At 32.6% G+C, this 67,985-nt stretch overlaps 3 protein-coding genes and 3 long non-coding RNA genes across 8 annotated transcripts; 3 read left to right on the top strand and 3 right to left on the bottom strand.

Moving 5' to 3' along the window:
• The first annotated feature begins 25,210 nt into the window (after positions 1-25,210).
• LOC105773909 (uncharacterized) lies at positions 25,211-36,733 on the top strand. 3 transcript variants are annotated; one of them, XM_052632767.1, is made up of 14 exons: positions 25,211-25,621; positions 25,980-26,096; positions 27,121-27,185; positions 27,740-27,845; positions 28,265-28,336; positions 29,453-29,512; positions 29,635-29,764; positions 29,856-30,028; positions 30,200-30,384; positions 32,009-32,136; positions 33,272-33,555; positions 34,215-34,458; positions 35,363-35,899; positions 35,987-36,733. In XM_052632767.1, exons 1-14 carry the CDS (start codon positions 25,346-25,348, stop codon positions 36,142-36,144), a joined length of 2,535 nt encoding a protein of 844 aa, XP_052488727.1. In that variant the 5' UTR covers positions 25,211-25,345; the 3' UTR covers positions 36,145-36,733. The 3 variants fall into 3 exon arrangements, with proteins under 3 accessions (XP_052488727.1, XP_012451561.1, XP_012451559.1); XM_012596107.2 differs by having other exon boundaries at positions 35,363-36,152; positions 36,319-36,733; XM_012596105.2 differs by having other exon boundaries at positions 25,212-25,621; positions 35,363-36,733.
• On the bottom strand, positions 34,924-36,431 carry LOC128041914 (uncharacterized). The gene is made up of 2 exons (XR_008196993.1): positions 36,285-36,431; positions 34,924-36,140 (listed from the first exon to the last, which is right to left on the bottom strand). It is a non-coding gene; the product is annotated as an uncharacterized LOC128041914 (long non-coding RNA).
• A 2,516-nt stretch (positions 36,734-39,249) lies between the features above and the next one.
• LOC105771543 (F-box protein At3g07870) lies at positions 39,250-40,622 on the top strand. Its single transcript, XM_012592989.2, has one exon. The coding sequence runs from the start codon at positions 39,337-39,339 to the stop codon at positions 40,486-40,488; it is 1,152 nt and encodes a 383-aa protein (XP_012448443.1). The 5' UTR covers positions 39,250-39,336; the 3' UTR covers positions 40,489-40,622.
• Positions 40,623-42,217: 1,595 nt separating this feature from the next.
• LOC128041851 (uncharacterized) lies at positions 42,218-44,968 on the top strand. The gene is made up of 2 exons (XR_008196770.1): positions 42,218-42,706; positions 44,411-44,968. It is a non-coding gene; the product is annotated as an uncharacterized LOC128041851 (long non-coding RNA).
• A 404-nt stretch (positions 44,969-45,372) lies between these two features.
• On the bottom strand, positions 45,373-47,260 carry LOC105774373 (pentatricopeptide repeat-containing protein At5g66520). The gene has a single exon (XM_012596862.2). It carries the CDS (start codon positions 47,141-47,143, stop codon positions 45,866-45,868), a length of 1,278 nt encoding a protein of 425 aa, XP_012452316.1. The 5' UTR covers positions 47,144-47,260; the 3' UTR covers positions 45,373-45,865.
• An 18,750-nt stretch (positions 47,261-66,010) lies between these two features.
• Positions 66,011-67,199, bottom strand: LOC105772379 (uncharacterized). Its single transcript, XR_001126718.2, has 2 exons — positions 66,885-67,199; positions 66,011-66,393 (listed from the first exon to the last, which is right to left on the bottom strand). It is a non-coding gene; the product is annotated as an uncharacterized LOC105772379 (long non-coding RNA).
• Positions 67,200-67,985: the final 786 nt, after the last annotated feature.

Here is a 67,985-nt window from a genome sequence, read left to right as displayed (position 1 = left end):
AGTATATATATACATATTTCTTTATATAATATATATAACTTTTATGAATGCATGCATTTTACATACGTTTTATATTTTTTTTTTTTTTTAACCTTTATATACTTATATTATATATATATATATATATATATATATATATATATATATATTATACATTTCTTTTATTTTGTAAATATATACACATATACATACTTTTTATTTTCACATACATATGCATATATACATATTTTCTTAGAAATTATTATAAGTTTTTTTTGTTTTACATATTTCATTTTTTTTCTTTTTATATGTATACTTGTATATGTGTGCTAAATGTATGCACGCACATGTTGTCAAATTTACTTGTATATTGTGCTTGTATTTATGTATTTTGTAAACACATATGCATATATGTTTTAAATTAAAGTTTTTGTTTCATATTATACATTAACTTTTAACATACCTTTTGGGAAATATATTTTGGTTTTGTCAAAGTATTAAAATCATCATATTTTATAAATTTTCAAAATATTTGGTATTCATGATTCTCGAGAAATATCGTGTCCTAACTTACTGGATTGCGATTATTTTTCGATGAATTTAGAAAGCCAAGTATTCATTTTGCAATAAATTCACAAATTTCAAATAAAAGCTTATTTTTGGGAATTCAAAAATGTCGAGTCCTAACTTACTGGTCATGACATTTTATTATCTCGAAATAAGAATTTCTAAAGCAAAAGGCAATATTTGGTATTTTGAAGATTTAAAAATATTGTGCCCTAACTCACTGGGTGTGGTGTTTTATTTCTTTGAAATAAGAATGTTTTATTATTTTGATGCATTCATGAGATAAAATGTTTTCTTTTAAAATCTTTTCAAATTTTCAACACCAAGACATTAAATAATCAATTCGGTACCGATTTTTGGGTGTTACGAGGGTGCTAACCCCTTCTTCGTGCGTTACTGATTCCCGAACCTATTTTCTCAAATTTCGTAGACCAAAATTGTTTTTAGGTGAGCCGATCACACCTTAATAAAGGATCGGTGGCGACTCCAGTTTATTTTTAAAGTCGACAACTAAATTTTTGTTTTACAAAAAACGGTTTTGATAGCTTGGCGACTCCACTGGAGACTTTTAGAGAGTCGAGCCATGAATGGATTATGTTTTGTCTTTTTTGTCGAAAATCAAAAGTTTTTAAAAAATATCATGTTTTCCTTTTGTATTCATTGATTTTTATCATGATATGTTTGCATGATTGGACCAAGTCAGTTACTTTGTATTTGCATTTTGCACTACATAGTCCGTTTTACCCCTTTAAGTGGGAGCGAGAAACTAGTCCTTCGTGAGGTTTTCACCTCCGTGTAGGGTAGTGGACCGCTTCCGGGATACATCCGTACCTATGTCTTCATGAGATTTTCATCTCCGTACAGCCATAGGGAAATGTATTCCCCTGAACTGAACTCGGTCCATATGAGCCTATAATGGGTGAGGATCGAGGAATCTGCTGGTTCGGGTACCTTTGCTCTAGAAGCCAAACCTCATATAGTGAACCTTAGGAACTCACCCTAGGTAGAGCTACATTGAACCCTAGTAGATACCCGAATAGGTGTTTTATTATTTCCAATTATATTGGATTCTATTTTTATACCTAACTTGTTATGTTTTGTTTTGGCTGCATGGCATTTTGACTGCATGGCATTTCATTATAGAAAAGAGATGTTGATTCATGTTTGGTTGTTAAATAGAGAGCTTGCCACGAAAAACGGATTTCTTGATAAGGCGAAAGATAATACGGTTGTCCGAGTATAATCTAAGAAAAAGTGACGCGAAAGGTGATAGCCTAACAAGAAAAGTATACGACTTTGCTGCGTTGCCCAAGGTTTCAAATTGTCAAAGATTATTCAAGAGTCATCAAACGTCCTAACCTCTTAAAGAAGCTCATGGGCATGAGTGAGCAAGGAGATACGACCTAGATCAAACAAAATAGAGCTAAGATTCGCAAAATGCATCTTAATATCTGAATGGTCGATATCTTTGCTTAGAGTACGAAGGCGAAGCTGTATATATATATATCTGCTTTGTGTAAAGAGATTTGCTTTCTAGAAAAGTTTTCTAGTAAAGAATTGAACCAGAATCAACGTCTATTTTTTGCATTCATTTCATGCATTTGCATTTCATTACATCATATGCATTAGACACTTTTAAATGATCCTAATTAATTAAAATCACTGCCCAGTTAACCTGGAAACCAACCAACCAACCAAACATCGTTACGGCATTCGAGCAAAGATAAAAGATATGGATCAGAGATTAGAAAAGCTCGAATAGTACCAGAAAGAGATGCAAGACCAACTTCAGCTACAAGTGCAAGAGCGATTAGACAAAATGCAACAGGATATGTCGGGGAAGATGCAGGAATCCCAAAATACTATGATGGCAAAGCTAACCAAACTGTTGACTGGAGGAGGTGATAAGGGAAAGGGTCTCATGGCTGATGTCGAAGAGGGTAATGAGGATGAATCACTCTATCCTCCAGGCTTTACTCCTCCACATGTGAGAACTCAAGTTGAATATCCACACAAACCCACTGTTACAATCAAGCCTCAGTAGTCCCAGGCCAGTGCTTCGAATTTTCAAGTTGGATTGGGTTCTAATCCCGGAAACCACCCTGCTAACTCTGTCGTTCCTGACTTCGATGAAGGGATTGAAAAGGAAAGATTAAAGGAGGAGTTACCAAGGCAGTTAGAGGAAAGGTGTAAATGGCTAGAGGAGAAATTCAAGGCGATGGAAGTCACTGAGAGCTATCGCGGGATTGACGCTAAAGAGCTAAGTAGGGGTGAGCAAAATTCGATTCGACTCAAAAAAATCGAAAAAAAATCGAATTTCGAGTTAAACGAATCGAGTTATTCGAGTTAATCGAGTTATTCAATCAACTCAATTTTTTTTCAATTCGAGTTCGAATCGAGTTGAGTTTTCAATTGAATAACTCGAATAATTCAATATCAAACTATAATATTTTACGCTTTACCTAAACTCTCAACCTTTTTTACTTTTCCCTCAAAACTTTTACTTCTTCCCACTTTTCCCTCAAAACTTTTACTCCTCCTCCCAACCCCAATCTACCCAAAATACATTTCCCACCAAAATTTTACTCTTCCATTCATTTTTTTTCAAAATTTTACTCTCAAAAACCCTCAAAACTTTTTATTTTCCCCCAAAATTTTTACTCCCTCCCACTTTTCCCCTAAAACTTTTATTCTCTTGCCATCTCACCTCCCATCTACCCCAAACCCTCCCCCCTCCAATTTTTTTTAATATTTTCCCTCCAAAATTTTACTCCCCCTATATACTTTCCCTCAAACTTTTATTCCCCAAAACTTTTTATTTTCCCCCTAAACTTTTACTTCTCACCCTTTACTCTCAAATAAAAATCAAAATTATCCAACAAAATCACTAAACATAAATAGTAATAATTTTATTTATATATACTATTTATATTATTAAATTAAATTTCACATTTTATATTATTTATATTATTGAATTGTTTAGTCATATTGAATATTTATATTAAAATTGAATTCTTAATTATGCCATAAAATATTCGTGTTAAAATTTTATATTGGTATCAATTTCAAATTTTATTTTAAAATAAATTTTATTAAAAATCATATTTTTATATTTAATATATTTTTAATTCCAAAATACATAGTGACAAGAATCAAAGATAATTGAAACAACTAAGCAAACAAATAAGCTAACCAGTATATAAAAAATTAATAAATAAATTATGAGGTAATGAAAGTTAATAAAAAATTTGATTAAGGTGGGCAAATTTTATTACGATGGGTGACAATGGTTACAAGGACCCAAAATTATTTTTTAAAATTTAACTCGAACAAATATATTCGATTCGATTCGATTCGAATTCCATCTCACTCGACTCGATTCGAGAAAATTTCAAATAAAGTTAGGATGATAAAATGAGATTTGAAAACTCGATTAACTCGAAAATTTTCGATTCGATTCGATTCGATTCGATCGAATGCTCACCCCTAGAGCTAAGCTTAGTTCTAGATTTGGTACTCCCTCACAAGTTTAAGATGCCAGAATTCGAGAAGTATAGCGGGACAACTTGCCCAGAAGCTCATATCACCATGTTCTGCAGGCGAATGGCTGGATACGTTAACAATGACCAGCTATTGATACATTGTTTCCAGGATAGCCTTTCAGAGGCAGCATCTAAATGGTACAACCAATTGAGCCGTACCACGATTGGTTCATGGAGGGATTTGGCACAGGCGTTCATGAAACAGTATAGTCATGCAACAGACATGGCTCCTGATAGAATCACCCTTCAAAATATGGAGAAGAAGCTGAACGAAAGTTTTAGGCAGTACGCACAAAGATGGAGGGAAGTTGCAGTCCAAGTTCAACTACCGCTCTTAGAGAAAGAAATGACGATGCTGTTCATTAACACACTGAAGGCACCATTCACTACACATATGTTAGGGAATGCCACAAAAAGCTTTTCTGACATAGTCATGAATGGTGAAATGATCGAAAATGCTATAAGGAGCGGGAAAATTGATGCAGAAGAGAGTGACAAGAGGTTAGCCTCAAGGAGAAGAGGAAATGAGGTGAATAACATATGTTACTCTAAATCAGTTAATATGAGTCAACCAAGAAAGATGGTTGGTAATCAACAAAATTCATCAAGGCAAGATTCTGGCATGAAGACTGAGAAGTTCCAGTTTACACCAATCCCAGTACCGTATAAGGAACTGTATCAAAATTTGTTTGATGCACATGTTGTTTCCCCTTTTCATGTGAAGCCTCTACAACCTCCATATCCCGAATGGTATGATGCAAACGCACAATGTGGATACCATGCGGGAATTACGAGACACTCAATTGAGAATTGCACTGCCTTCAAGAAGCAAGTTGAAAGACTTATCAACATGGGTATTGTCAAGTTTGGTGACTCATCCAGCGCAGGAAATCCGCTACCCAATCATGATTGAGGAGGGAGAGACTGCAATGTATGAGGAAGTGGTGAGAAATTTGCACATCAATGCCATATATGTAGACACAATTAAAAGGGTCATTGTTAGATATTCGCCTTAGAGGTGTTCTAAATAATGGAACTGCAGAGGAAACCTCTGAAGTATTTAGAGTCTGTTAGAGTAATGTTCAGAACACACTTGTTGCTTTCAGCCTAGAAGCAATAAGAATTTCTTTGTGAAATAGGCTTACGTCTGAACATTATTATTTTAAAAAAATACATTATTGCAATCATGTTTGAGCAAATGTTCTTTCATTCTTTACGTTTTTTTCATTCTTTTGGATTTTTTCTGCCAAACCATTCATTCATATTATTCATACATTCTTTTGTATATTCTTTGGTACCCACTATGGGTCCCCAAATATAAATGACATGAGCGACGCTGCTACAGGCTCAAAATCGCCTTTTGAGTGAGACATGTGTTTAGAGGGATCTCATGACTTTGAAGATGTCATAAATTGTAGCTTATCTCCTGACTTGTTGAGGATGGTAATGCAATAGGAGAAACAAATGAGACAATAGAGACTGTGACCTTGAGGGAACATGCATGACCGAAAAAGTAAAACAAGACGTTGTTGAGTTACTTCAAGCATTCAAAGATACCTTCGCATGGTCATACCAGGATGTACCCGGTTTAAGCGCTGTCATTGCAATCTGAACAACAGCACGATATCAGAAATTTGCAGTATGTTCAAGGTGAATATCATGAATGATGCAATGAAAACTCTACCGGGGCAATGCCACTCTTTCCAGTTTATCACGATTTTTTTCATTGAAGTTGAAATTCTTTCTTTTCGAGTTTTGGCTGAGTTGAAGTAGGATGAAGATCCAATCCCGACACGATTAGTTGAACCTAATTGAAGGAAAAGGCTAGAAACTATTCATCAGGGTCAGATGTACCAAGAAATGAATGATGCGAGCCTATAGCAAAAGGTTTGTCCCAGAGAATTCCACAATGGCAACCTAATGCTGAAGAAGATCCTCACTCTACAAAAAAATATAACGGATGCCAAATTGGGAAGACCCTTATGTTATAGAGAAGGTCTTTTCCAAAAGAGCTTTGATTTTGAGCAAGATGGATGATAAACCTTGTAACACCCCTTACCCGTGTTCTTTGCAGGAATAGAGTATGAGGTATTACTAGAATTCAAACACTTATAAAAAAAAATTTTATAAAAAATTTCGGCAGCATTTCTGCTTATTTTTACATAAAACCCCCTGCAAATTTTCAAAGACAATTTCAAACAACTTCAATATTTCCAACCAATTACAGTTATATGTTCAGGCATAATTTATCCATTAATAAACCCCAACATATTAAACCGAACAATACTGAATATACACATATTTATACCACATTACATAAAGTCATCTATACATGCCATGTTTCCAAAGTATTAATTGCAAAATACCCAAAAAGTTGATGATAGTGTGGATGATTATCTGACGTCGTCCAAGTTCCGAGCTGATTGATGTCACTATAATCAAGAGAAAATAAAAATGAGTAAGCATATAGCTTATTAAGTAAACATATGGCAAATAAATAAATTTCTCACTTGATTACATAGTAACATAATTTTATTCACACATAAATTTCATTGTTTGTTCAATTTCCAGCAAGCTGTTTTTCTGCATCATGGTCACTAATTTATTTTTATCTGGATCTACAGGTCTCCAAATTAAGTTCCGTAAATTTTCCCCGAAACTAGATTCATATACCTTTCCACCATAAAATTTTCAGAATTTTTGGTTTGGCCTATTAGTACAGTTTATTCCATAAAGATTCCCCTGTTTCACTGCTAGATAGTTCTGACCTCTCCTTACTAAAATTTAATTAACTCCCTGTGAAGAATTCAAAAATGTTCTCATTTGTTTATATTAAAAATAGACTCATTAAGGAATCCAAACATATAAATTTCAGGCCATAATTATTTTTTTACAATTTATGGTGATTTTCCAAAGTTGGAACAGGGGATTTCGAAATCAATCCAACCCTGTCTCAATAAAATTCAAATATCCCCAAATATACAACTCTTTTGCTTGCTCTATTTCTTTCATATGAAAATAGACTCATCCAGATTAAATTTAATATATTATTAAACCTCTAATTCATTTTCCACCATTTATGGTGATATTTCAAAGTTGCCCCACTGTTATTATTCAAAACAGTTTTGTATTTAAATTGTTCTTTTGTATTTTTTATATTTCCTCCCATCTTACATATGGGTTGATTAAGTATCAAACCCAACATTCCTCCCATAGCCTTGTCCACCATATATAAATATTCACCTTTCAAATTTCCTCATTGAACACTCGAAATGTTATCCGTTATCGGTGGATTCAGCACTTAGTAACCACCAATGAGTCGGGGAATCAGCACTTAGCAACCCCTTTCACATTTAAGATACGATGGGATCAGCACTTAGCAACCACCAATGATTCGGGGAATTAGCACTTAGCAACTCCTTGGGGGAATCAACACTTAGCAACCCCCTTCACATTTAAGATACGGTGGAATCAGCACTTAGCAACCACCAATGAGTCGGGAAATCAGCACTTAGCAACCCCTTAGGGGAATCAGCACTTAGCAACCACCAATAGTTCGGGGGATCAGCACTTAGCAACCCCCTTTTTATTCAATGTACTCCGGCTTATTCCGAGTGTTCAACCGGAAACCGTGTTTTTCAACACTTTACCACCTTTCCAACTTAATCACATTTTTAGAATCTTTGCCGAATATTTATTCTATATTCAAATAAATCTCAACATATATCAAATAATATCAAAAGAATGCATTATTTCACATGTTTACTTACCTCGGTGCAAAATATCGTAATTTTGCAATTTACTCCACTATCTTCTTTTTTCCCCGTTTGAGGTAGTCTTCTCGTCTTTCTTGATCTATAATAGCAAATTTAACTCATTTAATGTTCAAATTTAATAAAATAGTCCTCCACCCAAATTTTTGAAAAATTACAATTTGCCCCCAACTTTTGCATATTTACACTTTTGTCCCTAAGCTCGAAAATTAAATCTCATCTCTTATTCTTATGTTTTACAACATGCTGAACACTTTTCCCTTCTATGGCAACATCAAATTCTCACTCTAACACATACTTTTGAACATTAACTATTTTTATCGATTATGTCAATTTACCCGTTTTCGTTTAAAATCGCTTAGCAAAAGTTGTTTAACATAATTTATAGCTTCATATTCCACCATAAAACAGCAAAATAAACACTTTTCACCTATGGGTATTTTTCCAAATATAAACTCTAGGTTAAATTATTGCTAGAATAAGCTAAATTAAGCTACCGGGACTCCAAAAATGTAAAGAATGGGGCTTGGATTCACTTACTATTGAGCTTGGAAGCTTAAAAACCCAAACTATGGCTTCCCCCTTGCTGATTTCATTCACCATGGAGAAGATGAGCACATTTTTCCATCTTTTTCCCTTTTTAATTCTTTTTATTACTAAATGACTAAAATGCCCCCATTTAAAAAAAATCTATTTCACCCATTTCTTATGTATATTTTTTTCCATCAATTAACTAATGGTCTAATTGCCATATAAGGACCACCAATTTATAACTTCATAACAATTAGACACTTCTAACATGTAGAACTCAAATTTTGCACTTTTTACAATTTAGTCCTTTTTACAATTTTCAAACGAAATTTTTCCGTGAAATTGTAGATCATAAAAATATAATAATAATCATATTTTCCCTCGTCGAATTTGTGGTCCCGAAACCATTTGTTCGACTAGGCCCAAATCCAATATTATAAACCTCCAAAATCCTCAGAATTGTGTTCGGTCAGAAATACTCCGCTTAAAGAATGAGATGACCAAGGTAAAAACCCGAAAAGGGCACTTTGAGTCGAAAAATGACGAGATGAAAAATGAAAAAGTGAAAATGAAAACTAAAAAATGGAAAAGTAAAATGGAGAGGCTAAGGTGAAAACCCGCAAATGGCGCCTTAGACCAAAGGGGATTTGAGTTGAAAACCCGAAAAGGGCGGCTCAAATATTGATCAGAATGGGGCATGAGATTATCGGAGTAGCTCAAATACCGATCAGAATGGGGCATGCAGTGGTCTTGCTATACCTGAATCACTAAGAAAGTGTAAGCGACATTTTGGGGCATCGACAAAGTATTGTAGATCTTCTAAACACATGTTAAACTCAGAATAGTCTTCAGAAAGTCTGTACAGAGAAGTTCAAGCTGCGATATTTGGGGCACCTAATCTTTATACTATTTTTGTTAGTCTAGGAACACTTCATTCATTTCTAAGATACGCATTCCTAAATCAATTTCTTTGTTATACATCTTTATTATTTTTGACAATTTACTCATTTCGAGCTATACTCAGAACCAACTCTATTCTTATCCATGATCTTTTTTTTGCAAGCATGTTGCATTAGAATAATGATTAATGGACTAATAAAACTTTCACAAGGGAAGTTTTGCATATTACTCTAGAAGCTTCTAAATAATATAGGAAACTCAAACAAGACTATTGTTTAGAACGCACCAGGTTGGAAATCTGATAAGGAAAAGTCTAAATTAAGACTATCCTTTTAAATTTTGTTGTCTAAAATATTGATTGAATAAAATGGCAAGATGTCGTGTGGGTGACAAAGCTTCAGTGAACAAGCAAGCACTGATCACCGAATAATAATAAGAAGTTGTTCTTGGACAAAATTCTTCATTTGTGCATGAGCATTTGGTGTGACACCCTGAGAATGGTGTAAGAGACCAAAAAGTTTCACATCCTTTGTCCTTGAATTGTGATAGCAGAGGATTAAGAAAAGGCCAAATCTTTTTACTCTTGGGTTACAATGGGAGAAAGATGGTACAAATTTTGCATCCAGTGGATCAAACTTGGAGGTTTACAGTGGGGGCAATCTAGTCAAGTGTTTCTTTGGAGACGCCAGCCGAGCAAAAAGGCGCTATAGTACATTAGCGATAAAACTTTAAATAAACTTTGAGTAATGATAACCTAAGTGACAAGGAGAGATCATTCTAAAAATGACACACTGCATTCATTCAAATGTCATTTCATACATGTCTAGTTAGGAGCATTTGATTCATTCTGTTCATGACATCCTAATCATTAGGCATAATTAGGTTCATAAAGTGAATTATACAGGTCATGTTCCACAGAGAACAGATCGGTGAAATTATAAAGCCTTATCACCCTGAGCAATAGTAGAGCAGGTTGAAAAGCAGCAGATCTTGTCTTCCCATACTGGTGGTGAAGTAGATCAAAGATAATGGATCTTGTCTTCATGTATTGACATGAAGTAGATCAGAGATAGCAGATCTTATCTTCCTATACTGGTGGTGAAGTAGATCGAAGATAATGGATCTTGTCTTCATATATTGACATGAAGTAGATCAGAGATAGCAGATCTTATCTTCATGTATTGACATGAAGTTGATCGAAGATAATGGATCTTTTCTTCATGTATTGACATGAAGTAGATCAGAGAAAGCAGATCTTGTCTTCATGTATTGGCGTGAAGTAGATCGAAGAAAGCAGATATTGTCTTCCCATACTGGTGGTGAAGTAGATCGAAGAAAGTAGATCTTGTCTTCATGTATTGGCGTGAAGTAGATCGAAGATATTGGATCTTGTTTTCATGTATTGACATGAAGTAGATCAGAGATAGCAGATCTTATCTTCATGTATTGACATGAAGTAGATCGAAGATAATAGATCTTATCTTCATGTATTGGCGTGAAGTAGATCGAAAAAAGTAGATATTGTCTTTATGTATTGGCGTGAAGTAGATCAAAGACAACAGATCTTGTCTCCCCATACTGGTGGTGGAGTAGATCGAAGAAAGCAGATTTTGTCTTCATGTACTGGCGTGAAGTAGATCAAAGACAACAGATCTTGTTTCCCCATACTGGTGGTGGAGTGGATTGAAGAAAGCAGGTCTTGTCTTCATGTACTGCCGTGAAGCAGATCAAAGATAGCAGATCTTGTCTCCCCATACTGGTGGTGGAGTAGATTAAAGAAAACAGATCTTGTCTTCACGTATTGGCGTGAAGTAGATCAAAGAAAGTAGATCTCGTCTTCATGTATTGGCACGAAGTAAATCGAAAAAAGCAGATCTCATCTCTCTGAAGTGGCAGTAGAGCAGATCGCATCAGATTTATCTTTAAATTGTAGCAGAACAAGTTGAAGCTATAAGTCTTATCTCCCTGAAGTTGCGGTGGAGTAGATTAAAGATGGCAAATTTTGTTCTTTTGAGAAGCTACAAAGTATGAATCCTGTCTCCCTGATATTGCAGTGGAGTGGATTGAAGCACTAGTTCCTATACCTTTGAAGATGCAGTAGGAAGGAACGAGGCTACCTCAAGAAGAGAAGCATTGAAGGAGTCGAGGCTCAGTAAGATCGGGTGAAATCTGGCCTTGTAGTCTTTGTTCTGTTCCCGTTACACGACAACAAGCAAAGAGGTGCAACTGTAGCAGGCCCAATTAGCCCTAAACCAAAACAGAAAAATACAATAAACAGGCCTACATTTTACGCGGCCCAATAACCCATTGACATAGCCCAAACCAAGTTACGCTAAATCTAACCCAAAGACTAAAACAAACCCTAGTAGCGAGTGAGTGAGCGCATGACCTCCTCGCTGCTGGCCCTCCCAAGTGCCACACGTCTCGGGGCCGACCTCTCCACGCGCGTCATTTGCTCCACTCTCGCGTGCAAACACGGACTTAGAGAGTCCATCTACAAAAATATAGTTTAAAATAAAAAAGCAACAAACAGTTTTCGGGCTATATAAAGCCACTGTTATTTTGTAAATGGGGGGGATGGAAAAAAGAAAATATAAAGAGAGGTGATTACCTTTCAGTTGGATTTTTGAGGGTTTTGTTCTTACATTTTATTTCGTTTTATTTCATTATTATATTTTATTTCTTTTCTTTAAAATACGAAAAAGAAAGAAAAAGGGAGACTTACCTTCACGGAGTCGTCGAGTGGTGTCCCTCCGTCTAATCCCAAGGCGTGAATGAATCAATGACCAAAGGGTTAAGGAAACCCTAAAAGAAGCAGTTTCTGCTTCAAAGGGAAAGGCAAAATATTACCCTAAATTTGTTTTTTCTAAAACTTAAAACAGAACAAAGATGGCGCCGTTTAGTTTGGGGGTTCGCGCATATCAACCTTAAATGAGAGAATTGCGCAATAAGTCCTCCCCCTTTACGCCATGTTTTATTAAGCCAATTATTTCTTTTTAATTTGGCCCAAATGTTTTTACCTTGTTTCAAATCGGTCCCCATTGCGGCGCAGCGTTTTAGGGAGGCGGATTATTTCCATTTAGGCCCCCTCATATAATGCGTGCGTTGCAAATTGGTCCCTGTTCTATTTTAATTTCATTTTTTGGTTATTTTGTTTTTTTGCAATTCGTTTTTTTTAATTTTTTTAAATTATTACTATATTATTTATTATCATTTATTACTATTTCTATATTTATACACGCATTTTTATATAGTATATATATACATATTTCTTTATATAATATATATAACTTTTATGAATGCATGCATTTTACATACGTTTTATATTTTTTTTTATCTTTTTTAACCTTTATATACTTATATTATATATATACTTATACATTTCTTTTATTTTGTAAAATATACACATATACATACTTTTTTATTTTCACATACATATGCATATATACATATTTTCTTAGAAATTATTATAAGTTTTTTTTTGTTTACATATTTCATTTTTTTCTTTTTATATGTATACTTGTATATGTGTGCTAAATGTATGCACGCATGTTGTCAAATTTACTTATATATTGTGCTTGTATTTATGTATTTTGTAAACACATATGCATATATGTTTTAAATTAAAGTTTTTGTTTCATATTATACATTAACTTTTAACATACCTTTTGAGAAATATATTTTGGTTTTGTCAAAGTATTAAAATCATCATATTTTATAAATTTTCAAAATATTTGGTATTCATGATTCTCGAGAAATATCGTGTCCTAACTTATTGGATTGCGATTATTTTTCGATGAATTTAGAAAGCCAAGTATTCATTTTGCAATAAATTCACAAATTTCAAATAAAAGCTTATTTTCGGGAATTCAAAAATGTCGGGTCCTAACTTACTGGTCATGACATTTTATTATCTCGAAATAAGAATTTCTAAAGCAAAAGGCAATATTCGGTATTTTGAAGATTTAAAAATATTGTGCCCTAACTCACTGGGTGTGGTGTTTTATTTCTTTGAAATAAGAATGTTTTATTATTTTGATGCATTCATGAGATAAAATGTTTTCTTTTAAAATCTTTTCAAATTTTCAACACCAAGACATTAAATAATCAATTCGGTACCGATTTTTGGGCGTTACGAGGGTGCTAACCCCTTCCTCGTGCATAACTGACTCCCGAACCTATTTTCTCAAATTTCGTAGACCAAAATTGTTTTTAGGTGAGCCGATCACACCTTAATAAATTATCGGTGGCGACTCCAATTTTATTTTTAAAGTCGACAACTGAATTTTTGTTTTACAAAAAACGGTTTCAACATCATGAATAGAGAATATGTTTTCTTAGTATATATTTACGAATTGAAAGTTTTTTTACATATCTATTTTTAAATTACTCAAAATTTAATAAGTATGATCTACTTAAATAAAATATAAAATAAGATGGTTAGATGATTAAATATTAAACTGCTAAATATTCTAAAATCACTAAAATTATAAAAATATTATAAAAGTTTAAATGTGTACAAATTCAAAAAAAAGTTGAACTACAAAAAATAATCACTCAACTTTTTAAATTAAATATTTTAGTCACTCTCCTAATAGTAAATTTAGCCCTCTAATATTTACACAGTCTATCAATTTGATCCTAAATCTAAAAATTCAAAAATTTAACCTCAATATTTACAAAATTTCTCATTTTAGTTTGAATTCTAAAATTCAATAAATTTAGCCCCAAACTTTTCAAATTTAGTTCTAATTCTAAAATTTCAAAATAAAAAAGAATTAAAATATATTTTTAAAAATTCATTTTAATATTCCTTAATGTGCCTCCAAAATATGTTACTCTTTTAACAGTTGATCGTTATCTTTAACAATTAAATGGTTTAACAATTAAAATATCCTATTTCATGATTTTGTTATTATTGTTATTCTCTTCTTCATTTCTTTTAACACGTAGTTTTTTTATGTTTTCCATATGTTAAAACTTTTTTGTGGGACCAAAATGAAAAAAAATTAAATTTCTCAAAACAAAAAAATATGAGGACCAATTGTAAAATTTAGCCAAAATTTTTTGTTTGAAATGACAATTTAACGTGCCACGCCAGCTTACTGTTACACCGTTAACGACAATTAACGGCTCAGTGTCTAAAATGTTACAGCAGGTTAACTTAAGTGACTAATACGTAACCTGAGGTAAACAAAATTGACTATTTTGGTAGTTTACCCTTTTTGTAGTTCATCTTATTTTTAAACTTTTTTTTTATAATTTTTCACTTTCTATATTTTATAATATTTCAAATAATTTTCTATATTTTAAACAATTTTCATAATTTTTATAGCTTTAAATTTAAATTTTATACTTTTTAAAATTTTCAAATTTTAATAAATTTAACATTTTTTGTCATTTATATATATATATATATATATATTTGTAATTTTCACTTTTATATATGTTTATAATTTGTATATATATATTTTATAATTTTTATGATTTTTAATATAAAATGTCAAATTTCACCATATAGCACAATCCTAGTGTGCCATGTGATAAAAACAAGCTTCAAAATCACCGTCTTTACTCTTTAACAGTTGACCGTAAACTTTAATGATTAAAAATTTAAGTAATTGAAATTATAATATTCAAATGCTCAATGGAGTGAAAAAAAACATAAGAGCTTATATAAATTTTCGTAAAAAGTTTAGGGCTTCAAACACCCTTTAATCTTAATTTTTATATCATAATTAATTTTTAATGCATCACATATATAATAGTTTTATTGGAAAACATAATAATTATTAAAAAAATTAAGAAATTTATGGAGAAGAAAGATAATTAAATTAAGAATAATATATTAAAAACAAGGCATATTACCATAAATTCTAGCAAGAAAGGTATATGCAAGAGTAACTTGAAAGCTTGAGATGCTAAAGTAAAAAAAAAAAGTATTGTGCTTTGCTTAATTTCAAGGACAGATCACTTTGCTTTGTCTAGTTAAAGGGGAAGACTACAAAAAAGCATGCCTCTCTTCTATAGATTTGATGCATAGGAATGATAATTATATAATCATCTACTCAATTATTAGCGTATTTTTGTTTTGATTATTAAATTATAAAAACTTTCAATTTTGTAACTAATGTTATCATTCATTTTTGTTTTAGTCATCTATAGACCTATCTATAGGTTGGGCCACCCAGGTCGGCCCGAAGACTCGCCTGTAAAGTGGGAGGGTTTGGGTAAAAATATAAGCTCGAAAAATTGGTATGGTTTAAAAATAAGGCACATTTAGAAAATAGGTCGGGCCTCGAGTAAGGCTTTTTTGGCCCAAGCCTAGCCCAAATTTACAAAAAAATAGCAGTTTTTGTTGTTGTTTCGTTTACTATTTTGCTTCTATTTTCTTGTTGTTTTAACACTATTTTGCTACCATTTCATTACTATGTTGCTACTATTTTGTTGTTATTGTTTGGATATTGTATAGCTCTTATTTTATTGTTAATTTTGTTACTATTTTAGAGGTATTTACTTGTTAAGTTAAACTATCTTAAAGTTATAATAACGCAGTTATTTAAGTATACATATATATTTTAATTTATTAGTGTTACTAACACATTAAACCCGATACAAATAGGATTAATATATTATAACACTGTTATTAAATAAATAACAGTATTATTAAGAACTTCACAAGGTTAAATAACAAAAATATTCTATGTATTTGTTACTTAAAACGTTAATATAGCAATGTTATTATAACAGTGTTATTTGTACACATAGGATGTTTTTTTCATTCTTTATTTAAGTATATATATTTTTAAAAATTTTATTTTTAATTTGTTGAGAAATATTTATTTTAATATTTTTAGTATTTTTGATATATTATATTTTTAAAAAAATATATAAAATATAAAAAATTAATATAGTCGTGCCTGGTTTTAGCATTTTTATCCGAGTCAAGCTTAGGAAAAATTTCAAGCCTATTTTATAGAACTTTTTTATAAAATAAAATGTTAGACTATACTAGCATGTTGCATATTCATAATTTCAATTCTAGGTGAAATTGAGATGACCCATTCTTCGTAGAGTACATGGAAGAAAGAGATCTCGATAATTTTAATGATGCATGCTCAAATTGAAATGATGACAAGGAACATGCGTTAAATATTAAAGAGAGAATAACCCAATAAATATGCACTAGAACAATTATATAAAATTACATATGATGTTTATTTTTCTTGCTATTTTTATTAGTAATCGTATTATCAATTACTTTTTAGACTAACATAATACATATGATGATTTGATTTTAATTTTCGTTATTTGTTTAGAAATTATTTTATTATACTAATAAAAATTTTATATTAATTAATATTCTTAAAATATAAATGATATAATTGTATCATTACAATTTATACTATCAAACATAACATAGGAAATTACGATGTAATTACATTTTGTCAACCAAACACGCCTTGGGAATTACAATTCTTTGTAATTACTATCTTGTAAAATTACCATAATAATTACACTTTCATTCAATTATTCGTATCGCCTAAATAGGTGTAAATCTAATATTTATCATTCACTTAAAGGATTTGAATTAATCCGATATTTCTATCTCATGAATAGAGAATATATTTTATTAGTATATATTTACTTAATTGAAAGTTTTTTAACATATCTATTTTAAATTACTCAAAATTTAAAAAGTATGATCTAGGTGAATAAAATATGAAATCGATGGTTAGATGATTAAAGTATTAAACTACTAAATATTCTAAAAAGTACTAAAATTATAAAAAAATATTATAAAAGTTTAAATATGTACAAATTCAAAAAAAAAAAGAGAGAGAGGCTAAACTACAAAAAATAGTCACTCAATCATGCATTTGGTTCTATTTTGGTCACCCAACTATTAATTTTTTTCGATTTAGTTACTCAGCTTTTTTAAATTAAATATTTTAGTCACTCTCCCGTTAGTTGCCGTTAGATGAGTGATGGAAAGCTGACATGGGCCCAACAGCAAATTTAGCCGTCTAATGTTTACACAGTCTATCAATTTGATCCTAAATCTAAAAAAAATTAAAAATTTAACCCTCAATATTTACAAAATTTGTCATTTTAGTTTGAATTCTAAAAATTCAATAAATTTAGCCCCAAAACTTATAAAATTTAGTTCTAATTCTAAAAAATCAAAAAAATATTTTTAAAAAATTCATTTTAATATTCCTTAATGTGCCTCCAAAATCCGTTGAACAAGAAGAGTATTTAACATCATTCATATTGTGCTCATTTAAAACTCATGCAACCTTCGTGAATATGGTAAAAAAATCAAGTTAACTTAAATCCAACTAAGTGTCATATTTTAAATTAATATCATATTATTTAATTAAATTCTTCTAAAAATTTAACAATTTTTAAACTATTACAAAATATTTATTTTGATTTTTTCCCTTATTTTAAAAATATAGAGAGAACAAATCTTTGAGTAGATAGAACAATGCAACACAAAATCTTTCATGAAATAAAAAATCTTGAACTTTTTTTCTTTTCTTTTTTTTTTTCTAACTTGGATATGTCATCAATAATTTTCAAATTTGGTAGCCCAATTATGACGGTCAAACGACCAAAGCTCCAAAAAACCTAGTCTAGGAATTGAAAATACGAGTTAAACTAAACCAAGGGAGATAATTTTGTCGACTTCATGTTCCATGGGAATGTCTAACTTTATCTCTCTCTAATACTCATAATCTATTTTGTGTTCATTTCTTTTTGAATCATTTGATATTGTTTTTGTTTTATTTTTTACTACTTATGTTTGGTTATTTATTTATAATATGTTATATATGTTTTAATTATGATTTGGAAATTATTCTTATTATATTTAAATTATTAACTAAGTTAATATATTTTAATTATATTCAATATTTTGGATAAATATTATCATTTTAGAATAATTACAGTAATTCAAAATATAATATATAAAAGACTAATTGAATTAATTGAATATTTTTACACTAATTATCATAATTAAAATATATTATTTTAAAATTAATTAAATTATTAAATGCTTAAAATCATGTACAATGTATGTGATGCTAAAATTAATATACAAAACATGAATTTAGAGAAACTTTTGAACCGATTAATATAACCTTTGTTATTCATTACAATACCGAAAATTTTCATTTTAATACTTCTATTTATAAGATTTATTACATTTATAAATAAAAATTTAGCTTTACTAAAATATTTGGTTAAACAAATTTACTTGAAAAAGTGATCTCATAAGTAAGAATTTGATTATATTAAAAGACTACTATTAAATGATTATTATATTTCCATTAAAGAAAATTTTAATTATTTATATAAGTTGCATATATAAAATTTTATAGATAATACATTTATATAATCTAATCTAATATATTATAATTATATAATTATATATTATCTACAAATTTTGTATTCAATTTATTAACTATAAAGAAAGAAAAAAAGACAAAATTGAATATGAAAATGTTTAATTTACAATATATCATTTTTTTTCTAGTTTGTACAAATGGTGTAATATTATTAGGAATTTTTTATTAACATTATTTTTTAATGATAAAAATTGTAACGTCCTCACCCCGACTTGATTCACTGATTTATTGCAAAACAAGTATTTACTACATAATTGACTATTATAGTAAAATACTACAATGCGCCTTTTTTTCCACTGTATGCATAATAATCCTTTTTGCCGCTACTCTGGCATACTCCTAGCGTTGTCCTTCCTAGTGCACTATTATACTGCATACCTAAAACAACCACAAACGTTGTAAGTTTCAAAGAACTCGGTGAGCCTTAATAAACAATACCTTGACGGATACTTCCTAATACTTGCAATACATCTATGCGCCAACTATCCTTTTTAATCACTTACTTCTGTTTTAGGCGGATACTATACAGTTTCGGCGTACTCTTACACACCAACTACCTTATTCTTAACTTATCCATTCTTTATGAACTAACTAGCTTATGATCCTTTCAAACATTACACCCATCCTATCTTTCTCTTAATCACAAAAGTACTTCTCCAAAGAATATACCTACAAGCTTACTTCATACAGATAGTCTCCTAACCCATACACTTATTCCAAAATAGTGGTTCATATCATTTTGGGAAATGTTTATGCAGATCTGAATTCCCTCAACTACCTATCACATCATGTCTAAGCTCGATATCATACCAACTCACACTGATAACATTTTATACAGATCATTCTGATAAATTCCATACCACTCTATCACAAGACTCCAAATGCTCAAGATAACAATGACTCAGATTCCATGTGATTTTAGAAGAAGGCTTAATGCAACTTAGATATGGTGGATTCCTGATGACTCGTATTCAACCCTTACATAACACAGACTGTAACAACCCGATTTTTAGTGATGTCGAAAATAGTGGTCCGAGACCACCAAATTCGATAAATAAGCTCGTAAATTTGTATTATTTAATATTTACAAGTCAAATATGGTTTTTGAAAGATTTTTGAATTAGTAATTTGTGTTTTATAAGGCTTTGTTAGGTCAAGTGATTTAGAAAAGAGGTATCGAGATCTCAATCCTATAAACTGAGCCGTAAATATTTTTATAAATATTTACGAAGTGTCATTAAGCTAGTATTAAAAGTTTCGTTAGAAAATTTTAACATTTTGGTAGTTAATTAATTAAAAATGACTAAATTAAAAAAGGTGCAAAACTTACTAATTAAAAAATAGTGATTAAATAGCCTAAATAGTAAATAAAGGAGGACTAAAAGGGCAATTGGACCCACATGAGATCACTGAGGCGGCATAAGCATAGAAAAATTAAAGAATTGATGTGAAATAAGGACAAAATTGTAAATTTCACCAAATTTAAGTGAAATAAAAGGAAAATTGAAATTCTAGACATTTTCATCATCATTTTTCAGTTCTAAAATAGCCATTGAAGAGGGTTTAAGCTTATTTTTAATATTTGCTTCTTGTAAGTTTAATTCTTGCTCTTTCCTTGATATTTTTATGTTTTGGAACTTTTAAAATTAGGTCCAACTAACCATTTCATTAGTTTTTGATTTTGTTGAAAGTTTTGAAAGATACCATTGATAAGTTTATATGATTTTAGTTATTAGATGATGAAATTGAGATGTAGATGGATATTTAAAGGTATTTTATTAAAGGATTTTGGATGAAATCATGATTTATGGTTAAATTGAAAAGTTGTTGAATTTATGGAAATTTCTATAATTTCATGGATTTCATGGGCTGATATTGATATATGTGAAAATATCTAGGCTTGGGATAAGGATTAAATTGCATTTATTTCATTTTCTGAGCCTAAGGACGAAATCATCATTAATTAAAAGTATAGGGGCAAAACGATAATTTTGCCTAAGATATGACTTCGATTGAATTGAATGTAAATTCTATTAAATTGATGTTAAAGTTACTCGGATAGATCCAGATAGATAAAAAATAGAGTTAGATCGTGAAAAAGAAAAAGTATTGGATTAGTAGTTTATAAGTCACAAACAATTGTCGAGGTAAGTTCGTGTAACTTAATTGTGTATATTTATATGCTTATATTGAGTGTTGAATATGTAAATTGTGTAAATGTCATATATGTGTATGTAATTGATCTCATAACTGAAAATCCTCGATAAATAAATAAGTCCCGTTTGGATAATGAGATTCGATGGATACAAGGTTTTGTTTCTTGAAATGGTAGTGTTCCTGCATATGTTGCAGATGTACCGTATCTCAAAAGAGCGTCCCGTTACAAGCCCTCTCAAGCTTTCCGTTATAGTGTTCTTGCAAGCTTCACGTTAAGTGCTCGAAGCATCCCGATCGGTTGTGACCCTAAGTTGTGGGCACATCGTAGCTCTTATGAGCGTCCCGTTATATGGCTCTTCGTGAGCTTCCCGATTAAAGGCTCTTTATGAGCTTCTTGTTAGTGCTCGCTTGAACTTCCCGTTATATAACTATCTTGTGCTTCCCGTTAATTGCTCTTCGGAGCTACCCGTTAATTGATTTTTGGAGTTACCTGTTATAGGCTCTTTGTGAGCTTCCCGTTATATTACCCGGATAAGCTTCCCATTACAAGGCTCAATAAGCTTTCTGTTATAGTGCTTGAGAGAGAGCTTTCTATTTAAGTGCTCATAAAAGCACTCCCAGATATGAATTGACAGATTTATAGTATTGTACACTTCAGGTGTACTACCCAAGTATCCATCGAGATTTCAAATGATTCAACGGGTGAAATTTTGACATGCGAACATGTGAAATCAAAATGAAACTATTATCTGTATATGCATGAAATACTTGAAAACTTGATACCTGATGAGCTCATACTTGTTCTTGTTATTTACTTGAAATATATGACTAACATGTTTGTTGATGTTATATGTGTTAGGTTAATTGCCAAATTGCTTTGGATGTATTATGCATGTTTATTATATAAGTAAATGAATGGTAAGTTAATTTCCCGTTATACTAACTTATTAAGCATTAAGTGCTTACTCTGTCTTATTTCCTCTGTTTTATAGTACTCAGAGGCTCGTAAAGGTTGGAAGCTGGTTGGGGCTACATCACACTATCCCTTGGACTTTTAGGTATATATATAAATAGTAAAATTATTTTGGTAATAATGACATGTATAGGTTAAATGTTACCATTGATGGCAATGTAATGTTGGTTGAAATTAGCTGTTGGAATAACTATTAAGTGATATGTTTTGATATGTAAATAGTCTTAATATGCTTGATGAGTATGTTTAAAGGGTTGAATAAGGAAAATCATATAAGTATATTGGATATTAGTTTATGATAGTGTATTTGGTAGAACATGTTTATAAGTATTAGGCTATCTTGGTAAGTTGGACATTTGATCATAGGTATTAATATGTCATGCATAAAACTTGAATTTGGCTAGGTTTAAATGTCTTGGATTGACTCTTGAATTTGTTTAAGTGTTTATATAGGTGGAAGGTGAAATTGGGTGAAGAATAAGGCTTGGAAATAGCCTTATTTTGTCCACATGGGCAGAGACATGGACGTGTGTCTCAGCCGTGTGTGACACACGACCTAGCACATGGGTGTGTGTTCTGGCCGTGTGTCCCCTACAACTTAAAAATTTAAAACAGAATGTTCAAAAATTTTCACATGGCCTGGCACACGGGCGTGTGACTTGGCCGTGTGACTCTTGCACCTAAAAGAATTACAAGTCAGAGAGTTACACGGGCTGGGGACACGGCCGTGTGCTCTACTTCAAACGCCACATGGCCTGAGACACAGGTGTGTCACTTGGCCGTGTGGCTCACATGGCCTGACCACAAGGGCGTGTGTCCCTTTACCTTAGAAAAATTTTGATATTTTGCGAAAAATTCTTTGAGTTTTCGATTTAGTCCCGACTTGTTCCTAATGTATGTTTTAGGCCTCAAGGGCTCATACAAAGGACAATATGATAAATTTATGACTAATTCTTATATGAATGTGAAGTAATATGAAATATTTGAGTCTGATCGGCAAACCCTGGTAATGCTCTTAAACCCTGTTCCGACGACGGATACAGGTTAGGGGTGCTACACAGATGAACTCAGACTAACAATTTCTTAGGTCTCATAACTATAAATACATCCAATTTCAACACCGAAAGATTGTCATGGTGGATACCCCTTTCTATCATACAGATACATACTTCATTTCATGTACTTCCTTAAAAACTCATTCAAATAGTTTACAGGCTTAATTCAACCAAAGGAACCTTGGATATATCGTAACCTTATCTTAGTAATACCTATCACAAATTAGTCAAAATGTTTCCAGAACTTACCATAAAAGCGAATAAGCACTTCTTTACGAAATAGATTTAACATAGTACGCCTTGAGAGCTCAATAGAATATGATACTAGAGTAACAAACATAATACACTACAAAGGAGACATACAAAGTATGCTACAAAGATGACATACAAGATCACGTCTTACTGTCCCGGTAGACTCTTACAGAAGGTGCCATGGATTTCTCTCTCATGGACTACAAGTGCATGTATCATGATCTGTCATTTTGATTTGTACATTATCGAAGGCTACACCATGAACATACATACAGACATATTATGCCATGGATCTCAACCACATGAACTTGCACATTCTCATGTATCGTGACTTGCCTGTCCAGTCTTCATCTTACTGGAGGCTATACCATGACTGTTTTCATATCATACGATGTCATGGGTCTCAACCTCATGGTCTTACATACATTTTTGTATCGTGCTTTGCTAGTCCAGTCTCTACCTTACTAGAGGCTACACCATGAATGGTTCCAAATCGTATTAAGATGTCATAGGTTTAAACCTCATGATGTTACTCTTATTTTCCTATTGTGATCTGCCAGTCTGGTTAGCAATATAATTGTCTTACTAGAGGCTTCACAAAGAAACACATCCTTAACATTCACTTACCCAGATGTTCACCACTTTTATTGTTCATACATATTGTATTTTAGACCTTATATGCGTGCTTATAAAACATTATTCATTTTAATAGATCTTGTTACACATCTTCATAGCACAAATCTCATCTTTATTATACTTATAATTCTATTGATTATTGAAGACATCATCATCCCGTATATACGTCTATAGTTATACTTCCATTGAACAAGTCACATAAAAGAGTCAAGATAAACACTCACCTGATTCTCACTTACTGTATCTAAGTTTTAGACTTAGACATCCTTCTCGAACCGCAACAACAATTGCTTAGAGGACATAAATTCACTATTACAAATCTTACACATACAATTTACTTCAAGTATTGATGACCTCATGCAAAACCTTACACCTAAAGCTTTACTGTTCATATATCTCTTACAGACTTGCTCAATCAAAATCTAACATGCGGAGCTGTAATACTTACCCGGAAATGGAATAATCATTCAGTAACTAAGAACCATAGCTTCCAACATCGGAAGAAATACATTTAGACTATAAGAAAAAGAATCAATGAGTAGCATTTTTAAGGAGGAAGAAAAAAAAGAACCTCCCCTAGAACTCTTTTCACACACACATATATCACCTATTTCTTTTTAGTGGAACTTAACAAGTGTTATAAATTTTCAGAGTTGTCCCTCATAATGGTCTACAATTTCTGAGAAAAATATAAATGAGAATCCGATAGAACAAATATCAGACTAGTCTATCTAGTTGGTTCCTAACGAAGTTATCTTACAACTTAACTAGTACAGTACTTCGGACAAATAAGGCGTACTATACCTTTGACGTTAACTCATACTATAATTATCTTTCTACTTGACAAAACATTTCTTTTCAAATAACATAATAATCTGAAATAGAACATTTACCTACTTACACGATAGTTATTATACGCCCACATGTATACGCCAAAAGAAACATACAGGCGAAGTACACTTCATCAAATAGATTATCTCACTAGAACACGCCCAAATCTTGGATCTGCCAGACTTGTGGTGTGACAAAAAAAATTATATAAGTTAATTATGTTTATAAATTATATTAAGTAAAACTGTATTCTACACTAAATATGGTAAAAATGTTTTATGATTTGGAATTTATTATTACTATTATAATTTGAATTGTTAAATAAGTTACTACATTCTAATTATGTTCAACAATTCAAATAACGAAGATCAATTTATATTAATTATAGTAATTAAAAATATATTATTTTATAAGTTAATTAAAAATTACATGTGTGGCACTAACAAATTAAAAATTTTGTTGAAATTATTATATAATACTTAAATAAAAGTAATACATTTATTTTCATATTATTTAATAAGATTTTAATAAATGTTTTTAATAATTAATAGTAAAAAATTTTCAAAAGAGTTTAAGGTGGGACTTAATTGTCATTGTACAGATAGTTGCAGGTTTTTGGTTTTCTTTCTTCTTCTGTCAAACATAAACCCTAAACCCTTATTAACAAAAAAACAACTTATTTTGTATTTTTATGGTTAGCACCAAGAAAAAAAAAAGCAATTCCATTTCTTGAATAATGGCAAGGTTCGATCAATTAGAAAACATGTACGACCTGGGATTGAAGCCAGTGATGCTTCGCAGTCTGATTAGACAATATCTTCCTGCCGAGAACCACCCTCTCAATCTCAACAACAGCTGTTTTGAGCTGCCAAGCCTGGTTTCTATCGTCCAAACTCACTGTCTCTTGTCGGAATTGGACTCACAATCCATCGATCCAAAGCTCATTAACACCTGGAAATCAGCCGTCGATGATTGGCTCAGTTGCTTGTTATCGCTGCTCTCTAGCGATATGGTATTTTTCAATTCTTTCTTTTGAGTTTTTAAATGTTTTCCTTTTTCCTGTTTAAAATGAATGACCTGTGATTATTTCACATTTTCTTTTCCCTGAAAATAAAATAATGTTCTAGCTCTGAGCTTTGGGTTATGAAGCATCACTCTGTTACTTCGTTTTTTTGTTACTACTGTGTAGTTTCTGTTTTCGAAAGTTGAAGAATTAAAATTTGAGATTTCTTTTATTGATGAAAGAAAAAAAAAAGTGTAATTTGGCTTTATTCTGGTTCATTCTTATTAATGATAAAATTGTAACTCTGCCTAAATTTTCTTTGTTGCCCCCAACCGTATTTTATTCAATCTTATGTAAAATTTTGTAGTCAGATAAATGTTGGGTTGGAATCTGTTTGCTTGGGGTTACTTGTCAAGAGTGCAGTAATCAACGGTTTTTGTCTTCTTACTCTATTTGGCTCATCAAGCTTCTATCACATATTCAGGTATATGAAATATTGTGTTGACATTGTTTTTTATGTCTACTTGTTTATCTACTTTATTTAAACTTCATGCAAGTGGGATTTTTTTATTATTTGTATTTCTTTACTTTATTTTCTAAGGACTGCTGATGTGAACATGCTACTATGATAGATGGTAATTGTTTATAACCATGATGATTTATGTATGGTTTCCAAAATGTTCTTTGTATCATATTTTTTGGGTATGATTCTGAGAATCATGTTTTTGTACATGAAGCATTGCAGTTTTACCCTGTGAAGTTAATTAAGTTTTATGGGAATGCATATCAAATTCTGTATTTCCAGTGGATAGATCTAAATCTGGTTTACATTGGTTGCGTAAGAACACATAGAAGTTTGCAAAGAATTTAACATTTAAGTAGCCATCAATAATCTGTTAGTTATAGGTGAACGTATTTAACATGATTCTGTTTAGCAAACATCTACAAGATGTGTTATGTCTGACTTTGAACTGCTTTTAGGGAGAGAGTAATTGAAGATTAGACATACTGGGATTCTGTGTATCAGGATTGTGTATGTGTATAGGCTGAAAAGTTTTGAATGAATTTATTCAAGAGATTAATGTGAGTGAGTACCTGTGCCCTATTTAGTTTATACAGAGTTAGAGACAAAAGCTGTTGGTGGCGTGATATTGATGTGGGTAGAGATCAAAATCAAGTAGTTCTTCCAATTTCATTTGGTTTGCATTTTAGATTTTCTAACTCTGTCATTTATGAGTAGTAGATAGCATGTTAGCTATAAAGCTTGTAGTGTTTGTGCTATTGAATCATGATTTGTTTCTTATGCTGCAAAGAGTACTGGAACTTTGATATTTTTCTTGTAGTTAACAATCATGACTTTTCCTTGAATTTTATGAAAGCTCGAATTTCTTTTCAATGTATAATGTGTATTGGTGTGTGTGTGTACTCCAAGGCATATTTTGATGCAGTTCTTTACATTATTTTTTGATGTACTTGACAATACATGTCATATCCTTTGTTCTAAACAGCCTCCAGCAGACTCTCAACTTGTGAAGATTGCTTCATGTACCTCACTAGCAGATCTATTGACAAGGTTAGATATTTGTTTTTCTTGCCGACAAACACATGTATAGCCTGAACAGGTACTTACTTATGCATATGCACTCGTGTGCATGTCAATGCATTGTTTTATATATATTTTGCATGTAATGTTTATGCTGATAGCAGTTGCTTTGAATATTATATCGACAGAAATTTTGGTGATTACTTATTCAATGGAGGGAAGCTTAGTACAGTTGAAAGTTGGGTTAAAGTCAAAATTTAATGGGTATTGTAATCATAGAATTAGTCAAGATGTTTGTATGCATTTTGGATAAGATCCGGCCATTGTCTATTTCTTCATAATTATGAACAACCGTAGATTTCCTATTATGGTTTTGTTTCACCATAAATTTCCAAAGCTTTTTCTAACTAACTCTTATATTTGCATAAGTTGTTAACTTTTGCATATTGACAACACTTTTGCTTCAGCTGCCTCTGTTTTGTGTCAGAAATTGCTCCAAACAGCAAATTTTAATGCTCAAAGTTCTCTATGACATATATCATACTATTTTGTAACTTGGAGGACTGCTTTTTTGGCTGAACTAGATTGGCTAGATTTCCAGAGGTAAAGAAAGATGGGAACTTGCTTGCTGGGAAGCTCGTCCAACCGGTTTTGAAGCTCTTAAATGAGGATAATGTGGAGGCTGTTTGGGTATGTAGTGTATTTCTAGGTTTTTTTTTTTCCTGCTGTACCTTCCAAGCTTGTATGGATAGAAATGTCTCAAAACATTGTACTTGTTCTTTGATTAGATTTTATTACAATTAATATTATCTTTTTCTTCAAAACATACAATGTTTAGAACATATTTATTATAATGAGTGAACAAGTCTTATAATAAGGGATAGTAGCTCATATTCAGAAAGATATGGAAATGCATTTTTTTCATTCATTTATTCTTTCACATTCATCTATAGTTTCATTTAGATAAAGGCAACATCAGTTGAAATTCATTTTTAGACTTGGGAGGAATCATAGGGATACAGACTTAAGTTGTAAATAATGATGATTCTTCTATTTGCTTGTCTTGTTGCTTCGAAGTGTTGTTTACCGTCCTTGTTTTGTCGTGACAGGAAGGAGCAGCTAATTTATTATATGCCCTTATAGCCTTCTTTCCAGCTTCTATCCATCACTATTATGACAAGGTAAGTTTATTTGCATTACGAAATTTCTGACTCTCAATAATTGTTGGTAATGTTAAGACCTATGAGCATGAATATCTCCTCCTACCCCCCCCCCCCCAACATATCATTGTTGTATCTACGTCAGTTGTAGACTTGGTTCGGATGTGTTTTGATGCATATCAGGTGCAGCTTATGGTTGCTGGGACTGGAAGGAGTTTTTTTGGGGGGTGGGGGGTTAAAGTGTTAGAAAAAGAAGATATTGGTGTTATGGCATATTTTTTAGGGTGCTTGAATGTATTGCGTCCCGATGTTATGTTTGAATTCTATGCCAACTTCTGGTTTCCTTTCAATTTTAAAAAGAGTTTATAATAAGTTCAAATTTTATGGGATCAAATTTTAAAAGCTGCTGGGCAATTAAATTGTAATAGAAACAAAGCGATGAACAGAAATATGTAGGTTTATTTCTTTGACCTATTTATGGAAAAAATGTTAATCTTATTTAACAATGTCTGGAATGAACTCATGTCCCGTGTCAACTCGTGTGCTATGTAGATACAAACTCATATACGTTGAGAATAGAAGCTGAAGAAACATGCTATCCACAGATAAGAAGCTTCTTTAGCTGGATATTAAAAACATTAATGATTTGGTTTATGTTCCGTGGCTTAATCTTGTGCTTTATAAGGTTACGAAATGCTCAAATATGATAACATGCAATCTCTGCAGTCATGTGCCAAAGGAAAAAGAGGAAGAAGTGAGAAAGGTTGGGTGATAAAGAAGTTTAGTTGACAACATGATTCAATATTGTTAAACCATAATCTAGAAGCATGGAATAGAAATATTGTGGAAACTTCATACATAAAAATTGTTTGTCTGATGAATCTTAAATAATATATCAGGGGCATATATGCTATGATTCGTAAGATTCCATAAAATCATGGGGAGCATAAATGATACTTCATACATTAGATTCAATATGATAGGAGAAATCAAACCTCAGCTGTTATTGTTTTATTTGCATATTGATGTCAGAGAGGAATAAAAGGATTTCTTTCAACTGAACTGCACCTTAATACAATTATTAGATTTGTCTTGCTAACGAATTTACTATGTACTGGTCGAAAATAATTTTTGCAGGTTGAAGCTGCTATTGCTTTAAAAATTCTTTCAGGGAAATATAGTACTAAAACATTGAAGGTAAAATGTTTCTTTTCCCTGTTTTGTGGCATGAATACAAAAGAAAAGGTGAAAAAAAAGGTAGCATGGGTAAATTCCATTACACGCTTTAATTTTATTTTTTGGTCTGGTTCAATCTCCAGAAACTTGGTTATTGCTTAGCATTGCTCCCCAAAGCAAAAGCAGACAAGGATAGCTGGTCATTAATGATGCAAAAATTTTTGATATCAATTAATGATCACCTCAATGAAGCCTTTCAAGGTGTAGAAGAAGGTATAATACTATAATTTAACTCCTTTATGGATAAATCACCATTTATTGTTAAGATAAACAAGTAAATGACTGTACTTTGAATAACTTGCAGAAGCTAAATCTGATGAAGCTAGGAGATTATTGGTTTCCCCTGGCAAAGATCTGCCATTACCTTTAGGAGGTGCCTCTTTTAAGGGAACAAGTTCTGAGAGACTGCCTACAGCAACTATCTCTACTCTTATGTTTTGCTGCTGTAAAATGCTCACAAGTTCATATCCAGTTCAGGTATTATCATGGGCTTTTTCTTTTACTTTTGAAATAGAAAATGCGATATATGTAAATGTGGCTTTATAAGTTTGAGTCAAAGATTCTTCTGACTTATTTTTTTTCTTTCTTTTAAGCTACTGCTCCATCAGAATCATGCTTTTCAGCAACATTATATGTTTTGGTTAACAGGTTACTGTTCCAGTTCGGTCGATGTTAGCTCTTGTCGAGAGGCTGCTGAGAGTTGATGGTTCTTTGCCACACACCATGTTGCCCTTTATGACTTCTGTGCAACAAGAGTTAATTTGTTCTGAGCTTCCGGTCTTGCATGCTTATTGTTTGGAGCTTCTCATTGCAATTATAAAGGGGATGCGCAGGTACAAAGAGCTACTTGTTTTACTACAATGTTCTTATAGTTCTTTAGAAGAAAGTAGGCATATTTGATCTTTTTCTTTTATCTTTTTTCTGGTTTGCAATCTTTATTATACTAGAATATATGTGGCTCTACCTTTTTCCCCTTTAAATACAAACCTTAAACTGCTGCTCTTATGTCGATTGCTTAAATATCTAACTGAAAGTACCTGCGAAAAGGAGAGTGCTCTTTTTATGTTTCTTTCTGATATGTTTCTCTTTGATCGAAGTTTGAGTTTTGTTCTTCTATTAACTAAATTTGGCAATTTAGTCCCTTCACTCCAATTATAATGAATTTAGTCCTTCCAATTTAACTAAGGTGTTAATATTTGCCTATAACTTGTGTTATGCAGTGTTTTGGTAATAATCTGATATGCTGAGGTGGATTAATGTTTTTCTATGCAAATATAACAGTATAAAAGAATAATTTATTATTTTGATTGAATAATAATTATCTTTCTGGAAAATTTCTATAAAGGGTTTAGTAATTTCTTTAATTAAAAATAAAGCTTTTTCTTGCGCATTGTAGAAAAAGTTGAGGCTAACATGTTGCGTAATGAACAAAATGGCCACAGTGTTGAATTAACTGCATATCATTATCAATATTGTTAAATCTGACTTTTAACTGAACTATAGGGATCAAACCATTAAAATTGCAGTAGAGGGACTGAAAATAGCACAATTGAGATATAAACTCCGGCCCTTCTCTTTAGGCTATCTTTTCTGCTCATAATTCTTTGCTAGACTTTTTGTCATAAGCTGGGTGCAATCGTTGGTTGTTCTCTTTTCAACCTATATGAATCAATTGGGAACAAAAGGACAATTTCCTTGTAAAGACCAACCACATCAATCCTTTGCTCGCATCTATGACGTATGTCTACTTTGAAATGACAGCTAATTCCTTTTTTTTATGTCCTTTGTCTTTGTCTTTATCTATCTATGCATGTTTCCTAATATGTTTGTTTTAAAATACAATTATATATTCAAAATGTTTCACCTTCTTATCTTCTATATTATTGTGATTATCAATCTGTTTGTTTGTTGTGTATGCACCAGTGCTTATTCCATAATGCAATTGCTTATATCTTTCTCACTGGTGTTTTTGGATGTCTACAAACACACAAGTTATGAAGAATGCCAAAGTAAAGTGGTCATATCTTAGCATATATAGTGTACGCAAGAACACTTAAATGCTAATCAATTTAAAGATGTTACACTGTTAAGGTTCAAAATATCTTTAAATTCTGAAAGAGATTGTGAGCAATAAACCTTAGTGGAATAAGAGAACCAGAGGTGTTATCCTCTTGAAAAGTCATGTTAGCCTCATTCACCACATGCTTCGCTTTAAACCCTTACCGATCTTTTCTGAACTTAATATTAGTAAAACATATGGTCCCTCCTTTACGTAATTATCTGCTTGCTCCTTGCCAACTTCCATTTTTGTAGATATTCTTGGAATATTTTCTTCACTTTTCTATGCGTATGTATTTGTATAATATATTTCTTATAGATTTCAGTCGTGTAATTTTTCGATGATCGATTTTGAGTAAATATATGTGCTTTATTTTTTTATCTTGATTTTGTTTTTAGGCAACTGTTACCACATTCTGCATACATTGTGAGAGTAGTTACAAGATATTTCAAAAGATGTTCTCTTCCAGAATTGAGGATAAAGCTCTATTCAATCATACGGATGTTGCTTGTATCAATGGGTGTAGGTAAGGAGTAATTCTTTGAAAACCTTTATAAAATTTACCCCCTATGCTTTTAAAAATCAGTTTATTACTATTTCTTTCCTTTCTTTTTTGGTTATTAGCAGCTAGTTCCCATCTTCAGTCATGCGTGTATTTGCATTTCCAGTAATTCTTTTGATAAATGTCAAACTTTAGCCCTCCATCATATTCTGAAAATTCAGCCAGGAGCCTGGGATCTTTTACTCTGCTCAAATGAGACATCTTTCCAGACTGTGCTTTTAATGCTTCAAAATAGAAACTGGGTAAGGGAGGGAAAGGACAATAGCATACCCTTGAGTTCTAGTGCCAACTTACATATAGGTTTGTCAAACTGTCCAATCTAAGAATGAAAATAAATGAGAATTCGTCTGAAGAATTGAGTCTCAACGTGGCAGAGATAAAACATTATTTTGGATAAGTACTTTTCTGAAGTTTCTGGAAATGATATTTCTGGATAGTAGAATATTTAACAGTAGCTACATAGGGCCTACTGATGGCCACGAAGTTGGTACTGAGTATTATGTCCTGCTTGCAACTTAAAGCAGTACTTTTTTCTGGCAACCAAAGGTTTTTTCCTCAATGTTGATGCAGTTTTGCTCAGATCATTCTCCTTGTTAATAGCTTTCTTCTTCTTCTTCTTCTCTTTTTAATTTAATTTGGCTATTTGTTGGTTGTTTTGTATTTGCTGCTGTTGCTTTGCAGTATAGGAGACTAGGAGTAGCTTGTGGTTATTTATGGGCTTGTGGCTATATTCTGAAAAGAAATAAAGAAAAATCTCCTGAAACAAACTTTTTAACACTTTGAGGCTATACATTAAATGCATTAATAATACTTTTGATAAATGAATGAATGTAGAGTTTTTAAGACTCCATTTGCTAAATGTTCATAAAACTTGGTGAAAGGTCGGAGATTTATGTCTTTTTAAATTCTTTTTGCCATATAACAATCTAATTTGCTAAAGGAATAGTGCTTTAGAATACTAATGGTACACAGGAATAGATTGGTACTTTTTGTCATTTAGGACTATAAGTATTGATTTTTAACCATAGTGGTCTTCTATTGTCATGGAGATGAGCTTTGACTGAAATAGTAATATGCAACCTTTTTTCTTTTAAACCAGGGATTGCTATATATCTTGCACCAGATGTCATTGAGAATGCTTCTTATGATCTGAATTCTCTTGGTGGTGAAGATATTGAGACATCCCCTGCAAACACAGGTCCTGCTACTGGAGCTTTGCCCCAGCTTAGCAATAGGAAAAGAAAGCATGGTGCTAAAACTGGATCTCTGGAGGAGAAGCAAGATGCACCTAGTCCAAAAGTGGGAGAATCCAATACCCATCAAATGACTCCAATTACTGTAAAAATGGCTGCACTTGACACTTTGGAAGTCCTCCTTACAGTGGTATGGTATTTCTAGAAATTTTTTCCATTTGACAACTTTGCTAGCATGATATATTATATATACATGTGTTTGTGTACATATATGTACATATGCATGGAGAGAATAAATTGTCATAGGCTTACTGTATAGAGAAAGAAGTAACATAACATGAAATATGGACCAAATTCCTTTTTTCTCCCTAATTGGAAGTATAAGATAGTAAAACAGCTTATATATTTGTATATCTTTTCCATTCTTTAAGGATTATAGAAACTAAGTTGATAAAATTGAATTGTAAGCGAAACTAGATGAAACAAAATAATATTATGCTAAACTATTTGCTTGTGATGTTTGTTTTAGATTGTTTGTTCCGTTTTTTGGCCAAAATGTTAAGATATTTTTGAAGACATTTATTTTCATATTTTATATATGTATACAAATAGTTATTGTCCAACTAATAGAAAATGTTTGTTCTACGTTTTTTCTCTGGATAATTGTACTTGATTGGTCTTATAGTAAATACTATTGAACTCATCCTAAATACATGCATGATGTTTTTTTTTATCATGTTTTCCAGAGAAACTATATCTACAAGATTTACTGGAAGTCTGCAGTTTTATGGTTCATAATGGTTGTCAAGTATTCAATGAATATAATACTGTCATGTTTATTTGTCAAAGGGTGCTGCTTCAAAATCTGAGAGTTGGCGATCAAGCATTGATAGTCTTTTAATGAAGACGGCCATAAATTCATGTAAAAGGGGATGGGGGAATTTGGAAAGCAACATTTTCTTGCCTCATGAATCAGCCTCAGTATGGGCAGATTTCCAGTTCTCATCATTACGTGCACTCTTGACATCGTTCCTCGCCCCAGCTCGCACCCGACCACCATATTTATCTCAAGGGCTTGAGCTTTTTCGTAGAGGTAACTACTTTCTACATGGTAACATTGTTTTACATTTAGTAAAATGACAATTAAGAACAAATTTTTTTCCTTGAGATGGTAATAAATATAAGGTCAAATTCTGCTATTAGACCCTGTACTTTGTGTAAATTGTGGATTTAGCACCTATACTTTAATTTGATCAAATTTAGTCCCTGTACTTTTTGAATTTTTAAATTTTAGTCCCGACCCAATGGTAGCAGTTAAATTTGTTTGATTAAATTATGTCATTAGTCCTATATTATATATAAAGTTATAGATTTAGTTTACGTTCACCAAGTGGATCGTTCTTAGTGGTTATATTTTATGAATTTCAAAATTTTAGTCTTAATGCAAACGACAGTTGTTAAATCTATTAAATTTTTTTTTTTGCAGTATAATGTGAAAATAACAAATGACATAGCATTACACATGTGATAATATGTTTGACACATCAAAATTTTAAAATAACAGAACTTAATGAATTTAATAGTTATTATTTAGTTAGGACTAAAATTTTCAAATTCTAAAAGTATAGAGATTGAAAATGACCTAATTAAAGTACAAGTACTAAATCCACAACTTACGCAAAGTATAGGGTCTAATAGCAGAAATTAACCTAAATATAACAATGCCTTTTTGGGTTCAACCATAAACTAAATTCATTTTCAGCTCAAATGACCTCTTGGAACTCGTCGTTTGTAGTGCTTATTGTGCTCCACTCCAAATTGATGCCAGGGCAAAAAACCAGCTTAGCCTGTAAAGTCAAATAATTAATAAGTTAAAAACATTGTGCAGGCATTTCCATAGTCTGTTGCATATATAGATCCTTGTTGCATATATAGATTCTTGTTAACTTCTGTGCCATTCTTCATTTTGTTTAACTGTAATTATATGTCTATTCCAGGTAAACAAGAAGCTGGAATGAAGCTCGCCCAATTTTGTGCCTATGCTTTGTTTGCACTGGAGGTGCTCATACATCCTAGAGCCCTTCCACTAGATGATTTCTACTCTGCTTGTCATAATTCTACTGATGGAGCTAGCAATAGATTCCTAGAAAATATTTACTCTGGCAGTCAGAAGCAAAATACATCGTTTCTCAGTGCCATGCGTAGAACAGAACAAGGTGGTGTTGAGTCACATGATGATGATTTATATGACAGGTGGCTACAAAACGAAAACGAAAACGAAAATCAAAATGAAAATGAAAACATTCCTGTTGAGGATATGAAGGATCAAACATCAAGACCAAATGATCCATCATTTACAAATGTTTTAGAGGTAAGGGAACAAGAGCCAGCAGCAGCTAATGCAGATGTGCATATGAGAACGGAAAATGAAATTGTGGTGCAGCCCTGGCACTTAGAAGAATCAGTTCCAAAGTCTCAGGGAGTAGCTTCTGCAAAAGCCGTCATGAGTCCTGCAGTTGGAACAAATCCTGAAGGTAGTGAAATAGAATCTAAGATGCCTCTTTCTGCTAGTGATAGATTAAATGATGCCAATCATGATATGTTCTCTTGCGTGGATAAAGTTGATGGCTTTGATCATGTTGCTGGAAAAACTTCATCAACCTTGCCAAATGCCAAGAAGGGTAGTTCATCTATGGTGCATTTGGATAGTGACTCATCTATGGACTCGTTTCCAGGCATTGTTGATGCTGATCCAGATACTGATGCTGATTCTGACTAGGAAACAGGGTAAGAGAAATGTTAATTCATCAGCTGTTCATTTGATGCTGATTCTGACTAGGAAACAGGGTAAGAGAAATGTTAATTCATCAGCTGTTCATCAAAATGAATGGAATCTAAGATGGGATAGGTTGTTTGTACCATGTTCTGATTCTTCTTACTAGCAATTTTCCAGCACCAGCAGTTGCAAGTAAAACTGAGAGGAGCACAGCAAGGAGCCAGAACGGAGCAAATTTTATCTTTTGTTTATTTCAACATTAAGTTTCGGAGAATAGAGATCGAATAGCCTCAAATATGAGGCAAGGCAAGGTGGCTTGAGAAGTTGCCTCACTCTCCAAGTGAACCGAGTTTTGATTGACTCGTGAGTCAGGAAGGATAAAGGGTTATTGTTAACATATATATCTATTCATGGTGATTGTTGTTACAGTAGAGGCCACCTTATATAAGTTGTGTTCCATTTGCTCTTAGTAGGGAGGTAGAGATATTAGAAATGGTTTAAGAACATTTACTATTGTTTTAGTTCAATTTATGGATTAAAAGTTTGTTTTTTGTTATGTCCTAGTTAATGAGAAGCTCCATTTTTGAACCAATATTATTGTTCTTTACGACCTATCTTAATCATATTCCATGAATTCATGCTTAAGCTGTGAATCTGAGCCTTCGGTGGCGATAAATCACGATGAGAGGATATATACCATCTTATAATCATTAATTATGTAGGGGGTCCCAAAAGTACGTTTTCAACATGCATATTGGTTCAAACAAAGTTATTACATTGTAAAATATATATTTGATAAAGGTTTACATAAAAATTAAATTAAACTTTAAATCAAATGGTAAAGATTAATGCTATGGTGTTTTCAAGTTTAGTTATGTGTGGATTTTATATAAAATATTTTAAAACAATAAACTAAACTCGTAATAATATAATTTTATATAAATAATTATTTTAGAAGTTTTTCAATTGAGTTGTTTATGACATCAATTTAATAAAATGTTTAAATAATAATATAGATATTTGAGAGATATGTTTTATGCAGAATACTCATTGTGCAATTATTACGAGACAGAATGGTTTTAGGACTTGACATTGGCAAGATTCAATAGAACAATTGTTGAGATAATGCTATTTTAATGTTTAAAATAGTGTTGATTATTTATTTTAATTAGATTTATTATTATTTTTAGTGACCAATCAAAATCCTTCAACAAAATTTTGGATAGGCTTTCAGATAAGATGATAATTAGGATACAGATAAAATTATGTTTTAAATAAGAATGATGATGTGAACACAAATGATTAGTGTTTACAATATAACTTAAATAAGATTTTTTTAGTATAATTATGCGTAACATCCATTGTTTAAACATTCAAGTAAGAAACAAAAAAGCTTGTTATTGAGGCTAAGGATGGATTAAAATACTCATAGGAAGGTGAGTCTAGTGGTGATGTGAACAAAAAAAAGAATGGAGAAGAACCCATCGAGAAAAGGGTGTTAGCAATGTTATTAGAAATATGAAGGTGATAGCAGGAGCAAATCAACGATGAAGTTGTACAAAGATTGGAGAAGTTTGGTGGGGATACCTCGATGTTATTATGAAACTTTTAACACTTAAAAAAGAGAATATCAAAATGGAAGGAGTCTTGGACATTAAAGTTAAGAAGATAGTAATTTTAAATCCAGTTTGACGATGATGGAAAGCTTAAGCTGGTTGTGATTGAAGGAAATGGTTCACGACCATTGAACCTTGGACAATGCAAAATAGAGTTACACGGCTTACCTATTCTCGTGTGGTCTTACTATACATTTAAGAAGACTGCTCGGCTATGGGGTGATTTCATCTTGATTGGGGGAGAGCCTTTAAAGATGCAGGGCCGTTAGCTTTGGATCTATGCTGCTAATGGTGAATATCAGTTGCAGAGAGTTGAGGTGTGAAAACTAGAACAGGTAATCTGGTGAGGCTAGTGAAGTGGGCACACCTTTTGTAACACAAACACGCAAACATGGAATATTAGAATAACAAAAAAAATATATTAACAATGTTTGGACGTAACCCCTACGTCTATGGGACATTAACTAGAGAAAAATTTTACTACTAAATCTCATAGAACAGCATTTGAAACCTCATTGCATCTTGTGCACCAACATGGTGAAATGGAGGGAGTTGTATGTTTCAAAAAATGAATCAAGCAAGAACATTCAGTTGTATGAAGCAAGTAGTGAATCAAACTCTGTAGAGAATTGCAACACGAGTATCAAGTGACGAGCCCAAGGAATGAGGGAACTCAAGGAGATGATGCATAATGATAATGGAGTCGTGTTTGAATTGGGTAGCTTGGAAATGAGACGATGGAGTGGAACTAGAGGAGCTTATGGGCCGGGTCTAAATATGGTGCATACTTTAAACTTGTCCAAGCTCGACTCGGTTTGAAATTTGAGTTTAAAATTTTATTCAAATTCATCCATATTTGTAAAATACTAATTTAAGTTCATTTTAATTCCGTCCATATTATTTTTATTTTAAAAAAATATATTTATATTATATTATATTATATTAATATTTATTTATTGAAATTTTTTATATAGTCATCTTAACATTATTTTAATGTTTAAATTAGAGTAGTATTATATATTTAGTATATGTTTATTTTTTTAATGTATTCTAAATTATATAATATATAAAAATAACATAATATTAAGTATTATAAACTTAAAAACGGGCCTTTGGGCCTAATTTTTTTTGTCTAATCTCATTTTTCGAGCCTAATATTTTTTACCAAATCCTCCCAAATTTTAAACTAGCGTTTGAGCTTGGGTGGATAACCTAACTCATGAACAGGTTTAAGTGGAACTAACAAATTTTGAATGATTAAATTATGATAAATTTAAAATTTAATTATTATATTTTTAAATTTTGAAATTTAAGTTTAATTGTTAAGTATATTATATTTCCTTTTATTAAATTTGCTTATTTGACAATTTAAAATAAAAAAAGATAATTTATTTGGTAGTCGATTGAATTTAATAAAAAGTAATTCATTTGGGAGTTTTCTTGAGTTGCTGCCCGTGTTTAGTGGAACAGGCTAGCTTGAAACTGTCCAATTTTAATATGTATATAATATTTAAAAAAAAAAAACCTGTTTACGCCGGCAATATCTTGATAGAAACCTCTACTTTTTTAGCAAACAAAGATGGTGAAAAGGGAGAAGATTGCACCAAGTTTTCAAGTTCCGGACGATATCGAAATAGATATCTTATCAAGACTGTCAGTGAAGAGTTTACTTCGATTCAAATGCGTTAAGAAATCATGGCGTAATTTCATTGAAGATCCTGTTTTCATCGCCATGCATCTCGATTATTACGGTAAAAGTAGTGTTGGTTTTCTGCTTTATGGATCTCGTCCTTATAAGTACATTAAGCAATATCTTAATTGCAGCAGCATCGATGTTTCGATGTCGATCAAAATTTTATTTGGGGAATCACCCGGATACATGATTGGTTCTATCAATGGATTAGTTTGTTTAAGTAATAATTTATATTTCTTCTTGAAGGAAGATAAAAGGTTGAGTATTTATATCTGCAATCCTTCTACTAGAGAAATTTTGGAGCTTCCGGAATGTCATCATGCTTATAATGATTTTGTTCTTAGTATTGGCTTTGGGTTTTGTCCTAAATTTAATGATTATAAAGTGGTAGTAGTAAAGCTTCTGGACTCTGTAGTAAATGTTAGAGACCCCAATTGTTGTCTATTTTCATTAGGGGTTGAAGTTTATAGCTGGAATAGGAATTCATGGAGAAGTACAAAAATAGTAAATCCAAGGTCCGTTTTGACAACTTCGTTCCAAGGTAAAGGGTATTTCAATGGAGCCTTTCACTGGGGAGGACGAAATCTAAAGTCATCTAAGAGGATGATCATGTCATTTCAATTTGATGAGGAGGTATTTCGAGAGCTTAATTTGCCAAATCATCCTGATTTTCAAGAGGAGAATTACTTTCTGAATGCACTGATTATAGAATATCAAAATTTCTTTTCCTTGATCATCAAACAAAAAGTAAATATGCATGTTTATGATTTATGGGTGATGAAGGAATATGGTGTATCAGATTCTTGGATTAAGCAGTTGACGATCGAAGTACCGGTCCTGGAAGATCGACTAATGTTTCGACCGGTGATGAGCTTTGAGAACAATGGTGAGCTTCTTGTCCTTAGTGATTGGTATGGGAGAATTGTTTGGTATAATACTAAAACCAAGCAAATTGAGAGGTCAAAGGAAGTATTAAGAGGACGATCCATTCGTTACAAGGAAAGCTTGGTTTCATTGTCTAGAAAAAAAGTAGTATGATTCTTTTTAGTGCTTATTATTTCCGATGCTTTTCGATTTATGATATGTATTTGCATTTGAGTATGACTAGAATGTCTTTAGTAAAAACTAAACTATTCTTATCTTTGGAATTGAATGTTCTTTATGTTGACAAAGACTCGTTTCCGAGTCCACTTGAGTCCGAGTAACATAGCTTAGGCTTCTCATGTTTGCAGCAGTTTTCCACGATCCTTGGAGTTGCGTTCGGAGCTTGGTGTTTCTAATGTTATAATATGAGCATCTTTTAGGTATACAATGCTCCAAGTAGTCTCTGCCTGTACCCATTACACAGCCTTTACAAAAGCTTATCAATGGCCTCAATGGAATTGATATGCAAGCTATCAAGGGAATCGACTAACATACTGCAGTTCAATTACGTTCCGGTCATCATCTACTTTGATATGCTCTAAAAGGATATTGAGAGAGATAAGATGCAATAAAATGATTAATCGACTGTAAATTACTCTGATAACATTACGAACTCCGAACAGGAAATGGTTGGCTCTGCCCAGTTAAGCAAGGCAGAATATGCTCTAAACGAGAGCTGTTGAACTTAATGTTTTTGCTCAACTCACTGCCAATCGGCTCTTCACTAATGGAACAGGACATCACGGCTTTTACCATATAAACATTATAACACATTGATCAAACTGATATAATGATGGCTTCCAAGGCGAAGAAGAAGCTTCAAAATATATGGATCGGAGATCGCCTTTACCGGAAGAATGAACTTGGGAGCAAGCAACTCATTGTATGAACAGATGTAAACTACATGAGAATATGGCAAGCAAAATACCACCACTCATTGTAAGAAGAAATGTTTAGCTACAATATGTGCAATGTTCCATTTACTACACGACTATGGGGATAAATTAACATACAGATGACGAATCTTGCTGGCTGGACCGGCGATGAAAGCAAGAAATCGGAGATGCCGACATTAACTTAATCAAAGACTTAAATTGTAAATTAAAAGATTCAGTAACTAGCAAATCCTAAGGAATCTACAAGAGAATCTTGGGTGAAACAGCTTAACATTCAAGTTCCAATTCTACAAGACCTGTCTAAAGGACAAGAATACCCGTTCAGCCCGACTTAGATGAAGTGTGGACAAAGTTTTTCTAAAATCGGATGAGTCCGACCCGACTTGAAATAACATATTAAAAATAATAATTTAAATTAAGGGTAAATTATATTAATTGTCCTTAAATTTTGTTTAAAATTATATTTCAATCACTTAACTTTTAAAAATTATATAATAGTCACTAACATTATCAAATCGTGTTGTACTTTAATTCAAAGGGTTACTAATTTAGTCCTTGAGCTATAGTTAAAAATTGTTAAGAAAATTTTAAAACTTTTAAAGACTTTTATTTTTTACAATCATTGTTAAGAAAATTTTAAAACATCAAAATGATATTTTAACTATAGCTTAAGGACCAAGTTAACTATTAATCCTTTGAAATAAGTGCAATGTTACTTTTAATAGAAGTTAATGGCCGAGTGACAAAAATGTAACAATTTGGTAACGTTAGTGACGATCATGTAACTTTTGAAAGCTATGTGATTGAAATGTAATTTAAACAAAGTTTAGGGACAGTTAGTGTAATTTACCCTTAAACTAAATAAAAAATATAAAAATATATTATTATTTTTTAATAGTAATATGGACAATTCAAGCTTGCTTGAGCCTCTAAATGAATCCCTCAGATGACATCCTTTATAACCCAAAAATAAAAAATTCTGTCACTAGAATCAGCATGTTGATCAAAGAGGTTCAACAACCAAAGCATCGAGTAAAGAAGAAAATATTACTTGAATAGAAGTTACAGAACACAAAGGAAGCCGAAAGAAGGCCTTCATACATAGCCTGCAGGCAATGAAATGCTTCCAACGGTCTGTTTGATAGGGGGAAAATATTTTCCGGAAAACGTTTTCTAGATTTTACGGTGTTTGTTTTGTTGGAAAATGAATTTCTAAGGAAAACATTTTCCAAAATACGGGTAAAATCATTTCATTCTTTCCGAAAAATGTCTTACCGATTTCTATGTGGTAAGACATTTTCCATAGCTCCTCTCTTCACTCTCTTCACCCTAATGATTACAGCCTCATCATCTCTGCCTCGTCTTCTCTGCTAGTTCACCTCTTCTCTTTGCTTGCCTCGTTAGCGTGCTGGTTCAACTCTGCTGGTTCATCTAAGGTAAAATTGCAAGCTCTAGGTTAGGGGTTTCTTCTGCTCGAGTTTGGTTTGTAGGGGATCTGTTGGTTTCTGCAAGTTTTTGAAGCTGGATGTGTTAGGGGTTTCTGTATATTTTAGTTCATTGATAAAATATATTTTTTTCTGCAAGTTTTTGTAGTAGATGTGTTGGTTTCTGCAAATTTTTGATCTTTTTATTTTTTTTTAAATTTCTTGTCCATAGTTTTGTGAATCAGTTTCTGGGTTAGTTCCTTTATGTTCTTGGTTTCTTGCTCATTTATTTGGTGGTTGGGAATAGTAACTGAAAGATTTTGGCCCTTGGTTATGTTGAATGTCACCTCTGTCGCGGTAATAGTAACTTGCTCTCACTGATCTGTGCCGACAGTCTTCTCTGATTACCACTTACTGTATCGTTGGTCGCAGCTTAGATTTTAATCCATGCTTTTGATGTTCTAACAGCATCAAATGTAGTCAAAACAGAAAGAATTTTCGGACCCTGTGTTTATTACTTATCTAGTTAGAAGTTAAATTTGTTAGTATTTGATGCTAGAGAAAAGGGGTGATGAATGTTCATTTGATATCTAGCATGTTTGATTACAAAGGAAGGTCCTTAAGTAACATTGATGCCTCTGTTTCATCAGAATGGGCTCTTTGGCTTGTGTTTGAAGGGTGAAAACATTTATGATTTAACTATCTTAATTTCTGGGTTTGCAGCTTCCTTTGATACTGGCAGGTTATGTTTCAATCCTTCTTGTTCAGTTCAACATATATTGAAATTCTAGATTTAGCTTAATGGATACCTAGAGCTCTGTGCGAAGAATTAATGGCAAAAGGGCTATTGTTTCAACTGGTTATTTCTGGCTTTCGTTGAATATTTTTGTCGAGTAAAAATGATATGGCAATTTGATTCCTATAGGAATTAAAGTCCTCTAGTTTACTTAATTTGGCTGTTGAATGCTTGTTAATGAAAAGACAATTAAATTGTAGCTGCTTCCTATGTTTCAATTTCTGCAGTTTCTTTACTATGCTCAGCTTGTATATGATTTATTTGCTGAAGATGTGTTTCTAAGAACTAAGGCCTAGAAATAGTTTCAAAAGTTGCTTTTATGCTTTGCTTTTATGACTTTCTTTAGAAGAGTGACCTTCTGAAATCTGTATATGCTTAATTTTTAATATAGGATTTTACTTGCTAAAGGTTCCCATGGAATTATTAGACTTTGAATTTTTAATAAGGATTTTACTGCATCATTTGCAAATATATAAAACCATTATTTTGTTTATATTTGAAAATCCATTATTTTGTTTTTTCGAGAACTATGTCAGTCACTCGATTATTTTATAAGCAAATACTAGATAGTATTTTTATTTATTTATTCATGGCCAAACATAAACAAAATCTGATTTTGATATTGAAAATTATAACTTATAATGTGATTCCTTAAATTTTTTAGAACATTAATATTCGATTATTGTTTTTCTTCCAATAACCTTAGATAAATTTTTTTATTTTTATCTCGATGATTAAAAATTTACTAATAGTTTTTGCCAAGATCTTTGCATTCATTAATAAAAATTATTAATGCAATTATAATTAGCTTGATATGTATGTGTGCACTTTAGTCATGGTAACTTTTAATATGTGATCTTATGAAAATCTTGCATCCTTTTTGTAGTGATCAAATATTTGTGTGGCATTATTTTGTGTAGATGGATCGTAATCAACATCAAAATGTAATTGTCGGAGTCGCGGCTTCAGTTTTAGCTTTTGGGGCTGTTTGGATTAAAATATTAAAAACTACGAAGGAAATTGCTTCTCACCCTCGTGTGAATCGAGATTATGAAAGAGAAAATTATATTAATTTGGTACATCCAAACGTAAAAGAAAAAAATGTTCAAGAAAGTGTCGTTGATGAACAAATTAAATTTGTGGGTGAACAACTTGGCAGAATTGCTAATGCTTTGAAACAATTTATTGCGGATAAGACACCACAGCTTTACGAAGAAGTGATGTCGATGGAGGAAGAAGGATTTGATGATGACTTCTTGTGTTCTGTGTTTGATTATCTAGTGAGTCATGAATCTGAGGCTAAAGCATTTTTAGTTAAAAGTAAGAAGCATAAAAAAATTTGGCTTCAAAAATTTTCCCAAGGTTGAAGATATTGATACTTTTATGTGGTGTAATATTAGTTATGCACTTGGACAATGTTGTTGTTATTATATGGTGTACTACTAATTATGCATTTTGATAATATTTAATTTCTAGTATTAATTGTGGTTTGGAAGCTAATTTATAATTATTCAATCCTTGTTTTTTTTAACACAATTACAAATAATTTATTTGACTTTAATTATTTTCAATTTATGGCGTTAATATTGTAATTTAATAATTGAGTATTATTATATATTTAATTTGATTTGTTTATTTATAAATAAATCATTGTAATATATGTAAAAACAATTTAAAAATATAAAAATTATTAATATGTATATAAATTTATTAATATATGTAATAATAAATTTTTCAGAAAATATTTCTGCCAAATAACATAAAATATTTTACAACATAAAATATTTTACAGATTCATTTAAATACTGAAAATATTTTCAGTAAATCATTTTTAGAAATCATTTTTCGGAAAATATTTTACTGGCAAATAAATAGACCTTAATAGCAAAAAGAATTTACTTTAAAAAAGTTATTGGAATGAAATGATAAGGACTTACATGTTTGATCTCCCTCTTTATTTTTAGTCAAATCAATGAATCTAGTGAAACTAACAGTCCAAGTATATTGTGAGGTTTCTGAAAAACTCCCAAATTCAATCGCAATAATTGTTAAGCAAACGCAGCTTCAAAATCTTGCCTTCGATTCCCTTTGTCAACTTGAAATGATCCCATGATTCTGGCTTAGTAATGAGATGACAAAAGCACATAAACTGATGGATAGTTCCTGCAAGCCTTAGATTGCAATGAGCTGCACAAGCACTGAACAAGGTCTACCAGATGCTCAAATATTCATGTCCAATGCATACCCTGGACGTGCATATTGTGAAACTCCAAAAACCCTCCAAATATGTGAAAAACTTTAATACATATCCTACCCAATACTTCTGAGTCTGAGTGACATAGATCTTGAGAAGAAACAAAATTGCTTTCAAGAATTCAACTTCGAATAAAACTAGAGCCCCTAGTCTTCCTCACATATTGATTAACCATTAGTTTCCTTACTCTTTCCGCATCATCCCATTTCTCATTCAAAACATATAAATCAGATACAAGAGAATAAACCCCCCCATCACTCTCTGGCTTTACCGTTTCCATCACTTGCTTGATCACTCTGTCAGCCATCTGAAATTGCTTATGATCCTTACAAGCTGACAAAAAAGAACTCCATATAACAACATTGGGTTCAACTTTCATTGTACCGATAACCTGATAAGCTTCTTCTAGCAACCCTGCCTTACCATACAAGTCAACCATGCACCCATAATGGTGAATCCTTGTCTGCAAACCATATTGTTCGATCATATCGAAATACTTGCGGCCTTCCTTGACCAAACCTTTACGAGCACATGCATTGAGAATGCCTGTAAAAGTCATCTCATTAGGCTTCACTCCCGCCTCTTGCATTGCTTCAAAGAAAGACAGTGCCTCGTCACTGTAGCCATGTTGTGCAGATCCACTAATCAATGCCGTCCAAGTCATTACATTTCTTTGTTGCATTGCATTGAAAACTATACAAGCATACTTCAATAATCCGCATTTTGCATACATATCTACCAAAACAGTGCCGATTTCGACAGTCAAGTTCCACCCATTTTTAGCTATAAACGCATGGACCGATCTTCCCGCCAATAATCCAAGAGAACCCATGTGAGCGCAGCCAGATAGAACCGCTCCCACAGTCACTTCATCAGGTTTCAACCTCTCATTTGCTACCATTTCTCTAAAACAAGATAACCCACAATTCCATTTCCAGTTATTCATGAAAGCCGCAATCATGGCAGACCAAGAAGCAACATCCCTCAAAGTCATTGCCTTAAAAAAGGCATACGCTTTGTTTACATCCCCAGACCGTGAATAACCAGTTATCATGGTGTTCCAGGTAACAATGTTTCTCTCAGGAATTTCATCGAACAGTTTGCATGCATAGTCAAAACAAGAAACCACGTACGCATTCAACAAAGAAGTAGCCACATAGACATGGGAAACGAACCCTAACTTCAAGATATGACAATGGAGGTGGGCAACGAGACTCGGATTTCGCAAAGGAGTACATGACTTGAGGGTGAAGAGAATTGAGAAACTATTAAAAGGAACCGATTGGCGGTGCATTTGAGAGTAAAGAACCAAGGCTTGGTGAGGAGAAGAAGCATTTTTTATGGCTAAAGTCCAATTGTTGAAAACTTTTATAAGTTTTTGTGGGTTTGGTTTGCGCATTGCTTTAGTTTCTTCTCATTTCCATCGATTCAAAGATCAAGTTTCATAATCACACAGGTAAATGTTTGAAAAATACATGGTAATAACGAAGATGCAAGTTGCCAAATAGCCGAAAGCCCAGGTACTAAAGTAGCAAATCAGCCTACTATTTTATGTAATATTATAATCGAGTAATTTACGAAGAGGTATAGGAATTGTTGGGTTTAATTCTGAATCCCATCCCTCTATTTTATGAAATTTGAAAAATTAATCTTTTATTTTAATTTGTCAAAATTTAGTCCACATACTTCATGGGAATGTTATGAACTGTTTCCTTCACTTTGTTGCATGGCTGGTTGTTAATTTTCATTCTGTTTTCTTGTAATAATAAAATGCTACATTTCGGGGGAGTCTTGGATCGTTTAATGAAATGATGCGTTTAGCTTTGATTGTTAGCACAAAACTCTTCGTTTCAGTTAACTGTTGTCAGGCTGTGAATAGCTATTTCTTCTCTCTTTTATCACGAGTGAAGGAAGCCTGAGTCAATTATGAAATTGAATGAATCATTTACTCTTTTCTTCCTCATTCTCTCTTCTTAATTTCTCTTTTAGATATTTGTTTCGTTACAGGGTATCAGAGCTCCAATACAGTCCATGGCTACTGATGGAGTCACTACCAGACTGCAGAAAGAGATAGGTCAACTTTAGCAAGAGTTGTCCCAACTCGGAGTTGATATTGATGCTAAAATGGATTCTCGATTCAAGGATTTCCAGGAAGGATTTAAGGGGGACATGCAGACTGAGCTGTATTCCTTGCTTGAGCAGTTTATAGGTCAGCCTCAACACCTTGGAGTAGGAAGCTCCAGTCAGGGTAAAGGGAAGAAAATGTTAAGAGAATCACCTCCTGGATTTCCTCTCCAAGAGTCCTTAGTTATGTCCCCAAATTATGACCTAGGACTTGCAGATTTGTTTCCTAGACTCCTTACTGTCGAGGGCCGGATCAAGAAGATTAAGTGGGAGTGTCCTCATTTCAATGGCGATGATTTTCGTGGTAGGTGGTCAAAATTAAATCAATTCTTTAAAGTAGAGTTAACACCCTTGTTAGGAAGGAAGAACTCTCCTAGTTTCTTCGATGATAATAAATTCTGGTAGAGAAGATGAATTAAAAATCTTTTCTCCACTACCACGTTATCCAATTTATAGATAACCCATGTCCAAATCTCAATAAGAATTATCTCTAATCATTAATCATTCTCGTGCGCTTCTACTAATTAATCATATTCTACGAGGCTCTACAAGTGTCCTAATTACTGACATGTTGCCTCCACTAGGATGCCAGGTGATGTAAACGTATCCTACAACCAATCGTACTTACTTAGGTAACATCACTAAAACATAGGTGACAATCATATTAGCAATAAGGTCTGGATAATAAGGTCCCCGCCCTAACTATAATCTCGCTATTACTCGGACTGGTTCTCCGCAATATTGAAGAAGTTCTTCGTAGCACTTTACCACGAAGTTACCCACATTATACAATCTATGTCTCGCAACTTAGGCGGTCTTCCCCGTCGTAGTCTCTCAAACTGATCTGGTTTGCCAAACCAGGGTGTGACACTCAACTACAAATAGAAGCATTCCACCTCAGTTGTAATCTTTCAAAGTAATGGAAACACTTTGTGAACATTTACCCAAACACTTGGTGTGCTTAGATTTCTTTTAGCTTTTCTGTTTGTTTGTTGCTTCTTTGCTTTGAAAGTTTGCTTTTACTTTATTTTCATTCCTTAGAGAATTTCTTTGAGAATTCTCATCTTTTTGAGAGATTGTCTGACTTAGGCAATTTGAAGCAGAAGAATTACCTAAGATCATGCGGTTCCTGTATGAATTACAATAAATTTATCAATTAGTGACGAAGCTATATGAATTACGATCACAAACAATAATCATCCTTATTGCTAGAAAATTAGAGATTTCACATAAACTTGTGATTGAATTGAAATTCAATCTTAGGAAGTTTGCAAAAATCATTTCTGAGCTTATTTTTGTTGATGGTTTTAGGGAGCTAAAACAATGAAGCAAGTAGCTTAATGAAATAAGGGGTGGGCAGATGTGCCCTTCTTATTTGGGTTAGGGGCTAATGATGTGTTTAGCAAATCACTTTATTTTGTTTACTTTGCAGAGTCCTGTGTTGTTGTTTGGCAGGTGCAAGATCTTGTGTTTTGGTCTTTGTTTTGTACTATTAATTGGTACCTGAATTGTTAATTGAGATTAATACAATTTTCATGACGTTTCAAAAAATGATAATCAATATCTTATATATCAAGTTCAAACATCAAGCTATCAAGACATATGCAACAATCAGAGAATTAAATGTAGCTAAACATTACGCTTAGTCTTATTAAAATTACCAAGCCTGCTAGATTTATGATCTCAAACAAAAACTATCTTACTGGGACGAATACCTGACTTATCAAGAACATCCATGAGATGTCTTTGAACTTTTGTTTGAATTCTTTGTGAAAAAATGAATTGTGTGCTCTTGGTGAAGCTAATACATGATTATGTTCTGCATGGAATCGAGAAATAATTTATTTCCCTCCTTTCTTGGATATTAAAACCATTGCTTTATAACATTCTATTGTTTCATCTGAAGTTGCATGGACTCTCTCTTCTATCTTGAAGTGTTTTTTTGCCTTCACACTTTCTTTCGAACAAATAAATTCTCCAGTAATCATTTGATTATGGGGATTCTTATGTGTGCCAAAACCTTTGACTCTCGCATAATATAATAATATTTTCATGCATCATTTGGTGGCTCAAATTCCATACCAATATATGGTTCTGGCTAGCTTTAATAGTTGGTTGTTGGATTGCAAGCTATATTGTATCAACTCCAAAGACATGATGATCTTCAACTTCTTGTAATCTCCATCAAATGATCTTGTACAGTTGTGTTCTTCATTTTAATCCTTGGAAAAGCATAAATAATTACTTGAATTGAGAGTGATTAAACATAAGTAGGAAAAATTGTAACCATGTTCACAATTATAACATCAAAAATGCTTTTAAGACTATCTAGTGTCACGATGCTAGACCTTTCGTCTCGCAATTCGTGCGGCCTTAGGCGATCCCTTCATCCCAAACTCGCCTAAGTCAGCCTTTACGCCCAAAAGTGAGGATTCTTTTAAGAACTTCTCCAAGGCACCAATTTGTATAGCAGAAGCGATTGTGCCAAAAGAAACTACAAGTGAACAACAGAAAGCCAAAGAAAGAATGCACACAAAGTGTTTGGGTAAATGCTCAAATAATTCTATTACTTTTAAGAATTCAGCTTACAATGGATGAGTACAAATGAGGGGGAGGCTCTCTATTTATAGTTGAGCTCCCCCAAAACCGACGGTCAAGATACATTTACATCGACGGACGAGATTCACCATATCCCTTGATTTTAGGGATTTACAAGATTTGCCATATCAAATCTAATCTAATCTTTACAAGATATGATTCTCTCTATCTTCTAAGATTAGTTACTAAAATTAGCCTAAGTTGCAATGTCTTCATCATCGGGCCAACCAGGCTTCAATCTGACAGGCTTCTCCAACAGCTCTCTGAATCGGGCCAGTTTTCGTGGGCTAAATATTTCCCATCTAATCAATAGACCTCCATAGGGCACTTCTTGTGCCATGGTCACGGGCTTCGTACTTCCGCCCATGACATTTTCCCCCACCCATTCTCGTAACGCCCTCGTTGCGACTTCTGGATGACACTGACTTGATTCACCTTAAAACTTTCTCAATGCCTCGGCTTCTTCCCGACTTGTCTTGCGATCGGTTGTCCCTCCCTTCAGAACCTATGCCTCGGCTTCTGTCGCCTCTTATCTTGAACCGTTGCACTCGTTGGTACATTCTGTTGGCAAGAAGTCTCTGCTTTAACTTGCCCCAATTTTGACTTGTTCCATTGGAATCCCTTCGATTCTCATACCTCGGCTTCGTACCGCCCACAGTTCCTTGGCCTCCTTGCTTATGAACTTTGAAAGGGCCCCTACAACCTTGCCAAACCAACAAGTCAAAATTCAAAGCACTATCAGAGTGTTTACAATGTACTTTACTCGTAGCATTTACTCGTCTTGACTGTTTTTACATCACTCTTTTTCCCTCGAAGCTCGATGTACAACCCACCTTTTTCAAAGGTGTCGGCTCCACAGTCGAATTCGTTGGCTTCATATTGGTCCCTTGCGCCACTAACACTTTCGAAGGGGATTTCGTAGCATTCCATTCTGACGAATTAATGTTTCTCCCATACGAAACATCTTTGACTAGTTGGATTGACGATAACACCTTGGTCCCAACCTTCATATCCCGATGCACCGGCACAACCGTTTTTGTTGACGGACCAGTGACAATATAGATTTGATCGGCCCATGGTTACAGAGTTGCCTGAATCCTATCAAAGAAGTTTAATCCAAGCACATAATCGTAATCATCCAATTGGATTACCTCGAAATCTTCCTTGCTCTTCCATTCGCCGATTTGTAGTTCCACCTCACGAACTACTCCCATAGTTGGGGCTTTCTCGGAAGTTGCTATCTTGATCTTCTTATTCTATTTCCTAATCAATAGACCAAGCTTCTTCGTAGCCGTTTTCGACATGAACAAGTCCGATGCTCCCGTATCAATAAGAGCACTCCGCTTCTGACCCGCAATGTTGATGTCAACAAACATCAACCCTTTTCCTCCATTCCTCTTCCCAGGAATGAACATCATCGAATTGACTCTCGATGTCTTTCTCTCGGTAGGCTTCGCCTCTTCCTTCGGCTCATCTTTCTTTTTGATTGTCGAAATTATCATTTTATTTGGACATTTTCGCTCCATGTGCGGTCCTTGACAAAGGAAGCATTTTATCTTCTTCCTCTTGTCCCTTGGGTTGTCGAATCCCCGATTCGTATCTCGTGGTTTCCCATTGCCACTTGTGCTATCGATACTGTTGCCATCATCGCTATGTCCCTCTTTATCTTCTTCATGGTTTCTCTCACCATTGCCCTTTCCATTGGTCTTAGACGCCTCGAGCTTGTCTCTCATTGGACCAAGCTCAACAAATAACTCTACTTCTACCATGGCTACAGTAAGTTTAGTGATTCCTTGCCTTCGCAACTCATGCTTTGCCCACTGTTTTAACTCATTCTCAAGCCAATAGAACGCTTCTTTCTCACTCAAGTCAGAGATTTGAAGCATCAACTCGCTAAATGCCCGAACATACTCCCGAACAGTGCCTTGTTGCGTGAGACAATGCAACTTAGCTCGAGCCTCCTTCTCGACATATTGTGGGTAAAACTGCTTCTTCACCTCTCTTTGGAACTCCTCTCAAGTCTCAATTACGTTCTCACCACGTTTCTCATCCGTGGACCTACAACGCCACCACAAGAGAGCTACATCAATAAAATAGATTGAAGCAGTGTTTACCTTAATGGCATCATCCTCGATGCCCATCGCTCGAAAGTATTACTCTATTTCCCACAAGAAGTTGTCCACATCCTTTACGGATCGTGCACCCTTAAACTTATCCGGTTTGGGAACATCCATTGCTTGTTGCTTCAGCCTTGAAGACAACATCCTATTAATCAAAGCGGCTTTGTAAATTGTGAGCTCCCCTTTGAGCTCCTCTATTTCTTTCTTCATGGCTAACACCATATCCTCGAGATCCTCATCCCTCTCTGACAGTTTTTTCGTAGTGAACTCGAGTAATTCCTTCATCTTTTCTCCATTGGCATCGAGAGAATCCAACATAAAATCTCTGAGTTACTCTTCCATTGAGTCCAACCCATCCGTGCGTCCCTCGACCAATTCAAGCATCTCTTTCATGTTCCCTACAGATTCCTCGAGATTAACCACTCGATTTTCTAAAGCTGTCAGCATGTCCCTCGAGCGACTTCCTTTTCTAACCCTCCCACAGGTCTCCATTGGCTCACTCTGACCAATAACTTCTTTCGACATCCCAACAGTGCCTTCGAACCAAACTCGAATATCACTTGGTTCAAAACTTGGCTCAGATACCACTTGTCATGGGGTTAGACCTTTCGTCTCGCAATTCGTGCGGCCTTAGGCGATCCGTTCGTCCCAAACTTGCCTAAGTTAGCCTTTACGCCCAAAAGTGAGGATTCTTTTAAGAACTCCTCCAATGCACCAATTTGTATAGTGGAAGCTTGTGCCAAAAGAAGCTACAAGTGAACAACAGAAAGCCAAAGAAAGAATGCACACAAAGTGTTTGAATAAATGCTCAAAGAATTCTATTACTCTTAAGAATTTAGCATACAATGGATGAGTACAAATGAGGGGGAGGCTCTCTATTTGTAGTTGAGCTCCCCCAAAATCGACGGTTAAGATACATTTACATCGACGGACGAGATTCACTATATCTCTTGATTTTAGGAATTTACAAGATTTGCCATATAAAATCTAATCTAATCTTTACAAGATATGATTCTCTCTATCTTCTAGGATTAGTTACTAAAATTAGCCTAAGTTGCCATGTCTTCATCATTGGGCCAACCAGGCTTCAATCTGACAGACTTCTCCAACAGCTCTCTGAATCGGGTCAGTTCTCGTGCGCTAAATGTTCCCTATCTAATCGATAGACCTCCATGGGGCGCTTCTTGTGCCATGGTCACGGGCTTTGCACTTCGGCCCGTGACACTAGCTTGTCAGTCAAGGAATCAAATAAATTAGAGAGCAGCAATCAAAACGTCTAAAGTAATTTTGTTGAAAGATGCATAAATATGTATTAAATCCATCATAGGATCAAACAGAATGGAAATTTGGTACGAGAGTTGAGCATTCAACAAGAAATCAAATATACGTGAAAAATAAGAAAACATTAAATAAATGAAAGAGTAAATTACCTATAATACCGAGTTGCAAGGCGAGTTTCTACCCCAAGATCCAATTTGAGGTTTAATAGCACTTTAAAAGGTAGATCTTAAGAATGGCAGATTGTAATTTATGTTCAACTTAGGCTATTCTTTTTCTTTTTAAAAAGAAAAGATGATGAAGAAGAAGAAGGTGGTTGTGGGTTCTTTGAAGCAATGCCTTCACCTTTGAAGTCGCTTCCCAAAATCTCCACCAGCCACCTAAATTGCCTCCACCAACTTCCAAATTGATATCTGGTAAAACACTGATTCGATTCTCCATTGTTACTTTTTTTGCATTTAAATCTGAGAAACACAAATAACAAATAAAAAATAAAAAATCATTAGTAATATATTCATTAATGTTTTAAAAAGTTTTCATGCTTGTTTTTATGATATTAGTGTCCGATTTCAGTTCACATAAAATATGGAATGAGTCTATGATTAAATTAAAATAAATCGAGTCAAGATTTAATTCTTAAAAATTTCTTGCTTGAGTTTAAAAGTGCACTTCATTGACCTCATTTAATAAAATACGTCTTTTAGTTTATATATGTAAAAATTTTCAAGGAAAAAATAAAGCCTAAAAATCTCAAGAAAAAAATAGGAGGAAAGTGAAACTTTTACCTTTGAAGAATATCCAATTTAGGTCACCAAATAAGATGAACAAAATTTCTTATGCAAAGAGAACCTCATTACTTTTGTTTTGATGATTTACTTGGAAAATGACCTTAATTTATAGGCATCTTATCGTTTTATTTATCAATTATTTCCATACATGTCAATAATTATTATAGAAAAATTGGGTAGGTAGATTTTTTTTTAAAATCATTGAACTTGGAAAGGCGTTACAAATGGTTTTTAAAGGAATTACATAAATGTTATATATCTTGGCAATGCGTTACATTTTATTTACCATATATAATTTGGTAGGTAGGATTTTTATTGAAATCAAAAGCGTTACAATTAAACAAATGTTATTTCATTGGAGATGTGTTACATTTTATTTTTATGTTTTAATATCAAAATAAGAACACAAACAACTTTTACATGGAGAGATAGGGTTTATCGATACTACAATGAAGGATGGTTTGATATTATATGTATCACACTGAACATTTTTAAATAATAAATTCTACATTGATAAATTTAATAAACTTAAGGTGCCATATATGAGATTAAGCCATTCAATTTTTTTTAACTTGAGTAAATTGTAATAAATGTTGCAGATAATGTGTTGCTACATACAATTGTTGCTTGTTGAAACTCAAAATTGTTTATGGAAGTGCTAATGTCACGGGTTACGGATTGAAGCTCATGATGAATGTAGACAGAATGTCCCATGGAGGCCAACTAATTAAATGTGACTCATTTGACCTACTTGAACTGGCTGAATTCATAGAACATATAGAGAAGTCCATCTACTTGAAGCTTTAATGGTCCAGTGAAACACTCTAGTAAAACTAGAGTTATCATGGTAAATATATTTTCATCCCAAGGGATAAGATTGTATAGTGTTTAAATCCCTTAAGACTCTCATTTTGTAAATAGATTTTGATCTCAACCGTCGGCGTAATTTAAACTGTATTGTTGGATTTGGGGGAACTAAAATACAAATAGAGGTCTCCCCTCTCATTTGTAATCATTCAGTTGTAACTCTTCAAAGTAATAGAAACACTTTGAGAGAACTTACTCAAACACTTGGTGTGCTTAACTTTCTTGTGGCTTTTTTGTTTGTTCATTGCTTATTCGATTTTGAGAGTTTTAGAGATTTTCCTTGAGAATTCTCATTTTCTAGAGATAGGCTGGCTTAGGCAGATCTGAAGCAAATAAATTGCCTAAAAACGCGTGATTTACGAGTCTACATGTCACATCCTAAAAACTAGGTTAGTAGAAATTAGGTTGGTGAGCCAAGAGTGGCCACGTTTTATTTTTTGGATAAACATTGTGAAATTTGTCAAATAATTTGATCTAGTTTAGCGGTTAGGTGTTTTGTTTGTGTGTGAGAGACCTTGTGTTCAAATCCCTTTCCTTGAGTTATTCTTATGTTGGACTTGTCACAAGTAGGTTATATTTTATTCTTGTTAGTTTGTAGACAAGAATGAACCTTCTAGTTTTGTAGTAAGGATTCATCTTACCCAGGGGTCTCGTGTTTGAATCCCGTGCGTGTGAAGCGAATATATTTTTGCTATTCTCTGTTTGTGCTGTTCATGGGGTCAAAATTTGAGCAAATTCTGGAAATTTGATAGGGTTTGGATAAATAAGATTTTAATTTTTTTTTAAAAAACATATACTTTTCGTTATTCCCAACAATTTTCTCCCCCAGTCGTCCTTTCTTTCTCTCTCCCCCTCCACTTTCACGTTTGTTTTGTTCTTCCTGTAAGTTTCTGTTTTATTTTTCCCTTTTATTTTCAATTCAATTTTTGTCACAAGATTTCCTCTTATCGTTTCCTTTTCCTTTGTTTTGTTTTCCTATTCTTTGTTGATAAGTGCTAAAAGTACCATATTCTTTGTTTCCCTATTCTTGTTTTTAACAAAGAACTCTCATGGTTTCTTCGATGATAACAAAGTCTGGTGGTGAAGATGAATCACAAATCTTTTATCTACTATCATATTATCCTATTTATAGATAACCCACATCCAAATCTCAATCAAAATTATCTCTAATAATTACCCATTCTTGCACATTTTCACTAATTAATCACGTCCTACGAGGCTCTACAAGTGTCACAATTATTGACATGTTGCCTTAACTAGGATGCTAGGTGACCTAAACGCATCCTGCCAACCATCTTCCTTACTTTAGTAACGACACTAAAACACGGTAACGATCTTATTAGCGATAAGGTTTGCCTATTAAGGTCCTCGCCCTAACTATAATCTCGCTATCACTCGAACTAGTACTCCGCAGTATTGACAAAGTTCTTCGTAGCACTCTGCCACGAAGTTACCAACCATATACGGTCTAAGTCTTGCAACTTTGGTAGTCTTCACCAGTGTAATCCTCCGAATTGATTTCACCAAACCAAGTGTAACACTCAACTACAAATAGAGGCCTTCCACCTCAATTATAATTTTTCAAAGTAACAGAAACACTTTGAGAGCATTTACTCAATAACAATGTGCTTAGCATTTACTCAAGCATTTGATAAATGATTCACACTGAAGTTTAACTTTAGATTTATAAACTTTAAATTTATCAAGTGCTTCATCTTTTGAATGCAATAAATATACATAGCAATATCTAGAACAATCATCAATAAAAGTAACAAAATATTTCTTTCCACCTAATGTAGGAGTATTATGTATGTCACATAAATCACTATGTATCAAATCAAGTAACTTTGTTTTCCTTTTAAGCTTAGGAAAAGGTTTCTTGTAATTTTAGTCAACATACATGTATTGTATTTTCAATATTATCATTAAAAATAAGAATTAAATCGACTTATGCATGTCATTCAATTTTCTATAATTCAAAAGACCTAATCTATAATGTCATAAACAAGAAGATTCAACCATATAAGCAAAAATAATATTCTTATTATTAATAATATTGAGTTTGAACATGCTCTCATACATATATCATTTCCCTACAAGAATTTTTCCCTTAGACAAAATAAACTTATCTACCTCAAAAACAAGTTTGAAACCAAACTTATGCAACAGACTTCTAGACACTAAATTCTTCCTAACTTCTGGTACATAAAGTACATCATTCAAGGTTAAAACTTTTTCACAAGTGAATTGTAGTTCAACAAACACTTTGCCTTTGATTGTTGCGGTGGAAGAATTTCTCATGTACAAGACATTGTCATTTTCACATTGTGTGAACTTTGTGAACATGCTTTTGTCTTTGTACACATGTTTGGTTGCTCCAGTATCAATCCACCATGCATTATCATCTTGCTCCATATTAATTTCATATATCATTGCAACGAACTTTTCGTTATTATCAGCCTTAGAAGATGATTTCTTCTTTAAAAATCGACATTCATTCTTGAAATGTCCCAACTTACCACAATGATAGCATGAGTCCTTCTGTTTCTTTTTGAACTTAGGTGTTCTATCAGTCTATTTGAACTTTCTCTTGAATGGTTTAGTAGTCCGTACTTCCTCCGTAACATGCACTTTGACATTTTTAGAATTTAGGTTCTGATCTTGCTTTCGATATTCTTCTTCAATACGAATATGATTTGCCAAAGCCTCAAGAGATATTTCCTCTTTCTTATGTTTTAGACTTCTTTAAGTCTTCCCAAGATAGAAAAAGTTTGTCTATTATGGAGGATACAATAATCATTTCATCCATTTTCATATCATGTTGCTTAAATTGATTCAGCATTTTTTCAATATCACGAAATTGTTCCATAACAGAAAGCCATTAACCTTTTGATAACTATTGAAACGACTGACAAGAAATTTCTTGCTTGTGGCATCTTCGGCCATGTATCTTGTCTCCAATTTGTCCCATAAATCCTTAGCGGTGACCTCGTTTTGGTAGGTGTCGAGCAAACCATCGGATAAACCATTCAATATGTGACATATGCACATGTAATCAATATTGTCCCTTTTTTTGCCTTTCTCGGGTTGCAGCAACATATTCGTTTTCATTCTCTTTCGGTCTTGGAGTATCCAAAACATAAACAATCTTCAAAGTTGTTAATAAGAAGTGCATCTTTTTTTGTCATCGTCAAAAATTGCTACCATCAAAACGATCAAATTTGACAAAGTTGGAAGCGAACTCCCTTAGTGTTCCACTTTCATGTGTTGCTGTAGTCATCATGAAGTATAACCTTAAAATTGTTAGTACATATCTCCGGTGAGGAAAATCTCGAACACACGAACGAAACTCGAATAGAAAATGAAGAAATAGGACAAGGCTCCAAGGTGTGTATCTAGCTACTATCTTTAAGGTTATATTTGCGTTTTGCACTAACGAGAATAGTCCACTGAGTACTGAGCAATGAATAACAAGAAACTCAATTTCTACAAAGGATTTCTATAGTAATACTTTATAGAATAATCTAATAATATTAGAAAATGGAGGAATGAAAGAATTTTAGAATTTGTTGGTCTGATTTCCAAATGAAATCTCATCCCTATTTTAGGATTTTTCATGTCTCTTCATAGAGACATCTTTCAATGTGTGTCTTTCTGAATAAAAAATATTATTCATCTAATTTTATAACTATTCAAGTAATATTATTTGAATAGTTATAATTCTTTTTCAAAAATCAAATGATATAACTTTTGACCAATGACCAACAGATTTATCTTTTGATTAATTACACCCATTCATTTATAGTTATTGGAACACTATAAATATTTGAAAATGTTCCAACAATCTCCCCCATTTTCAAATATTTGAAAATGTTCCAACATTTCGGTGCCTTACAGAATTTCTTTGGGAATTCGCACCTTTTTGAGAGATAGGCTGACTTAGACAGATTTGATTGCCTAAGGTCACACGATTTTTGTATGAATTACAACGGATATATCAATTAGTGATGAAGTTTCTATATGAATTACAAACACAAACAATAATCTTCCTTATTGCTAGCAAATGGGACCGTTCACATAAACTTGTGATTGAATCGGAATTCAATATTAAGAAGTTTGTAAAAATCATTTCTGAGCTTATTCTTGGTTGATGGTAATTTTAGGGAGCTAAAAGTTGCAAACGGTGAGACGGATAGCTTAACGAAATTAGGGGTGGGCAGATTTGCCCTTCTTATTTGGGTTAGGGGCTAATGTTGTGTTTAGCAAAGCGCTTTGTTTTGTTTACTTTGCAGGGTCTTGTGTTGTTGTATGGTAGGTGCAACATCTTTGTTTTGGTCTTTATTTTGTACTATTAATTGGTACCTGAGTTGTTAATTGAGATTAGTACAATTTTCCGAATTTTCAAAAAATTATAATCAACAAAAAAATATCATAAATTTATGTAACTGAATAATTAAGAGAGTATATGTTTGATACATCACATTTAATATATAACAAGTTCATACATCAAACTATCATGACAGATATAACAACAAGAGAATTAAACCTAGTCTTATTAAAATCACCAAACCCATTAGATTTATGAACAAAAACAAAAACTATCTTACTGGAACCAATACTAAACTCATCAAGAACATCCATGAGAACTCTTTGAATTTTTATTTAAATTCTATGTGAACGAATGGATTGTGTGCTCATTGGTGAAGCTAGTACATGATTATGTTCTGCATGAAATTGAGAAATAATCTCTAGATATTAAAACCCATTGCCTTACAACATTTTATTGTTTCATCCGAAATTGCATCGTCTCTATCTTCTATCTTGAAGTGTTTTTTTTGCCCTCACACCTTTCGAATAACCAAATTCTTGAGAAATCATTTCTTTATTAGTTCTAGATCTAAAACTGCGATTCTTACATGTTCCATAACCTTTTAACTCTCGCATAGTTGTTATAATAAATAATTTTGTGCATCATCTGGTGACTCAAATTGCATGCCAATATATGATTCTGGTATAGCCTCAATAGTTGATTGTTTGATAGCATGTTCAATTCACATGAGCCTGGACTCTAAGAAATCTCCATCAGCCGATGCTTTCGGATGGCAGTGATTGTGGTCAAAGCACATGAGAGCTTGTGTTGATGCTCTACATCTACTGGGACTCCTACAATGTGGGCGCCATTTCAGCTGTCACTTTACAACAATTATAAATTTCAAAGAATTTGTTCAAAAACAGAGAGAGATTAAGGATTGTCATAGGTGAGATGAGATTGGGTTTTGTCCATACATATAAATAAATAATTTATTATATATTTTAAAAATATTTATGTATATATTTTTGAATTATTTAGAATTAAAATTAAATTGAGATCATGCGTTAAATTTTTTTAAAAATTATGATTAAATTATTATTTTATTGATTTTTAATTTCCATGTCACCTTCTTGTCAAACATTTAACGCCCTAAACAAAAATGGACAAAAGAAACTCGATTAGTTGAATGGTTAATGTAAAAAATTTCATAATTGAATGAAAAAAAAATATGAGTCCATAATTGAGTAACCTATGATACAATTTACCCTAATTTTTGCTCTATCAAAATTACAACATTTCTCGATTAATGTACCGAATATTGTACCTAAAAGATATTAGGTAATCCAATGATAAAATACCAAGCATGATTTGATGTCGATTGCCAAAATCTCCACCTCCTAAAAAAAAATGTGCCTCCACCGACTTCCATATTTGATATCTGGTAAATCACTAATCCGATTTTTCAATGTTTATTTTTTTTTTTTGCATTTGCACCTGACAAACACAAATAAAAAATATTAATAATATATTCATTAATCTTTCAATAAATTATCATGCTTTCTTTTATATGATTATCTGATTTCAGCTCTCATAAAAATTTAAAATAATTTTATGATTAGATCAAAATAGCTCGAGCCTAAACTTGATTCTCAAAAATTCCTTACTCAAGTTTGAATAAAATATGTTTTTTTTAGTTTATATATGTAAGAATTTTCAAGAAAAAAATTAAAGCTTAGAAACCACAAGAAAAAATAGGAGGAAAGTGAAACTTTTACCTTTGAAGAATATCCAATTTAGGTCACCAAATAAGATGAACAAAAATTTCTTATGCAAAGAGAACCTCATTACTTTTGTTTTGATGATTTATTTGAAAAATGTCCTTAATTTATAGGCATCTTATAAGTTTTATTTATCAATTATTTCCATACATGTCAATAATTACTATATAAAAATTGGGTTGGTAGATTTTTTTAAAAAATCATTGAACTCGGAAAGGCGTTACAAATATATATTTTAAAGGAATTACATAAATGTTATATATGCTGGAAATGCGTTACATTTTATTTACCATATATGATTTGGTAGGTAGGATTTTTATTGAAATTGGAAAGTGTTACAATTAAACAAATGTTATTTGTACTCGATATCGTTACATTTTATTTTTAGGTTTTGTTATCAAAACAGTGTAATAAATTGTTTTTAGTGAAATTGAAAAGTGTTACAGTTAAAAATGTTATTTGTATTGGATATGCGTTACATTTTATTTTATTTTTAATATCAAAATAAGCATACAAACAAATTTTACATTGAGAGATAGGGTTTATCGATACTACAATGAATGATGGTTTGATATTATATGTATCACATTAAACATTTTTAAATTAGAAATTCTACATTGATAAATTTAATAAACTTAAGGTGCATATTAAGCCATTCAATTTTTTTAGCTTGAGAAAATTGTAATAGATGTTAAAGATACTATGTTTCTACCTAAAATTGTTGCTTATTGAAACTCAAAATTGTTTATGGAAGTGTGTCAGAGTTTGGATCGAAACCCATGATGAATATACGCAGAACGTCTCATGGAGGTAAACTAATTAAATGTGACCCATTTGACCTACTTGAACTAACCCAATTTGTGGAACATATGGAGAAGTCCATCTATTTGAAGATTTAATGGTCCAAGGAAACACTCTAGTAAACTAAAGTTATCATGGTAAATATATTTTCATTCCAAGGGATAAGATTGTATAGTGTTTAAATCCTTTAATACTCTTATTTTGTAGATAGATTTTGATCTTAGTCGTCGACATAATTTAAACTGTACTGTTTAATTTAGGGGAACTGAACTACAAATGGAGGTCTCCCCTCCTCATTTGTAATCATTCAATTGTAACTTTTTAAAGTAATAGAAACAATTTGAGAGCATTTAATCAAAAACTTGGCGTGCTTAACTTTCTTGTGGCTCTTCTGTTTGTTCATTGCTTCTTCGTTTTAAAAAGTTTGCTTTCACTTTATTTCAGCGTCTTAGAGAATTTCTTTGAGAATTCTCATTCTTTTTGAAAGATAGGTTGATGTAGGAAAATCTAAAGTAATTAAACTGTCTAAGACCGCGCAATTTGTGAGACTAAATTTTTAGCCCACTGGCACTAGATGTCAAAGTTAAGGTTTGACTGCATCAAGAAAGATTATGAAAGAAGTAGATGAACAGGTTGAGCAAAGGGAAACTCATAGGAGGAGCAAGAAAGCTAGAAGATTGAGTCATATGATGTCGGCTTTAGAAGGTCGAGTGAAAATCTCAAGGAATTTGTTGGTGGTATAAAGGTAACATTCAAGGTAGTTGAGGGACACACCATAGAGCTTGGATTGAGATAAGATTAGCTCAAGAGACATGTGGCAGGAGCTTTCAAGGCCAATGCAGATACGATACAAGGGTTCCTCAATATCGTTGTAGGTGAGCTGAAAAAGAAGGAAAATACTCTTGAACCCATGGTGATGAATTTGAATGAACATATTGTAAAGCTTAAAGGGGACCTCGCTATCTACAAAGTTGCTTTGGGTAATGGGGTGTTAGCTACGACACCCAAGCCTAAGATTGATATCCCCAAGTCGAAAGAGTTTAAGGGGACGAGGTCTGTAAGGGATGTAGATTTCTTGTGGGGAATGGAATAATACTTCCATGCCAGAGGTATCATGGATAATGCTACTAAATATTGTTGTTATGTATTTTACTAATGTTGCTCTTTGATGGTAGCATCGTAGGTCCAAAGATGAAAAACAAGGTAGAGTTACAATTGGGACTTAGGAAGAGTTCTAGAAGGAATTCAAAGGGGCAGTTTTACCCAAAGTATGTCGAGGATGAGACTAAAGCTTAGTTGCACCGGCTTATACAACAAGACATAGTTAGGGAGTATGTAAAGGAGATTATTGAACTAATGCTCCATATTTCTAATTTGGGAGAGGAGACATTTTTCTCCTTTATGGATGGGATGAAGCTTTGGCTGAAGAAAAAGTTGTAATGCTGAGGGGTTAAAGAACTTACTAAAATCATGACCGTAGAGGAGTCATTAATTGAGCTTCCTCCGAGGAAAGACAAGTTCAAGTCTTCCAAGCCCAAGAAAAGGGTATAATGGTGTGAGAGATAAAGAAGGATAAGGTAAAAACAAAACTAGTAGAAATGATGGTAATGGGAAACCACATAATGAGAAGTTGAAGCAAACAACAAACCGAAAGAGTTGGTATAGTGGTCTATTTATCTGGTAAAGCTAAAAAAAAGGTTCAAAAATTTACCTGCAGACAACTAGCATAGAAGTTCTCTAAAACCTTTACAACTAACACCCTTGTTAGCAAGGAAGAACTCTCTTGGTTTCTCACCCTAACTATAATCTCGCTATCATTTAGGCTGGTACTTTTTCCTATTGACGAATTTCTTCGTAGCACTCTGCCATGAAGCTACTAACATTATACAGTCTAAGTCTCACAACTTAGGTGGTTTTCGCCGTCGTAGTCTCTCAAACCAATCCAGTTCGCCAAACCAGGGTGTGATACTCAACCACAAATAGAGGCCTATCACTTTAGTTGTAATTTTTCATAGTAGTAGAAACACTTTGAGAGTATTTACTCAAACATTTGGTGTGCTTAGATTTCTTTTAGCTTTTTTGTTCGTTCGTTCGTTCGTTCGTTGCTTCTTCGGTTTTCAAAGTTTGCTTCTACTTTATTTCAATGCCTTAGAGAATTTCTTTGACAATTTGAAGCAAAAGAATTGCCTATCACACAGTTTTTGTATGAATTACAATAAATTTATTAATTAGTGACGAAGCTATATGGATTACAAACACAAACAATAATCATCCTTATTACTAGCAAATGGGAAAGTTCACATAAACTTGTGATTGAATCGGAATTCAATATTAGGAAGTTTGCAAAAAATCATTTCTAAGCTTATTCTTGTTGATGGTTTTAGGGAGCTAAGAGTTGCAAACAGTGACGCAGATAGCTTAATGAAATTAGGGGTGGGTAAATGTTCCCTTCTAATTTGGGCTAGGGGCAAATGCTGTGTTTAGCAAAGTGCTTTGTTTTGTTTACTTTGCAGGGTCTTGTGTTGTTGTATGGTAGGTGCAACATCTTGTGTTTTGGTCTTTGTTTTGTACTATTAATTGGTACCTGAGATGTTAATTGAGATTAATACAAGTTTCCAGACTTTTCAAAAAATGATAATCAACATCTTATATAACAAGTTCAGAAAATATCATAAATTTATGTAACTAAATAATTAAGATATTATATATTTAATACATCAAGTTTAATAGATGACAAGTTCAAACATCAAGCTATAAAGACAGATACAACAATAAGAGAATTAAATGTAGCTAAGCATCACGCCTAGTCTTATTTGGCTCACTAGATTTATAAGCTAGAACAAAAACTATCTTACTAGGACGAATATCAAACTCATCAAGAACATCCATGAGATCTCTTTGAACTTTTGTTTGAATTCTATGTGAACAAATGGATTATGTTCTGCATGAAATCCAGAAATAATCTATTTCCCTCCTTTCTTGGATATTAAAACCATTGCTTTCTAACATTCTATTGTTTCATTCGAAGTTGCATGGACTCTCTCTTCTCTCTTGAAGGGTTTTTTTTTTTTTTTTTTGCCTTCACACTTTCTTTCGAACAAATAAATTCTCTAGCAATCATTTGATTAGGGGGATCCTTACGTCTGCCAAAACCTTTGACTCTCGCATAATATGATAATATTTTTGTGCATCATTTGGTGGCTCAAATTCCATACTAATATATGGTTCTGGTTAGCTTTAATAGTTGATTATTTTATAGTATTTTATATTGTATCAACTCCAAAGACTTGATCTTCAACTTCTTGTATCTTCATCAAATTGAGTTCTCCATTTTAATCCTTGGAAAAGTATAAAATAATTATTTTAAATTGAAAGTGATTAAACATAAGTAGGAAAAATTGCAACCATGTTCACAATAGTAACATAAAAAATGCTGTTGAAAAGCTTGTCAGTCCAGGAATCCAATAAATTAAAGAGCACCAATAAAAAGGTGTAAAGCAATTCTGTTGAAAAATGCATAAATATATATTAAATCCATTATAGGATCAAACAGAATGGAAATTTTGTACGAGAGTTGAGCATTCAACAAGAAATCAAATATACGTGAAAAATAAGAACACATTAAATAAATGAAAGAGTAAATTGCCTATGATGACGAGTGGCAAGGTGGGTTTCTACTCTAGGATCCAATTTGAGGTTTAATGGCACTTTAAAGAGGTAGATTTTGAGAATGGCAGATTGGAATTTATGTTCAATTTAGGCTTTTCTTTCTCTTTTTTAAAAGAAAAGATGATGATGATGAAGAAGATGGTTGTGGGATATTTGAAGCCGGTGGTAGCAAAGAGAGCAAAGCGATTAGTAGCACATGAGATCCATCAGCGGATGGGTTTGGATTGCAGTGATTGTGGTCAAAGCACATGAGAGCTTGTGTTGATGCTCTTCATCTCCTGGGACTTCTACAATGTGGGTATCTGCCATTTCAGCTATCACTCAACAACAATAATAATAAATTACAAAATGAAAAAGAAAATAAACAAAATAATAATAATTTAAAATGCTATTAAGAATTGGTTGAAAATAGGAGAGATTGAGGATTGTGAGATTGGGTTTTGTCTCACTATATTTATATATAAAAAATTTATTATACATTTTTTGAAAATATTTATATATTTTATGTATATGTCTTTGAATTCTTTAAAATTAGAATTAAATTGAGATTAGGTATTAATTATTTTTAAAAATTATGATTAAATCAATATAATATATAAAAGTTAAAGCTTAAATTTATTATTTTATTAATTTTTAATTACCACGTCATCCTTCCATAAGACATTTAACGAATCTTAACAAACCTGGACAAAAGACCTCGATTAGTTAGGTGATTAATTTTAAAAAAAATCATAGTTAAATAATAAAAAAATTAAGTCCTTAATTGAGTGACCTATGATGCAATTTACCCTAATGATGGAATTACCAAGCATGATTTGTTGTGGTTGCCTGCATCTCCACCTTCTACCCAAAATGCCTTGACCTTGGAAGACACATCCCAAAAACTGCACAATCTACTAAAATGCCTCCACCGACTTCCATATTTGATATCTGGTAAATTACTGACTCGATTTTTCAATAGATTTTCTTTTCTTTTTTACATTTGCATCTGCGAAGCACAAATAACAAAAAAACAAAATCATTAGTAATATATTGAATTTCAAAAAAAAATATGAAATGAGCCCATGATTAAATCAAAATAAATCGACTCAAGACTTAATTCTTAAAAATTTCTTGCTTGAGTTTAAAAAGTGTACTCCGTTGAACTCATTTAATAAAATATGTCTTTTAGTTTATATATGTAAAAATTTTCAAGGAAAAAAATAAAGCCTAAAACCTCAAGAAAAAATAGGAGGAAAGCGAAACTTTTACCTTACATCATCAAATAAGATGGAAAGAAATTTCTTATGCAAAGAGAATCTCATTACTTTTGTTTTGATGATTTACTTGGAAAATGTCCTTAATTTATAGGCATGCTATATATTTTATTTATCACTTATTTCCATATATGTCAATATTTACTATATAAAAAGGGTAGGTAGATTTTTTTTAAAAAAAACTTAATGAAATTGGAAACGCGTTAAAAATTTTTTTAGGAATTACGTAAACGTTATATATGTTGGCAATGCATTACATTTTATTTACCATATATGATTTGGTAGGTAGGATTTTTTATTGAAATTGGAAAGCGTTGCAATTAAACAAATGTTATTTGTGTTGGAGATGCTTTACATTTTATTTTTATGTTTTAATATCAAAATAAGCATACAAACAAATTTTACATGGAGAGATAGCTGTTTATCAAATACTACAATGAAGGATGGTTTGATATTATATGTATCTCATTGAACATTTTAAATTAAAATTCTACATTGATAAATTTAGTAAAGTTAAGGTGTCATATATGATATTAAGCCATTCAATTTTTTTTAGCTTGAGAAAATTGTAATAGATGTTGAAGATAATATATTTCTACCTAAAATTGTTGCTTACTGAAACTCAAAATTGTTTATGGAAGTGTGTCACG

This window comes from Gossypium raimondii, chromosome 6, assembly GCF_025698545.1.
Source record: "Gossypium raimondii isolate GPD5lz chromosome 6, ASM2569854v1, whole genome shotgun sequence".
Lineage (NCBI taxonomy): Eukaryota > Viridiplantae > Streptophyta > Magnoliopsida > Malvales > Malvaceae > Gossypium > Gossypium raimondii.
Note: the sequence above shows the minus strand (reverse complement) of the source record. Positions and strands in the feature narration are given on the sequence as shown.

What these genes read in the sequence shown, in the direction of transcription:
- LOC105773909 (XM_012596107.2), top strand. Translation starts at nt 25,346, where the DNA reads ATGGCAAGGTTCGATCAATTAGAAAACATGTACGACCTGGGATTGAAG. An exon ending in ATAGTACTAAAACATTGAAG is followed by an intron (nt 29,513 to 29,634) that starts GTAAAATGTTTC and finishes TTCAATCTCCAG; the next exon opens with AAACTTGGTTATTGCTTAGC. An exon ending in TGGAAGTCCTCCTTACAGTG is followed by an intron (nt 33,556 to 34,214) that starts GTATGGTATTTC and finishes TATTTGTCAAAG; the next exon opens with GGTGCTGCTTCAAAATCTGA.
- LOC105771543 (XM_012592989.2), top strand. Translation starts at nt 39,337, where the DNA reads ATGGTGAAAAGGGAGAAGATTGCACCAAGTTTTCAAGTTCCGGACGAT.
- LOC105774373 (XM_012596862.2), bottom strand. Translation starts at nt 47,143, where the DNA reads ATGCGCAAACCAAACCCACAAAAACTTATAAAAGTTTTCAACAATTGG.